Genomic DNA, 72,089 nt, shown 5'->3' with positions numbered 1-72,089 from the left:
CACAAAGACTCTCAAGTCTCCACCCATGTCTATATCTCTCTCCTGACTTATAAGTCTCTGAGAGATCTGTCCTTTGCCTACCTTTCTTATCGTAAACAGAAGTTTCCAAGCTTGTGTTGATGAAGGAGATATAGGAGGCATGAGGAATGACGTTCTTTTACATTGTTTTGGGGAAGGTAAATTGAGATTCATCCAAATCCTTTTGGAGGGACATTTGGCATGTCTATCCAGTTTTAAATGGGCATTCCTTCTAATCCAGAAATTCTACTTCAGAATTATCTTAAGGAAATTATGCTAAGGAAATAATTGGATATGTAAATAAAAATTTGAATGCAAAGTATTGCTATATTGTTTGTAATATCAAAAAAGGGGAACCTTTTGAATTATGGGGTATATGTACAATGATATACAAAACAGCCATGAAATGGTCACCTGTGTTTATTTATAGAGACATAGACAGTTGTCTTTTATAAGTTGCTAATAGAAAAGGGAAGGTTATCAAACATTATAGATGTTATGATCCAAATTTTATAAAAATATGTTCATGTACATTTCATCATAAAAAGTCTGAAAGTTGTAAAAAAGAATGTTAACAGTTATCTCTGGGTGAATCTGATTGGGTTTCTCTATAATTTATTGTATTTTCTCGTTCTTTATAACTTACTATTTGGATATATATGTGATAGGTGTATATTGCTTTTATAATTAGGAAAAGCCATTTTATTTTAAAGAATAAATGAATTATTGCTCTAAAGAATATCCACAGATACTTGTGGGAAAAAAATCTGTCCATGTATTAAAATGTTGAAATGGAGTCCAGCTAGAATTCAGATCTTCCTCTCATGTGTTCTAGTTTATTTTACTCAACAAATGTTTATTGAATCCCTATGATATGCTACCACTTTATCCAACTGCTTATGGACCATTCCTACCCAGATGTCTCAGATGTTCCTGAAGTTAGTATTTCTAAAACTAAATGTACCCTCATATCTGTCTCCTCCTGTGTTCCTAGTCTCAGTTATACAGGATCTCCACTAACCTAAGTGGGAAATCTGGGAGTCATCATGAGGCTTCCACGTGCCTCATCCACCACACGTAGTAATGACAAATCCTATAGCCTCACTATTATTTACAATCTCTCTCCTCTTCTCCATATCCTGTTCAACAGAACTGGTTACAGTCCTCAGTCCTTGCATCCTTGCATTGCTGCAATTGTCTCCTATACTCCTAGAGCATTTTATTCACAAAATCCTAAAGGCACACTGCTATGGTTTTGCTTAGATCACTCCTTTTTTCCCCCTACTCCTCTTCTTCCTCCTACCTTGTCCTCCAGGAAATTGGCCAGTCAACTTTCAAAGTTTGGTTCAAATGTCACCTTCTAACTTTTCTGTTGGAATTGACACATATTTCCCCTTGTGGTTCCTATTGGAAAACCCCAAATAGGTTTCCTAATAATGATGGCAATGGTTAACATTGACTAAGCTTTCATTGTAGATCAACCACCATTAAAAGTGCTTCATATGTTTTAACTCATTCAATACTTACAAAAACCCTAGAAGATATATGCTTTTATTATCTACATTTAATAAAGAAAACTGAAAGGTAAAGAAACTGAAGTTCAGAAAGGTTAAGTAAGTTGCCAAAGAGCAAATAATCTGTAAGTGGCAGAGCTAGGACTTGAATCCAATCTGGGTTGAGAGCCTGCATCCTTACCTCTAAGAGTGGTCATCTACACATGTGTCCTTAACACATACTTTATTATAGCATAACATCTTATATATTTCTTTTTCTGTCTATATCTGTGGCTCCATACAAAGGCCACACAGAAAATCTCAATAAAGGTAGGCTGACCAATTGATTAACTAATCTTTCTGAGATGCAATGTCTAAACCAAAGGAATTAGCACTGTTGAAAAATTTTGTTGCTGGGATGCCTGGGTGGCTCGGCAGTTGAGCATCTGCCTTTGGTTCAGGGCCTGATCCCAGAAACTGGGATCGAGTCCCACAAGACTCCTTGCAGGAAGTCTGCTTCTCCCTCTGCCTGTGTCTCTGCCTCTCTGTCTCCTCTCTCTGTCTCTCTCTCTCTTTCTTTCTGTGTCTTTCATGAATAAATAAATAAAATCTTTTAAAAAATTTTTGTTCCTTATTTTGTTTATATCTAGATGAACTCTAAGGTCATTTTTATTGTTAGGATATGATAGTGTTTTGTTCTCCCTTGCTTTTTGCTTAATAGGCTAGATCCTACCTCATGATAAAGAAAGAAGAGAGTCAACTGATCCTGCTTATGTGCACTGCGTGTAATGGGACTTAACAGAAATGGTGGAGATGATCTTCGTGGAAAATGCAGTCCTCTTAGAAAAATGGTAATTGACTCCCCGTTTCTCTGAGAAAGATCGAGACACCTCACTCAAGGCATTGTGTAAAAATGGCATCTCTGTGAATATTTGGAAGAAAACTATAAAACCACTAAGTGAACATCCAGCATTTCAGAGTTCTATAGGTACGGACGATGGTTCAGTGGCCCACAGGAGTCAAGTTTATACCCCATCCATCCTATTATCTAGATGTCTTTTCAATCCTCCCTTATTTGGAGTTGTTACCTCCTGAATGCAGGCCTGGCAATTGCCTACTCATTGGTGCATTTCCTCCTCTTGTGCAGCCTGCACACTGCACGTAATCTTTCTGAGACATGATCATTTCATGTGACATGCCTTTCTCAAATCTCTGAGGTCTACTCATTGTCCTGAGGGTAAAAGTCATACATTGTTGCCAGGTCATTACAATAGCTGCCACCCTGCATCGGAGGCCCCTAACTCTACCTCTTGCTTCTGTTAGTCACTAGCCCACTATATGAGAAGGGCTCCCATTCTCTAGACATTAGGCTTTCTTTGCCTTGAATGTCATTTACTCTTCTTCACTTAATTTTCAAGATCCAACTGTAATTTCTCCACATCTACAAGGAATTGCTTTTGTCTACACATATTCTTCCCTATGTTCCCATAATGCTTTGTGTACTTGGATCTTAATTACCTGTTCGTTTGATACATTTACCTCCACAGAATAAGACTTACTTGAGAACAAGGCCAATCTTATTTTTTACTTTTGTCTTAAAGCCTTGTAACCTAGTGCTTCTCAAACTTTGACGCGTCCACAAATCACCTGAGATCTTGTAAAATGCAGATTCTGACTCTGCAGGTCTTTCACTGGACTGAGCCAGCATTTCTAACAAGTTCCCTGAGGAAGCCAACACTGTTGGCCCTGGATCACACTTAGAATAGCAGGAGGGTGTATTTTGGCAAGTTAATTTTTTTTTTAATGAATGAACCAAAATAAAACATTGTCAAATTACATTGTTTTATTTTTAACTTTTTAAAAAAATAAATGATTAACATTTTTATTCAGTCTATGTGTCACTATATAACATTTCCTCACATTTTAATATTGTTAAATTTTTCTTCTTTAAATTTCCCCCCTCTTAAAGTTAAATTTAGAATTTGTTTCAACCACGGCCAATGCTACAAAAATTTGTTATGACAATGGGGTAAAATTTAAATCTTGAAATATAATTCATTTTTGAAAAAAACATTTTTAAAGATACCAAAGGCTCTATTTTAATCACAGCCAATACTGCCAAGAATCGCAGATGATGGGCTAAAGCGTACCTTCAGAAGTTCATCAATGTATACAGCACATTCACACAGAATGTTCTCAGTTATATTTTTGAATGAGTGTTTTTTAAAATGAATTGAGTTGGGTTTTAAAGATGGATACTTGCTTTTCTTCAGTCACTTCCTGGTCCCATTAATATTTATTTTACAGTTATGCTGCAGAAAGTACTTAACTCACTTTGATTTGGCTTATTTGTATCCAAACTTAGCATTCCCACATTCTTTTCCCCTAAAGTTAAAAAATAGAACAAACAAGCAAGGGGGAAAAAAAGAGAGGAAGGAAGACCAAGCAATAGACTCTCAACTACAGAGAACACACTGATGGTCATCAGAGGGAAGGTGGGTGGAGGGATGGGTAAAACAGGTGATGGGGATGAAGGAGCGCACTTGTTATGATGAGCACTGGGTGTTGTATGGGAGTTTTGAATCACTATATTGTACACCTGACATTAATATTACACTGCGTGTTAACTAATTGGAATTTAAATAAAAACTTAAAAATAAATAAAAATAAATTTTAAAAAGGGGGAAAAAACCAAGAGAAAAGATTAAATTTAGTACTATATACCTGGAAAGGGTCTTTGGACATTTCCCACCAATGCTGAATATTTTACTCACTGTCAACACCTCTACCTTGGAAACCAAATAAAAATGCATAGATGAGTCAACTACATCACAAAATATTCAGAGAGATTGCCAAGCAAGGAATGGATTAACATCTGGTTATTCTGATGGTCACATTGACCAAACCAGTTTACTCTGATGCAACCCAAGGAGAATCACTAATCTGATCCTATAACAACAGCAACAAAAGATTAACTCAAGATAACTCATCATCTGGCAGTCTCAGATTTACTTTCATTGTTTCACTTAAGAACATTGACAAACAGACTTTCTAAGTTTCACTGGAAAACCTGTATAACAAGGATGCATCAGGCTCCGAACCTCTGTGATTCAATGAATAATGTTATAATCTTCCCTGCAAGGTTTCAGTTTCCTCTTTAGATGTCATAGTCTGCTTTCGCTGCAATTTGTGGGCACTTTTAATTTCAAACATGTAAAATCTTTCATCTTAAGGAGACATGCGTTATATATTTGTTTTAGTGTACCTCAGGGAGCAAAGCCAATGTGCATTGAAGATTCAATTAGCAACAGTGAGGGTGGTGATTAAAGAGCTTCACTCGTCTGGCTGATTCATTTGGTCTCTTTTCATCTAATTTCTTAGGGACTAAATGTAGCTTGGAATAAAGTTTTATTTTAAATTAGTGTTCAGTACAACCCAGCCAAGAAAGACTGTTTTTGTTTTGTTTTTCAAATCTGTTCCCTTTGTATACAGAGAAATTCAGGATCAGCTTTCCACCATAAGCTGGTGTATAGAAAGATGATCAGTTGCATTACCAGATTACTCTTCACTTCAATTTAAAATGGAAATCACAAACCAGTGATCTGTGGATTGGATCCGTGTTTAGAAACCCGAGTTAGTTGGTAACTAACATCAACAACTTGAGAGATACCACATAATCTGGATTTCTGGCTTCAGTGAAAAAGATTGAGTTGTGCTGCCCCTTTACACTGTTTGCATAGTTCCCACCTGATCAATGGTACTCATTTATGTGGCCTGCCTGGTGCCTAGAGCATCTCCTGTTTGTAGCTCTAGGTTGTGCAAATCTTCCTGATTCCACACATCAACACAGGGGTGAGGGGTAGAGAATAGAGTGTGCACCATGTATGGGACATCTAATACTTATCCACCAAATGGAAGGGAAGTAGAAGTGATATGGGAGGGCTCCACCACTGGTAAGGAGGATGTAGAGGTGGGGAATTGTGGTGGGGAGTCCTCATTTGAGAAAATTTTTAAGAAGTAGCGAAGTACCTTCCTTCAAGCAAGGGACCTTAGGGACTCATCCCCAGGAAGAATAGGAGGAAGGAAGCAGAAACCCAATGCTACAAGTTGAGGTTCATGATGACCAAGATAGGGCCCTGGGTCTGTTGGGAAAAGCAACGTGGCAGCTCAGTGGTAAAAGCTGGGACAACCAGGTATACCAATTGGTCAATGCTACATTTCAGCGATTGGTAATCTGAGGCTGTGGGTTCCTTCTCTAATTGAGGAATTTGAATCTTTAAGGACCTGGAGAAAGAGATGCACAGCAATTACAGCAGGTGCTGGGACTCTGGTATGGCTGAAAGGAGGGTGAAAACATCTTGATCTCATGCTTTAATTATATCAAAGTAATCCATTTATTTGCTACTTCCAACTCTTCTGCTTAATTAGCATAAAGTTAGAAAGTATATTATTCTAAGAAAGACTCAAGGTAGAAATCTCTGCAAACATGTTATGGCAGAAATATGAGACTATAAGGGATAACCCCCTTGTCCACCGATGTCCATTCAGCTGTATTGGTTATACACACACTGAGCAATCACTTTTACATCTAAACAGGTGTTAGGGTTTGAAGTCCATAGTTCTTGCCCTGGCCTCTAGCTTGGTCCTCCTCAAGAGAAAATGACCCTTTGCCTTTTGAACTCCTGAGAGTTAAATAGCCAAGAAAGGGGTTACTGCTTAGGCAGAGGAAGAAATTAGAAGGGAGGTGATAAGCAGGCAGCTCTTGGCTGATAGACCTCTAGCCTCCTGCTCCTGATATGCATCCCTAGTTGATTACAGCACTCTTTCCTGCTGAGCTGGGATGAGGCCTGGGAATCTCTCCCAATACTATGCCCTAGGAGCCAATCAATTAGGGTTGACACTGGAAATGAAATGCATCTGCCCTTCTTTGATTAAGTTTTTACTGCCAAGTGTGCTGTAAAGGAAGCCACTGAGTGGGATAGAACATCCAAGTCCAGGTTGAAAGCAGGCAAATTGCCAACCAGGGAAGTTTTTTATCAGAATACATTTAAGGTATTAATTTGTATTTATCTCTCTTTCTCTCCCACTTTTTCTTTAAAAAAAAGATTTTATTTATTTATTCATGAGAGACACACAGAGAGAGAGAGAGAGAGGCAGAGACACAGGCAGAGGAAGAAGCAGGCTCCCTGCAGTGAGCCCTATGTAGGACTTGATCCCAGGACCCTGGGATCATGCCCTGAGCTGAAGGCAGACACTCAACCACTAAACCACCCAGGCGTCCTTCCCTCCCACTTCTTCTGTATAGAGAGGCAAGTCCCCTCTGACTCCTTGCCTGTGGGATTATGGTGGGGCAAAAAGTATAAAGAGTAACAATACCTACTGTCCTTTGTAAAGGCTTAAACTGAATGAAAAGATTCTTTGCTGTGTGCTCCAAAAAGAAGGGAGGAGGGAGCCACCTGGACTTATTCTGGTCTAGCCCCGAGGGAAGGTGGATGGAAGGAGAATATAGATAAACAACCTGCATCAACTAGGGTCCCAGCAAGGAGATAATGCCCCCAAATTAGGGTAAGGGAAGCCACAAGGAGAAAGGAAGTACCCTGCATCTAGTAACAGCAGTTATTCTCGACACTTGGCCCAAAAGGATGAGGGGAGGTGATGATTGTCAGAGAAGGAATGAGAGGGTGGCATTGAGAGGCTGATCTAGATAGTGGCAGTGACCATTAGTGGAGGGACAAACCAGCCTTAGGAAGCCATGCAAGGAGGGAATCAGGAAGGTGAAAACCCCTTCCTCACCCCCTTCCCTCCCTCTCCTCTCCTGCTCTTCTCTCTTGTGGCCAAAACCAATCAGGCACCAAAGGACAAGGAAGCCCATTGTTGCTCTTGTAGGTTAACAGGGGGCAGGGTAGGAAAGTGTGGGGTGCAAATCAGAAAAGCAAATAGAATGCACCTGTCGTTCCCAAAACCATTTCCTTTCAACATCCTCTCTTGCTTTCACCTGGGTGAGAAGAGTTTGTACTGATCACAGGAGACAAGTGAAGTCCTATCAGCTACTATATTATCAAGGAGTACTATAAAATCAGCTCTACTTCCACCCAAAACCTAAAACATTAGCCACTGACAGTGTTCTACTATAAGATACTAGAGGAAAATGCAGGGAACAGAATTAGTAAGAAATATAGCTGCTATAGTCCCCAGTTTGGTAGTCAGTTTTGGCTGAATTTAGGAATCCTGTATTTGGTGTTTTCTACTTTTCTTTCTCCTACTCCAGCCAGCACTTCAGCTGGATAGAACTCTCTCCTTGTTGAGGTGACTCAAACCTTTATCTTTTTAGTATCTGAGTTCTTTATGTTTTTTTTTTCCTGATTTTGTTCCCACAATATTCCAATAATGAGATCTTTTGGGCAAGGAAGTCCTAGGAAGCACCCCTGTGGATCCCCTGAGTTATGGACACGGATTTCCTTGCCCTCGATGACTAGCAGCAGCTCAATTTCCCTTGATAATAAGTACATGATGAACACCCAAAAGTACAGCCCTGTTCTTCTCTGATTGCTGATTGAGCATCATGAGAAGCTCAAAAGGCCAGCTGGTAATTAACTGCCACCATCACCTGTCCTTGGTAGAGGCATTCCTTCCCTGGCACTGGGGTCTTCAGCCCACCGAGCCCAAGGTCTCAGGAACAAGAAGCAAAAGTTCTTCAAGTTACTTATTATATATAAAAGTGAGACGGTTGCTCCCACCTCTTGATTCTCAGACAAATGCATTCTGGGAAAATAATATGGTATTTTGGCCATTCATTTAAGACCTATACCATGACCAGCTGTGAATGGTGTGGTCTTCTAGTTAGCACTATAACAGAGCCCTCAGCTGGGCATTCCACTGTTCTATCAAGCACACAGCTTCTGAATGCTAGTGCACCTAAGACAACATTGTATTCTATATTCCATCACTGTGTTTCTTTGCTATAAAATATGTTCTCCTAAAGGACATGATGGTGTATGGTAACCATGGCAACAGGTAATTATGTTAAGCCACAAATGGTACTGGTAAAAGGCTTTTAAGGAGTATCTGGTGAATAGGTCAGGGAAGCACTCCAAAATATAGCATACATGACCTCCAAAATCCAGTACATTGTGTCTCCCTCTTAATAATAGGCAGAGTAGATTTTCAATGCCTTTTCTCTAGGTCAGAAATTCTAACATTTCATAGATCAACAGATTTCTAGAAACTTTAGCATCATGGCAGACCCTAAACTTTCTTAAAGTTTCTCTCTCATATATTTCCCATTTCTGTGTCTCAGTAAGATATCTAGAATGTTTGATACCTTTTGCTCACTAGATCCAGCTAGCATCATCTGATCTATATAGCAAACCACCATATTTTGTGAACTATCAGAATGAGTGAGATTCCTTTGGCTCATATTAGATGAGAGAACGAGAGAATTTACACAGCTCTGAGACAATGTAGTAAAGTTTTACACTACCGTGAAACAATACCATAAAACTAAATTGTTGTCCCTGCCATATAAATACAAACTCCTTTTGTCTGGAATGGAGGAATAGAGCATTTGTCAGGTCATTAACTGCATACCAGGTACCAGGAGCTGTGTGAATCTGCGCCAGCAAAGGACCACATGTGAAACCGTTTCTGCCATTTCTGTGATTGGCTTAATTACCTGATTATCTTTATTACCTGAATAAGCTTGTAATGATCTGCTGCCATTGTCTAAAACTCATCTTGCTTTTGCACCAGTAATATAGACAAATCAAATGATTTATATGGTAAGAATCACCACCTCTACATCTCTCAAGACTTTGATGGCTATGCTAATCTCTGCTTCTCCAGGAATGAAATTCTGCTTTGGGTTTGCTATTGTGGCAGAAGAGACAGACCCAGTAGTCTCCATTCGGTCCTTCTATAATGGTCCTAACACCGCAAGTGAGAAAACCAATGTGGACATTCTAGAGTTACTAAGTGATCTAGTCCCATCATTCATTCTGAAACCTAAGTCCCATTACAACTCCTATTCCGAATGACAGACCATCATGTGGATTATGTCTCTGAGGATGATCATAAGTTCAGAACCAATTTCTAATAACCCCTGGAACGTCTTTATATTTTCCCTTTCCAGTGCACAGCAACCCTGGTAAATGGCCATGCATTCCTTGGGCAAGGAACTGGTAAAAAGCCATAAATCCATACGGAAGTGACTCATGTTAGGTCTCTTCCCAGCAGACGTTAATTATTATCTTTTGAGATTCTCTAATCAATATACAACCATTGAATATCCTTGGGAATCAAAACACTCTGAGTCCAAGATAGCATTTCTGGTGAGTCATATTAAATGTTTAAAGAATATACGGTGCCAATCATACATAAATCCTTCCAGAGGATTAAGAGTATAAACTTTTCAATTCATTTTATGAAGCTAGAATATCCTTGATTAAAGAGCAAAAAGATCAGTATGATAAAGGAAAATTCTAGGCCAGTATTATTATAGATATATTTGCAAAGTTCCTACACAAAGTATTAGTGAACTAAATCCAGCAAAGTACAAATGAGTTAATATATTTTGACTAAGTTGAAATTTATCCTAATATGTTCATCTTAATGTCTGAAAATAAATAAATGTAATTTGCAATAGCTGCATATAAAAGAAAACTACTTGACTATTTCATGTACTCTTTAAAAAAAGGTACTTTATAAAATTCTAGATTCATTCATGATAAAGGAAGAATTGAAATGCAAAAATAAAACGAAAAAAATCTAAATGGCTTATCATACTGAACTTAGAAAGATGAAAGGCACAAAATGGGGAAAAATAAATGAATACATATGCACACATAGCACAATGTGATACTGCCACACTTTCCTTCAGAAAGGCTAAGATTAACTGTATGATTTCACTTAGATGAGAAATCTAAAAAAAACAAAATGAACAAATAAAGCAAAACAGAAACAGACTCAGATACAGAGAACAATCTGTATCTTGCCACAGGAAAGGGAGATGAGGGAAGGGGAGTAAGAGGTACAAGGTTCCAGTTTGTAAGTCACAGGATGTAATGTATAGCACAGGAAATATAGTTAATAATATTGTAACAACTTTATATGGTGACAGATGGTAGCTAGATTCATTGTAGTGATCACTTTGTGATGTATATAAATGTTGAATCACTATGTTGCACACCTGAAACTAATATAATATTGTTCGTCAACTACACTTAAATATTAAAAACCTGGTGATACCTAGTTTGGCAAGGATGCAAAATGTTGGAAACTCTCATACTATTAGTTGGAGTGTCCAACTGCTACAATCACTTTATAGAACTATTTTTCAGACTTTACAAAGCTAAACACAGACCTACCCTTATGACCCAGCAACCCCATTCTTGCATATATATTAAGAGAAATGAGTGCTTCTGTTCACCAAAGGACATGTTCAAAAATGATCAAATAGAGCAGCTTTATTCATAATTGCCGAAAATTGAAAACAATCCACTATCCATCAAAACTATAATGGAGAACAAATTGTATTGTTTTCATATAAGGCAATTACACACAGGAATGGAAAAAAAAAGAACACAAACTAATTATACACAAAATAACTTTGATGGATATAATGTTGGATACACAAAGTCAGAAACAAAGATTCACCTGGTATAAGAGCCCATCAATGAACCTCAAATATGGTCACTTCTATGGTAAGAGAAGTCAGGAGAGTCATTACATTTGGAGGGCAGGATACTGAGGAGGAGGGGGTTGTGATGGAGCCTCTTAAAATAGAAATATTTTATATCTTTTGATGTCTAGTGGTTATATGGGTATATACTAGATTTAGAAGTTCATCATGGTCTGTGCTTCAGATTTGTTAACTTTACTATAAATTTTATTCGTAAACTTTTCTGAAGTTAGAACTCATTATTTGTTTATTCATGAAAGACACACAGAGAGAGGAGAGGCAGAGACATAGGCAGAAGGAGAAGCATGCTGCCTGAGAGGAGCCTGATGTGGGACTTGATCTCAAGGCCCTGGGATCATGACCTGGGCAGAAGACAGATGCTCAACCACTGATCCACCCAGGCATCCCACAATCAATTTTGAAAATGATTTTCAAGTGTCGAAGGAGAGGATGGGTGGAAGATGTGGTAATAAGGATCTTGATGAGATCCATAGACATTAACACGGGGGTAACATGTTATCAATACTAAAATTCACTTGCCTAGAGGTTCTGCTCCTATTAAAACTAGGTGGGTAACAAACAAAAACAAAAACAAAAACAAAAACAAAACATTATAGCAAGATTCCCCTTTACTGCTTGTTGTTGTCATTGCTAGTCACACGGTAACCAAGTGGTGAAACCAACGTTGGTTTTTTTTTTAAGATTTTATTTATTCATTCATGAGAGACACACACAGAGAGAGACAGAGAGAGAGAGAAAGAGAGGCAGAGACACAGGCAGAGGTAGAAGCAGGCTCCATGCAGGGAGCCTGATGTGGGACTTGATCCCCGTTCTCCAGGATCATGCCCTGGGCTGAAGGCAGGCGCTTAACCACTGAGCCACTCAGGTGTCCCTGAAACCAATATTTGAAACCATCCAGTCTGATTCCAGGGTCTGTCCAGGAACATATGTGAAGATTGTTTCTCAAACCACTGCATAATGAGGTTCTATCAGTGTATTATTTATAATTTTCTGAATATATGGCTGACTTTATTAATTCCTAATAAATATGATTACATAGCATGATTCATTTCTTTGAGTTTTCTTTATAAAGCTCTAAGTGAATATAATCACTTCAGGTGTTAGTAAAAAAAAAAAGTCACTTGGATCTTGAGACCTAACATTTGCAATCATGTGGCCCAAATTAGGCAGAAAAGTAATCCACCATTTTTGTTTTTGGAGAAGCATGTGGTCTGGTGCCAAGAGGTAAAACGATGACCACTATCTGTGAAGGTTAAGTTCTCTAAGCCATAAAGTGTTCAAAATATAGTACTTCTGAAATATTGGTCTTCTCTGGAAAGGGGAGTTCTCTTCTCTCAGTCTTTCTTTCTCTCTTTCTCAACCACCAGTGCAATGTTCCCAAGAGTTCGTTCCTGAATTGAGAAAAGAAATAACAAAACTTGAATTTACAAATAGCCTGTTGTGCAAATTTCTAAATGCCAAATGTATTCTCATTCTGGTAAGCTCAGAGTAACCCTCTTCCCTTCTGACCAGATTCTCTCCAACTTTAAGTGCTCCAGGCCAATGGTACCATCTGGTGCCTGGAGCTGGAAACTGTTTTCATCCATGTATTTTTCTATACCACCTCCTTTCTTCTCCACAAATACGGTACCCAGATGACATTGCAGCTGTTACCTTTGTCTTTCCAGATCTGAAACAGTACCAATTCAGCCAGTCTCACTTCCAGTCATCCTTTCTTTATACTCTTAGGTCTCTAGAATGGGTTAACAGGTGCAAGGTGAACAATACACCACATTCCTGCCTTTGTTTGCTCTCTTTCTTCCAAATTTCATGTAGTTACTTTCTAAAATGTTTCCCTCTTAACCTTAGAGTCACAGAGATTGAGGGTTGGAGAAGTTAATAAACTTTCTTACAGTCACATAGAAGTAGAAACTGGGCTGAAACAGTAGGATGAGTTGCTTAGAACTGCTTGGAGGGAGAATTTGGAGAATTTGGGCAAATATAAAGCGAGAATAATCTGTATTTTTAAATTTTCAATCATCTAAACTTTCCTGGAGAATATGCTAGTACCTTCAAATAACAAGTAAGTAAAGGTACTTCTGTTTTATCTGTGTGTGTTAGTGAGGGTTTCCTAATGTGTGGGTTTATTTGATCTGTTCAGCATCTCTTTTTCCCTTTTAATGTTTCTGTATTGGGCCCTCTCTGTTGACCTGAGAAGCAGATGGTCTTTGTCAGTTGAATCATACCAGACCTTTGAATTTTCCCCAGAAGCATATCCGTGTTCCAATTGCTTTTCTCTATAGGCCAGAATAATATACCATCATCTTTATGCTTACAAATGATACACCAGAAGGATGTTTGAGCAGAAATGATCTATAGATACCTAATTATTACATAAATGGCACACAAGATACAAAGTCAACTGAATTTCAGTCTACTGTGATTTTGGTAAATTTGTCAAATTAAAAGGGTTAGCTGGTTGCTTTGTCTACAAGTGTCTTGGTTTGTTTATTTGTTGTTTGTCATTTGGTCATGACTGGTGAGTTTAAAGAAAATGAATTTTGGATTACTAAAGTTTTGGGCACATATTAAACATAAAAGAAAATAATGACCTCGGTGGATTAAAATATATCAAATAAAAATACTATCTTAATTGGTCACCTCTGGATGTTGCTAGGATACCAAATCACTGTTCTAAAAGTCAGCAAATAGAGGTAAGAAATCAAGTATTTATTATTTTTTTTTTCTTACACAGATTATATCTCAGGGTAACCAAATAGTTGGTTTAAGAATAAGGGGATATTCTCTCTCTTTCTCTCCCCCCACTCTTCCTTTTTTTAGTAAGAGATTATTCTTTACAGGTGAATTCCAGCTAAGAAATGCAGAGGAATAATAGAGTTAGAATTCACTATTTTGCAACTCATAATAAAACAGTGTTTGTAGTTAACATTCATTAGAAATGTTGGCGGTGAGTTCTATAGTGGAAGGATTAGGCTGGTAAAACCAGACCCAGACATCAAGGGTACCCTGATGTAAGGTGGTAAGAACAGATCCCCAACGATGAAGAGGCTTTGCAAAGAAAAAGCCAAAGCTGAATTTAATCAAGCTTCTAAATCTAACCACCGGTTTACAGGAATGATAAAGGATTAGCATTTCTTAAAACCACAAAGATACAGTTGGTCAAAATCATAATGAGGGATCTCTTAAAGATGAATGATCTGATTTCATCAACAAATATGTCACCTTAAAAAGAGAGGAGAAGCTTTAAAAGAAATGTACCAAACTCATGTAATGTGTGCAATGTATGCATTCTGATTGGTAAGACTCTAAGCTTCATAAGACATTTCTGAGACTGTAGTAGATGGTATTAAGGATTTATGATAAATTTTTATTTTTATTTTATTTTATTTTATTTTTTTAAATGTTTATTTATTTATGATAGTCACAGAGAGAGAAAGAGAGAGAGGTAGAGATACAGGCAGAGGGAGAAGCAGGTTCCATGCACCGGAAGCCCGATGTGGGATTCGATCCCGGGTCTCCAGGATCGAGCCCTGGGCCAAAGGCAGGCGCCAAACCCCTGCGCCACCCAGGGATCCCTATGATAAATTTTTACATAAAATAATAATATAGTCATCATACTCAGAAAAGAAAGAAGTAAAGTCTTTGTTAATTATACACTGAAAAATATGGGTGAAATGGGATGCCTGGGATTTTCCTGATAACACTCCCTGTCTTGGTCCAAATCCCCAGAAACAAACCCTGATGCCAGGTTTTTTATGCAAACGTTTCCAGGAGATACTATTAGGTGGGTGGGGAGGGAAGCAGGACAGGAGAGGCAAGAAGTCACCAACACCATGATTTTAATCAAAGTTTATAAAGGGTATTTTCACCTTCAACACTCAGGGGAATTTGCCATCTAAGTTACACCTCAGAGCTGTTTTTTTTTTTTTTTTTTTAAGGTATTTATTTTTGTTTCTGTTTGTTTGTTTTGTTTAATTTTTAAAATTTTATTTAAATTCAATTTGCCAACATATAGTATAACACCCAGTGCTCATCTCATCACATGTCCTCCTTAATGCCCATCACCCAGTTACCCCGTCCCCCCACCCACGTATCTTTCTGCAGCCTTTCGTTGTTACCCAGAGTTAGGAATCTTTCATGGTGTTTTGCCCTGAAACTAGGGAACTAGGTTATCACACTTCCCACCCATCCATCAAGTAGCTAAAGATCACTCCAGAAGGGAGTGAGCCTAGGGAACTAGGCTTTTACACACCACCACCACCACCACCACCCCCACGCCATGTACTGCCTAGGCAAAGCAGCTCCAGAGCCCACAGATGGGCTTTGGAGAAGGAATCCCAGATGCAGGTTTTTGGAGACAAAAACACAGTGAAACTTGGAGATGGGGAACATGGATATTGGTAAAGGAATCTGAGAACATCTTGGTGGAACATAAACCACTAAGGATGCTTTATAAAGAAAGGAGAGAATATGTAGTGATGAAGGAAGAAGCAAGATGCACATAATATTGCAAAGTATTGAAGCAAGATGTGTATGTTTGGAGACTTCCATAAAAACTTGAAAAAGTAAGCAACCAAGACCATCTCCCCTGTTAGATACATTGTGTGATATAAGCAATTCTGATCTTAAAAAAATTTTTTTTTGATTAGAAAGTTTGTTTCTAATTCAATCGTTAAGAGCTCAGAAATGTCTGCCTTTTGGAAACAATGTCATAAACTGGTGTGTTTCCAAGATAATCCCCCCCAAACACCTTGGTTCCTAAAAGGGAGGCATACCATGTGCTCACAATCAAACAGTAGAAAAGAATACAAAGGTAACACAAGTAATTAAATCATAGGGTACTTCTGAGAAAGAGGTTGGTTTACTTTTTGATGTTCTAGGGAAAGCAGCTGTTCTTAGAACTCCTTTGGTTTTAGTTTATTCTCCACTGAAGGGCCACTTCACAACTTAACCACTAGGTAAGAGATTGTTGGAGGCTGTGTTTGGGAAGAATGCTTACTTCTTAATGATCAAGGGGTCTCTGTGACTGCTGCTGGTCCAGAGAGTATCACACTCAACACTCAGATCACAGGCTTCCTTACACAAATGGTTCTTCTTCTTCTTTTTTTTTTCTGATCAAGGCAAGAGTTTCAGTTAAGAGAAGAAGGTAGAAAGGGAGACTCCCACATGTGAAACTGTTTATTCCAACATGCTATATAGTACCCAAGCATGAAGTTTTGATAAGATTGGTTTTCATACAACCCAGTCTGTTATGAATTCATCTTTGATCCACCATGCAAACTCCTTTTCAGATCTCCCCACAAGGGTGAGATGACTTTACCATGTGTTTCTCTGGCCTCGAGTTCTATTGACTTCTTTGTCACGTAGATTATTCTCATTATATCATACCACGAGGGAAGTAGGCATTACCAGGGTGTGCACTCAATTCACTCTACCAAGATTTCCAAACAGTGTGCAAGCTAGCTCAAGTTCTCTTTGACCTGGATGCTCTTTCATGAAAGCATAGGATTCATTCATTAGGATTCATATCATTGCCATTAGCTAACTTCGATGCCTTTTTTCTACTCCAATAACTATTTCCCATCCATGCAGTACAAAATATTCAATCATGCGCATTATTGAATTTGGTGTTAACAATAACCCTCAGCCACCTTGTGTATACGAGGTTCAGAACGAGGCAGTGACTCCCCCAAAGTCACAATGCTCTTAAGAAGGAGAGCCAGGATATCCACAAAGTCTATCTGACTCTGCCCACGTTCTTTCCTATTTTATTCTGCCACAAGAAGAGCTGGGGAGATGTGTCACGGTCCCTGTGCCCTTCTTCCAATCATTTTCCAAATTTCCTTTGGAAAAGTGGTCATCAGGAAAATTTTCTGTCTTCCGAGAGAGGCAATACATGTAACAAGTAATAAAGATAATGGTTAACTTGCTTACTATATGTTAGGCTCACTCAGACACTTCCCCGAATAGCCTTATGAAGTTATGTACTATTACTGTTTCTACTTTGTAGATAAGCCCTGAAGCCAAGGAATTAAATTATTGGCTCAAAGTCACAAAGGTAAGTAAATAGCAGAGTCGGCTTTTGAATATAAGCACTCTGACTCTAGGGCCTTAACCAGTATGCAATCAGCCTCACAAGTACCAAGGGCTTAGCTCAATGGCAAGGCAACCCCATTCTTGGTGGGCGCATCAGTGAGTCCACACAGATACTAGTCCAGGTAATGCTTCTGTGGCAGAGCATATTTTCCAAAAATAATGGCAACAGTACTACCCATAATTTGTGTTCCACTTAAAATATGATCTCAGCACTCCTCTCTTCAGTCTGTCTCCTCCCCTTGGACCTGGGCGGACCTTTGCAGCTGCCCCCATGAATAGCCTAAAACAAGTGACACTATGTAACTTTCAAGGCTAGTTGTAAAATACCCAGTACTTCTGTTTGTTCTCTTAGAATGCTTATTCTTATAGCCCACCAGCATGCTGTAAGGACGACTAAGCAGGCCCTGGAGAAGCGCATGGAGGAGAAACCAAGTTCCCCTGGTTCATGGTCCTGGTTGAGCTCACAGTCAATAGGCAGCACCAAACTTTCAGCCATGTCTAAGTGCCACCTTGGAAGTGCCCCTTCTAGCCTCCAGCTGAGCAGTCCCCTAGCTTAGTAGACACTGCATGAAATGGAGATGGGCTATTCCTGCCTTGCCCTACTCAAAATGCAGAGTTGTGAGTGAAATAAATGATTATTATTGTTTTTATTCCTTAAATTTAGGGGTGGTTCATTTTGTAGCAGTAAATAATGTAGCAGCTTCAAAAGCAATGTCCTCTGAGCATTATATTGGGTGTCTAGTAGTGATGGTGGTGATGTTGAGAGTGGGCAAAGGAGTTAATATTTATATGTCAGGCACCTTACCAGGTATTACCATATACCTTATTGGTTCTGTTTCCTAAATTAATTCCATGAAGTGAGAACTGTTATTTCAAATTCACTGGAGAGGGAACTGGAGGCTGGAGAGGCCAGCCCCTTACCCATCTGACACTCACAGCACCAGCAGCCATGCAGTAGATTGGGATTTATATATTAGTGAATATCTTATTTCTACCCTGAACTGAGTCATGATACACTAAAATGTAGCTAAAAGTAGTGAACTAAAAAAAGTCCAGGACTGAAGAAGTTAATGAAAAACTCAAGCTTCTCCCCAAGTCTAGGATAATAGAGTAGACTGCTATGCCCATCAGGCAAAAGTCTATGGTTTCCAACTAGAAAATAATGCTAGGGATGATGATGGCATGGTGATGAGACGCTAGCACTGAAGGGGTAAATATCAAAGTGTGAATACTCGTGGTGCCTGAGCGGCTCAATTGGTTAAGGAAGTGACTCGATTCCAGCTCAGGTCATGATCTCAGGGTCTGGAGATGAAGCCCTCTGTTGGGCTCCGTGCTCAGCAGGTAGTCTGCTTCTCTCTCTCTGTCTCTCTCTACCTCTCCCCCTGCTCCTCCCCCTGCTCACATATACTCTCTTTCTCTCAAATAAATAAATAAATCTTAAAAAAAAACTTTATAAAAAGAAAGAGTGACTATTCTCTATAAAGCAATGAGCCAGGTGGTACCATGTCAGGATGCTTCGTGCACATGACTTCACCAACCACCCTGTGATATAGGTACTTTTGACCCCCACCTTAGATGAGGACCCCGGGGTTTACACAGGCCAGATAACTCTCTGACAGCCAACAGTGAGGGACTGACTGTAGAGCCTACCTCATACCATCGGAAAGAAGGAGCCTAGGAAAACGTAGGTACCATCTTGACAAAATGCATTCCCTCAACTGATGGGAGTGAACAAGGTGGGGAGCATGGAGGGATGGACAAACATACCCATCCACAGCTGGCTATCAGGTGGATTCTACTGGAGGCAGGGGGTGACTGCTCTAGGGTACCTCAGAAGGCCACGAACTGCTCTAGTAAGCTTCTTGGTATAACTGTGAGGTGAGGTTCCCACCAGCTAGGCCCCATTCTTTGGCATTTGGTGGCTGGTACAGCCCCAGAGAGCACTTCTTAACTCTCTGATGCTTGAAAATGCCAGGGTTTAAAGCCTCCCTGCTGTTGGAAAAAGTGGAAGATGTTACAGTGCGATGCTTGATTCTACTTACACAGACACTCCTTGCTTCTGCTCTTATCAAAATGTATGTGGCATCTCTGTGTCAATCCTGGGCGTCTCTGGTCTGTTCCAGAGAATCTTCCAAAGGGGCCAGCCTACCCTGTAAGACTGCTCCACCCCATCCCAAAGGAAAGTGTGGACCAGTAACCGGTCAGCCATGGGCTCCAGGCCCTCTGGTAAAGTGCTAGCTCAGCTAGTAATTTCCCAACAACAAATACTTCAGAAGAAAATTGAAGGCAAGGGAGGGGAGGTTGTGAAGACTATTACTCCTAACCTAATGGTAAGGGACCATTTGTGGAGAAAAACATGTATTAAAAATAGAGTCACCTGTTTCCACTGTTTATTCCAATTCTGAGGCAAAGGATATCTGCTTGGATTTTTAAAAGGGTGGGGGTAGGGAAAAAAACCCTGTTGCCATAGGAATAAAAATTCTCTTCCAATCAGAGGAGTATGAATTCAAGTGAAAAATTGGAATCAGGAGAAGGTAAGCTATTCTAAAGGAAAAATCATCCATTGTCCTGCAAAAATCTACAGCCAGACGGGAGAAATAAAGTGGAAGGATAAGTAGAGTGCAGAATTCTGAATTTCTGCATACGTGTATTGCTTGTGTTTTCAATAACAACTGAGAATCTTTGGCTGATGTGATTTAGAGACTAACTTCAGTATAATTTAAAATTAATATTAAGATGACTTTTCAAAGTTTCATTCATGGTGCAGAAATCCCCTTTGGGGAGACCCGAAGGATGCTTGAAAGATTTAGAAGAGGTCTGTGGTTTTTGAGAGACCAGGAGTGAAGATGCAGGATTCCTTATTTCTTTGAAAGAGTTGGTAACAAATGTTCAATTCTGAGATTTGGAGCCAGACAAGTTAACAGCTGAATCCTGGCTGCACGACAAATTGTCTAAAGTAACCTCGGGCCTATTCTTTCACCTCTGAGCAAAATGTGGATAGCAGTACCTGCTTCCACAGAGTCAACTAACAGTGTGTTTAAAAACTCCAAGCAATGCCTGGCACATAATGGCAGATGGGCAGCTTTTATGGCTGTCATAATTCAGTCTAGCTGACCGGGCTTCTCACTTCATCAAATTAATTCAAGCCACATATTTCAGGATCGGGTCTCCTGGATGTGGATTACATGGGATATCAGGAAAGATTAACTTTGATGGCATGTGACAGATACCCAAAATAATAGTAGTTTAAAACAAGATAGAAATTTATTTTTTTCTCTTATGTAAAATGAAAACTAGCACAGCAGTGCAGAGCTGGCACTGGCCTCAAGGACCCAGGGTTCCTGGCGCTGGAAATTCTGTTTGTGAAATGAGTGGGAGCGGAGGTGCTGGTGGGCAGCCAGCAGTCTGTGCTGTGTGTGAATTCCCTGTCACCTCTTCCTCCTTAGCCCTAATGATGGGGTCTCATGCTGTATCATCTCTCCCAATGGAAGGAGAGGGATCCAAACTGGCCACACTAAATAGAACATTTTTTTTCTCTCTATTACAATTTGAGTGTGCATATTGCAACAGAAAGAATTCATCAGCATTGCACTAAGTGCATTAAATGTTGTCGATGCTGATATCATTGACATATTAGTATATATCATATTATGTAGAATATTTTTTTTCCATAGTATGGTCTAAAATTAGCCAAGCAGTGAGGGCCAGGAGAGCCACCTGTTCCTTCCTGGCGGGGCACCTGGGTTAGATTCCCTTTCTTGATGTAGTTTACCACACTCATGACAGTATTAAGGGGCAGGAGCCTGTTGATAAGCTAGCTATCTCACCAAGAACACTGTGTAGAGTCAGACTCAGTCTGCTGCAGTGGTTTAACCTAGATCACTTGGAGAGAAAAGCCAGCAGGTGGTGGTTTTGCCTGGATCACTTCCTGGGGGAGCTAGGAGAGCAGGTCAAGGGGGCATGGCTTATAGCCTTGACTTACTGCCTTTTGTCTTGGGAGAAGGACAGAAGTTTGTATTTGTTCTACTAATATAGCTTAAAAGTACATTTCAGATAATCATGGTAAACCTTTTACAACCTGGAAAATGTTGAAAGCAGCCATTGTATTTTTGTTAAAATTAAATCTTGCACACACACACACACACACACACACACACTATCTCTCTCTCTCTCTCATATAATATCATATATATATGATATTGATAGGATATTGATTTATAAAATCACATATTCGGGATCCCTGGGTGGCGCAGTGGTTTAGCGCCTGCCTTTGGCCCAGGGCGCGATCCTGGAGACCCGGGATCGAGTCCCATGTCGGGCTCCGGGTGCATGGAGCCTGCTTCTCCCTCTGCCTGTGTCTCTGCCTCTCTCTGTCTCTCACTGTGTGCCTATCATAAATAAAATTAAATTAAAAAAAATAAAAATAATAAAAAAATAAACTCTTAAAATCACATATTCAATATTTTCTTCTCTTATTTGAAGTTTTTAGTCTCCATAAGAACAAAGAAAGACTGAGGCTAGTTGTTCCACAAGGTCTTTTCTAGCAAACACATTCTCTGAAAACATGTAGCTAAATAAACTCTGCAATGCGTCGATGGTCCTCAGCCCTCTTGACTACCAGTCTGTGAGTTTGGTCACCCCATTTAGTGAGTCACTTGAAAAAAGTACAGAAGTTTTCAGGTCATGCAGTCTGAATCTATAAGGAACTATCAAGGTCATCCAAGGACAGAGGCTACTTTATATGATATTACTGTTATGCTCCTTCTTTCTCATAAGACAGGAACCAGGGGCAGCCTGGGTGGCTCAGCGGTTTAGTGCCACCTTCAGCACAGGGCATGATGGTGGAGACCGGGGATCGAGTCCCATGTCAGGCTCCCTGCATGGAGCCTGCTTCTCCCTCTGCCTGTGTCTCTGCCTCTCTCTCTCTCTCTCTCTCTCTGTGTGTGTGTGTGTGTGTGTGTCTGTGTCTCTCATGAATAAATAAATAAAATCTTAAAAAAAAAAAAAAGGACAGGAACCAGGACGGATTTCTCACATTGGTAAGACTGGTGTTTGCAGTAAGAAGCAACCAATTATTTAATGGGTGGTTGGAAGTCAGAAGAAACTAGGATTTTAAGATCAGTTAATATATATTAACTATTTTTACCCTGTGAATTGGGTGTTGTTTGTTATCTCTTCCTTGGAGGTAAAGAAATGAGGTTCAACAAAGTAATGTTTCCTTAGCCATACCACTGGTGAGATGTGACACCACTATTTGAACCCAGCTATTTGCCTCCAAGGCCTGGTCCCTTTCTTCCATGAAAAAAAGAAAAGCAAGACAAGATTATCTAAGCATTCTATAAAAATAAATAAAACATGGTCATAGAATAAATTAAAAAAGCAAGCACGGGGGAAAAAGCAGAATATAATATTTTATTTATAGTATAGATATAATTGTATGAAAATGCAGCAAAAAGACTGGAGATAAATCACTCTCAGGAATTTTGAGAGCAAGTTACTAAACAGTTGTTAGCTTGATATTGCCATAATAGGTGTATTTACACTGTGGGAATTGGCAAAGACTATAAATCATGGCTTTATTTTTTCTTTCTCCAGAAAGCCAGTTTACAAATATACTACTCACTGCTCATGTCTTCCATGCTTTGTGCATTGTGTTTTACATTAAGCCGTTTCTTTCTTTCTTTCTTTCTTTCTTTCTTTCTTTCTTTCTTTCTTTCTTTCTTTCTTTCTTTCTTTCTTCATCCTTTCTTTCTTTCTATGAGAGAGAGAGGGAGAGAGAGAATCTTAAGCAGGTTCCATGCTCAGTGTGGAGCCCAATGCAGGGCTTGATCTCATGTCCCGGAGATCACGACCTGAGCTAAAATCAAGAGTTGGATGCTTAATAGACTAAGCCACCCAGGCACCCCTGCACTAAACCATTTCTATGGTGGCATAAATGGCTTGTAAGCAAGAAGAAATGACTATGGCAGGGTTAATTAAAGGATGGAATAAACAAAAGCCCAAACCAGTAGCTTCCAGAAAATCTGTAGATGATGCGGACAAGCCTTTCCCTCATCCCTGCTGATGTCTTTGAACTCAGATTTGCCTGTAGGTTTGAAGAAAAGGTGAAGTCCCAAACCTCTTCTCCAGGTGCAAGGCCATTCTCTGCTCTACCCTGCTCACTGGAGGGGGTATGTGTACACACAGCTCAAATAAGGGAGAGAAGCTGTGTGTGCTGGGCTGTGAATCACACAGCACATTTTCCCAAATAGTCTTGTTGGAAATTGATGAATCCTTTTGTTACACATGGTCTCTGGGAACTTGTGTGGCTCAAAATTTCTTTTCTTTTCTTTTCTTTTTTTTTTTTTTTAAGATTTTATTTGTTTATTCATGAGAGACACAGAGAGGCAGAAACATAGACAGAGGGAGAAGCAGGCTCCTCACAGGGAGCCGGATGCTGGAAAAGATACCCAGACTTGGAATCACACCCTGAGCCAAAGGCAGATGCTTAACTGGTCAGCCACCCAAGGGTCCCTTGGAATTTCTTTATTTTCTTTTCTTCCTTCCTTTCTCCCCACCACCCTCCCCCCTTGCTTTTCTTTATTCTGTAAACCTAATTCCAAGGAGGAAAAAAATGCTTAACTTAGAAATATCTGTAAGGAGCCATTGACCTCCTTAGGCTGTCCATGCAAGAGGCAGAGTAAAGAAGTTAAATCCCTCTGCTCTAGCACAGAAGAAGCACACATTACAGGCCACTTCTGCAACCCACATATACATCCATGCCTGGCAGGCACATGAGAAGGGACCTGCATTCAACACAGGGCTTCAGCCATCCTCCACAGTTGGACATCAGTATTCTTTTGGGTGATGGCAAAATGTGGTTTTGGCTTTAGTGGAGTGGGGGGGGGGGGTGAGCCAAGGCTGTAACAGGACACCTAGTGCAATTGTGGAGTAATATGAAAAGGAAGAGACCAGATAAAACAGGCAGCTTTCAATCCAAAGTCCAGAAATGCACACAGAGACTTTTTTTTTTAGTCCGTTGCCTGCCTGGTGTGCTGAGTCATGGCCCTAACTTCTGTCGTTGGAAAGGTTGCTTGTATCAAATTATCCTGCACCCAGGGAGGCAGAACAGCCCCATTTGTCCTGGTAGCCTTGCTCCTGTTGAGTCATTGAAACTCAAGGCTGAAAAGACCTGTTATTTCCTCCGTCCATCCTCTGGGGACCGATGTAAACCAGATTACAATATGCATTGCCTCTGTTTCTTCTTCCATCTGGTTCTGATTAAAATAGTTGCGAGAATATCCGTGGCCTAATTTGGAATCTGCAGAGCGTAAGAATGATGCCCGTGTCAAATCAAATTAACCAGTGGTTACTGAATAACTACACCTGGTTAGGCACTTTGATGCAAAACTCTATTGAAATTCTGCCTTGCATTCTTTTCTCAGCAGTTCCACTCCTTCAGCTAATTCAGTCTCTCCAGAAAAGGGTAACTCATTGATTTGGGTAAATTTAAAAAAATGTTAATGTATGTAATAATCGTTAGATACTGTTCATTGATCATATGTACCTGATCTTATGCCATGTGCTTTATATTCATTCCCATTGAATTCCTAGTGCCCCCAAACTAGTTATTATTCTTTTATTTTCTAAGGAGGAAAGAGAGATTCTGAGAAGTTAAGCAGCTGGGTAACTTACTCAGGCCCCCTCAGTGGGCATTCATAGTCAGAATTCACCTTGGCCATGCTTTTAACACCCTGCCTTGATGGCTGGCTCCTCTCCTCATTGACAGCTCTACCAAGACTGTGGGACCTATCTCCGCCAAAGTGATTCGCAGAAAAAAATTTACAAATGTTATAATCATTCTTGGCTAGAGGGAGAAGTGGAAATACAGATACTCCCTGGGAAAGGAGCGACTTGCAAGAGGCCCAATCCACCTCATGCTAAATGGCAGAGAAGAGAAGCGCCCACCAGGACATCACAGCTGCCTCTTACACAGGTGTGGGGGACACAGACATCAGCCTTCTAGGTCTGCAGTGCTTGCCTGAGTAACAGAATGGCAAAGCTCATGATTCCAGCCATTTTCACTGGAAACACAGCGCACTGTGTAGGTGATGACTCCGGTTATAGCATGATACAATGTCACTGCTGAAAGCAGGGCTCCACTGAGGGCATAGAGACATAAAATACTTTGCTTACTTTGCTGACACTCCTGGCAAACAAAAATGTGTCCCAAATCAGCTTTGTCCTTCCCATTAAACACATATGTTACAGCAAATTCTTCACGTGGCACGTTTTTCTCCAGCACGCAAGTCAATAAATGCTATCACCATGAAATTCATCAGAGGATGATTTGTTGAGACGTTAATCCAATTCAGCAGTGTCCCACATGAACCCCTGACATGGAGAGACTCTCCTTATTATTTTAAAATTTTACCAGCAAAAGAGTGTAGCCAACGCTCACATTTATTATGCTCTTTTTTTCTCTGTGTCGAAGGTTAATCACATAGTTAAGTCTAAAGGCTCCATTTCCCTGATTCCTTTCCATTTTATGAGTTATTACATTGGCCTTCAAGGTTTAAATCAACATATATCTACTGGAATTATAACCCAAATTCCATTTGAGCTTTCTGATTGCATGGGCTTTCTGCTGGAATCAATGACAAACATGACCTCCAGAAGAGATGTAAGGAGCTCTCCAGGAAAGATTGGTCAAGACACTTTCAAAAAAGTAAAACATCTGCAAATTTATATTCTGTAACTATAGAGTTTATTATTGCATCGACTAGGAAAACACTTCTACTGAGTATTTTCTTATGTTCCAAACATTCTCAGGATCTCATACATATCATTTTCATTTATATGTGTAATCTATTATCATACCCCATTTTTCAGAAAAGAAGACAATGAGCCAGAGTCTGAAATAAGGATCACCTTGCCTTACAACTCATGGTCTTTCCAATACTCTGTGCTGTAAAGCAGGGTCAGTAAACCATGGTCCTTGTGGTCCCCCACTTGTTTTTGTAAATAAAGTTTTATTGGAATACAGCCATAGTGGTTTGTTTATGTATTGTCTATGGTTTTTGCAATACAATGAAAGCTGAGTAGTCATGACTGAGACCGTATGTTCCATAGAGACTGAATTATTTATTGTCTGGTCCTTTACAGAAAAACTTGTTGACCCCTGCTGCAAAGAGTTCTAATATATTTCAGAATACACAGTGATGAATAAACATGGCTCCTACTTTCCAGTAACTCAAATTCTAGTTGGAGAGAACAACAAACACCTAGGTGACTCTATAATGGATATATTCTACCTCAACAGGGTTTAGGCTTCAAAATAAGGGAACATTTTTTAATTCTTGTGATGAAATGGCTCAAGCCTCATATCACTTTGGCAAGAATGTCATTTTTCAACCTTTACAATTCCCTTTCCTTGAAAATCCCAAGACTCCTCGGGCCTCCACAATCCAGCCCATCAATCCTAGATACAATTAAACTTTACAGAAAGAAAACTGGGGCCGCTGATCAGTGCTTCACACTATTGTGTCAGTTGGGATCTTACAATGTCACTGCTGATGCATTTGTGTGGTATGGATGACCAATATGAAGGGGGCACATTCCTCCACAAAACCCGGTGCCTCCTTTTGCACCAATTGTTACTCATTGACCTTAGAGATCATTCTGAGTTAAGGGCCTTCCTTTGTGCTTTCCTCTAGCACAGAGTCTCTTGTTTCTTTGACTCTCAACACTTCCCAAAGACATCCAATGCTGAATCAGCTGGCTCCAAGGCCACTTGTCACCAGTTTAAGTCCCCAGTCATTGGGCTAAGTGGCTCCTTGGTCTGGGGTATCATAAGCGCAGGCTTCTAAACTCGGAAGCACCAACGACTCTGTCCTACTCTGCTCCCAGTGAGCCTTGACATTGCATAGTTCCGTTTCTTCCCAAAGAGCTTTAAATGCCCTGATTTCCATTTTATGGGCTTAGAGGCAGAAAGCTAGCCTTTTCATCCGGTCTCCTGAGAACAATACATCATTTCTTTGAATCTTTTGATTTGGCCAAACTGAAGAGATTCTCAGCCAACCTGTTATATAGCCTCCCCTGTTGTTCTACCATTGAATGGATGCAGTTCTCAACCAGTCAGGTATTTTATGCTTTGATGAGAGGTGCTCAAATTAAACTTGTTACTTGATATCTTTAAAATATATAGAGAGAGACAGACTTTTATTTTTCAGAGCAGTTTAAGGTTCACAGCCAAATTGAGCTGAAGGTACCAAGATTTCCATCTACCATTATGTGCATATTTGCATGGTCTCCCCCCACCACTATCAACATCCTCCAGCAAAGTGGTACATTTTTTCCAGCTGACAAACCTACATTAAAACCTCATTACCACCCAAAGTCCAGAGTGTGCATGAGGGCTCACTCTTGATGTTGAACATTCTATGGATTTGGATAATATATATAATGACATGTGTTCATTATTATGGTATCATACAGAGTATTTGCACTGCCCTAAAAAATCATCTGTGCTTCACCTCTTCGTGCCTTTCTCGTCCATAAACCCTGACAACTGCTGATCCTTTTACTATCTCCATTGCCTTTTCCAGAATGTCATAGAGTTAGAATCATATAGTAGGTAGGCTTTCCAGATTGACTTCTTTCACTCAGGAATGTGGATTCAAGTTTCCTCCATGTCTTTTCGTGGCTTAAATAGTTCATTTCTTTTCAGTGCTGAATAACATTCCATTGCCTGGAAGGACCAGAGTTTATTTATCCATTCACTTACTAAAGAACATCTGGGTTGTGTCCACAATGGGGCAATTATGAGTAAAGTGGCTGTAAACATCTCTGTGTGGGTTTTTGTATCAATATAACTCTTCATCTACTTCAGGTAAATGCCAAGGAGTGTGATTGCTAGATTGTATGGTGGTGGTATGTTTAGTTTTGTACTTGATACCTTTTGGGAAGCTCTTGTCTTCAGGTGCAGACATCACACCTGTGCATTACTATTAAAGAGAGCTAAGAGGTAGCTAACTGAAAACGCACTTGGATTTACCTGTTCACTTGGCTTTACATTTAGAGAGACTTCCAATCCCCCAATTCCCTCTTGTACCTCAAAGCAGAGATCAATAGATAATTCTATTCCTGTTCAAATGTGGGGCAGGTAACTATTTTGAGTCATTCAGTGAACACTACCTGTTTATTGTTACTCTTATTTTTAAAATATTTTTCTGGGGCAGCCCTGGTGGCTCAGCAGTTTAGCGCTTCCTTCAGCCTGGGGTGTGATCCTGGAGACCCAGGTTCAAGTCCCAAATCGGGCCCCCTCCACGGGGCCTGCTTATCCCTCTGCCTGTGTCTGTGCCTCTCTCTCTCTGTCTCTCATGAATAAATAAATAAAATCTTTAAAAATTAAAATAAAATAAAATATTTTTCTATGGTGTGATGCCCTCAGCTAACTATTGTTTGGTTAAATATTTCACTTGAAGGTCCCTTTGAAGGGAACAGGGTATGGTCCAGGACATGTTTATCCCAGCTAACTAGAATACTTCACACAGCTGTAGAGTCTAAAAGTCTTTCCAGGGATCCCTGGGTGGCGCAGCGGTTTGGCGCCTGCCTTTGGCCCAGGGCACGATCCTGAAGACCCAGGATCGAATCCCACGTCGGCTCCCCGTGCATGGAGCCTGCTTCTCCCTCTGCCTGTGTCTCTGCCTCTGTCTCCCTCTCTCTGTGTGACTATCATAAATAAATAAAAATTAAAAAAAAAAAAGTCTTTCCAGAAACAGGAAACTGATTACAGAGGAACATTTATCTCAATAGGCCTTGGATTTTTATTTTTACTTCTAATCCCTGAATGTCTGGTAGGATAAGATTCTGCATAGCAATTGAAGTGATAAATCACCACAAATGTGTTCTCAAGGTTTCAGATCACAGGTTAAAAAAAAAAGGTTTCCACACTTAACTAGAGCTATCTGTTTATGGTATTTCCAGATGAACTTTCCATATTAGAAAGTTATTCTGCTGTATAATTTGAGACTTACTGTCACAGCTGAAATGATGCCCTCAGATCTCTTGGCACCCTACCTCCCATCCCAATCCCCAAAATGTTGCATTAATTACCTATTCTTTCTCTTCTCAGGTGACCAAGACAATCACAGCATTTTCCTTGGGCCTTGATTTTCCTGTGCCATCCTCCCAGCTTGAGTAGGGAGTAAGTGGGGGAATATAGTAAGAGAAGACTCCAGCCCTGATAAAGAGTTTTAACTTGAATGCATGAATTTAAAGTCTGAACCAACTGAATAATGATCCTAAAGAGACAGGTTCAGCAAGGAAAATAACAAGGATGAAAAGTGTGGCTGATTAATCCTGATATCTTTCAGGGAACACACATTCCAATGTATGATGCAGACCTGCTGCTCCTTCCAAGGGTCTGGGTCCCCTACTCTGCATATAGTGAAGAATTTTCACACGGAGGGACTTAGCCTTAAAGATATATATTTCTTGGGATCCCTGGGTGGCGCAGCGGTTTGGCGCCTGCCTTTGGCCCAGGGCGCGATCCTGGAGACCCGGGATCGAATCCCACATTGGGCTCCTGGTGCATGGAGCCTGCTTCTCCCTCTGCCTGTGTCTCTGCCTCTGTCTCTCTCTCTGTGATTATCATGAATAAATAAAAAAAAAAAATTAAAAAAAAAGATATATATTTCTTCATACAAGATAACCCAAACACAAATGAATTACTTCATCTGGAGTTTTATTTAAAAAAAAAAAAGAAAGAAACTCTTCCTACATCAAAGCAAAATACAGGCTGTGCCACTGGTTCCTCATGCTAGAGCAAAGGAATGCAGTTTGTGAATGGGTTAACAAGCCTTACAATCAGGCAGACTTCTGCTGGTGAAAATTAGGGGCTTCCTGAACCTACTATGGATGCATCTGTAGGTGCTCAGAACTGTTGTTGAAATACAGAGAAGGAGTTGGTGGGATCAGGAAATGGTGTGCATCAGTCTGCTGTGGTATCTGAGCACATGCCCACGCGTGACACCTGAAGACCCCCAAAGTGCCCCTGGTTGGGAGACTTGGCTGTCTTCTGGTCCTGGATCCCCCTTTGCTGTTGGTATTCTCAGTGGAAACTGAAGGTTCAAGGTTATGTCAATTAAAGGGTTTTGGGAAAATGGCATACTTTTCCACAAAGTTCCTAAAATACTCAAGCCTTAGAAAGTCTTTAATTCACTTTAATAGGACCAACTGGTAATTGTAATGATTTGAGGGACTGATGAACATCCATTTTTTTATGATACCATATGTCTTTTGAAGGATATCCTTTCAAATGGTTAGAACTCTAAATGAAAGAAAGAAAGATACTCTTTCTTTGTTTTTTGTTTTTTGTTTTTTTTTTCATACTAGCCATTTGATAGTACACATGTCTTAATCCTGTCCTGGACAGTTTACTCCCTATCAGGAAGTCAGAACATTTTCAGGTGTCTAATTGATTTTGATAATCCAAGCATGTCTGAATTTTATCTGTTTTTTTTTTTTAAGATTTTATTTATTTGAGAGAGAAAGAGTGAGCATGAACAGAGAGAGGGGCAGAGAGAGAATGAGAATTAGACTCCCCACTGAACAGGGCTCAATCCCAGGACCCTGAGATCATGAACTGAGCTGAAGGCAGATGCTTAACCAACTGAGCCAGGCACCCCTTCCTGCTTGTTTTTAACTAACTCAGTGGGGGAAGCATTTGGACCATGGAACACCAACACGATCTTGTTATTCAGTAGATTCTAAGGAGGTCTCATAAATGATCATGCTCACATTCCACAATGTACCTAGGTTTTGTGGCCCCATTTGTTGCAATTTGCTCTGAATGTACATATTGTTTTCCTCCCATTTTCCTGGTACTAGGAATTCACAAAATAAAAGCTCTTTGGATTAAATCTAAGAGCCCAGTTTGGAAAGCTTCAAGATATGAAGCTTCGAGAGGCAGCCTTGGCTCCTCTTCTATTTTCTGTAGTCTCTGAACACAGGTGGTGCAGGGGAGGATCACCCAGAAAATTTGGCTCTGGGTAAGCATGTTAAAATCCTGAAATGAGTGCCTAGCAATGCAAACATCTTTTGCATATTTTCTGGATCAAAGCATCTAATTGCTCACCCCACCTCTCTTTAAAGTTTTTCATCTTGGCAATCAGATAATGAAGAGAGAATAACACATCCCAATTTAAGTAAATTTTTATAATGAGAATGACTTTAAGTGATTCTACTAAAATGTACCTGAAAGCAAGGGATGAGTTCAAGAAAGGTAGCAAGGACCCAATTAACTGAGTGTGTTACCTGAGCACCTTCTGTGTGTTGAGAATGGGGCTAGGTGTTTTACATACTCCTTCTGAGGTTGTTAGTAAGGACCCTGTTCCTATGTTAGTGTCTGTGATAGAACTCTAGGGTTTGAAGTCCTAGGAAAGTGTTTGGAGCTGACTGTGAAAACTGGAGCAGTGGTTCCTTTGTGTTCCTAGCTAGGACATTTGGGGTGCTTCTTCTTAACTGAGATCAGTCCGTTCATATGAACCATAACTCCCCCTCTCCCACTCTAAGTATAGCTTTATTATTTCTAGTGCACAAAAGGAGGCTATGAAACCATACTGTTACTATTTTTAACAAACAAATCAGAACACATACTCCAAAATGAATGGTGTTGCCTATGACATAGTTCTTATCATATACTAGATATTTGTGCCGTGATGCTTTCAGGGCTCAGGGTAGTACTGGTGCCCTGGATGATCTCTTGGGGATTATCTCCAGAGTTTTTTTGTGTCATTTTAGGATATTCTCAGGATAGGCATATTGTCTGTAGTGAAGGAGCCATGAAGCAAGTAGCTAGAAGTCAAATAGACTCTATTGTCGTGAATTGAAGAGATGAGGTGAAGCCCCTTCTGATAGTCTGGACAGGGCTTGGCCAGGATGGACATTTGCAATTTGAAGGCAGGGTTTCTGGATGCCAAATGTGCTGGTTTGGCAGGGACAGCTACTGACACTTGAGAGCTAGAGATTGGAAGAAGGCAAAACTGAGAATGTAGCTAGGACTATGTTAGCCTGAGTCTTCTGAGAAGCAGGTGTTTAGATGAAGTGAGGAGAAATACCTGTGGGAGAGAAAATGGGAGGCAGGGGGAAGCTGGGAAGGTCATAAGACATCAATACAAGCCTTATCTTCAGTGATGGAGAAATAGAGGGAAGGTTGGGCAGGAGTTTCCTGGATGATCATGTAGTCCAAGGAACGTTTTAGAGGTTCCTCAAGCCAAAGTTTGCCCATCATTGGCCATCAGAGGAGTCCCACATCTCCCTGGTGTCTGTCCCTGCCTTGCTCTGTGATTGGTTGGGAGCAGCCAGTGGCAGAGGCTTTACCTCCATGCAGAGCACAGCACTCCTGGTAGAGCACAGCAGCCTGAGGGAGCCCTGGGGGCAATTACCCAGCTGTTTAACTACTGCTAATGGAAAGCTTCCAGGTACATTTCCATGGGATCCAAAATAACCAAAACGAACTCTGAGAAGGAAGAAATACAGCCAAAAACTATGATGCCTGAGGAGCCTACTGAGTCAGAACTGAGTTTGGAAGCCAAAATGATCACTGGTTCACTGATGAGGTGGGAAGGTGGGGATCCCAGGTGTGGGGATAACATGGACACTGGGCAAGTAAAATGGAAGATGCTGCAGGTGACACGTTCCTCCGCAGCTGTCCACCATCTGAGCCCAACCCCAGGCCAGTGCCCTGCTGCTTCCCAAGGGAACTCTGGAAGCTTTTGATAGATGCTCAAGCTGAGCAGAGTTGGTTCTGATTATGAAAAATGACATGAAATCCTCAAATGAGGCTCTTTTCTGGTGTGACTAGTAAACTGGCTTAAAAGATTACCGTTCCAATTCCAGAAATAGTTTGATCAATGGCAGCATTGTTGGAATAACTGTTGATGTTCCCAAAGGGACTCCTTTGAAGGAAACAGTGCTCATTTGTACATATAGGGTCTAGTGGCTTTGTTCCAAAATGGTACTTACTAATACTTAATTAGCAACTGATTACTTTTAAGGAGTGGTTCACAACTGTTTTTATCTGCCTACCCATTTAACATGTTGCCATCAATAACATCCTTTATTACTTCTATTTTGGGGAGGTGGCTAGGGGAGCAGAAAAAAGCACCCCTCCCGCATGCCCAACCCAATCACCAGCACTGAGTAGACCTGATGTTAAGCATTAGGAAGTCTGGAATGACAAACACATTTCATTCTTCCTCGGGGCAGGATGGTGCCGGAAGACAGGAGATTTTTCTCAGTGACTCCTTTGCTCCTTTCATGCTGCTTAATTGGATAAAATTTTTCCCATTCAGCTCACCCTCCTACAGGTATTGCACTAACTTACAGCTCATCTTCTGTAAGCTCTCTGTGAGTGTAAGGGTCTTGGGGAAGGATGAAGAATTCTTCCTGGCATATAAAATCTGGAATTTAAATGTTTGAGATGTTGGAGGGCACATGGGCAGCTCAGTCAGTTAAGCATCTGACTGTATATTTTGGTTCAGGTCATGATCTCAGGGTTGTGAGATCGAGCCTGTGTTGGGTTTTGAGTTCAGGGAGGAGTCTCCTTCCCTTCTCCCTCTCCCTCTCCCTCTGCCTCTCCCTACTGCTCGCACACTCTCTGTCTCCAAAATAAATAAATAAATAAATAAATAAATAAATAAATAAATAAATACATCTTTTTTAAAAATAAAATTTTGAAGTGTATGAAGTAAGGCATCATGGAGGCTGGCCTATTTGGAATATCAGTGGATGAGATGGACTCTCTGGAGGAAAAGCAGATGTCCACAGCTCTCTAAAACACATCCTCACGTTGTCACATAGATGGCATAGGGCTATGCTGGGATGGGGCCAAACTGGGAGGACAGGATTTGGGAATTCAAGTTTATAAAATAATTACAGAAGCACCTCTTTGTGTCTAATGTTTGTTCTTGCACATGATTTGGAGTGATAGGTTTGGAGTTGTTGCACATTCTTATGAGTGTGTGTGGGGGGGAGGTGGTGGTAGAGGGGAGATAGGCTTTTTCAAAAAGTCCCCTCCCCCTCATTCTATTGCCCCTTCCAATTTTGAGAATAACTACTTACATATCAGACTGTAATTTACTCAAAGTAAGATCTAGGTTATAATTTCTCATTTTGCATATAGTAGAAACTCAATTAATATTGCTTTTTTTTGAAGTTTCTCAATATTTTATTTTATTTTTTTAATAATAAATTTATTTTTTATTGGTGTTCAATTTGCCAACATACAGAATAACACCCAGTGCTCATCCCGTCAAGTGCCCCCCCTCAGTGCCCGTCACCCATTCACCCCCATCCCCCGCCCTCCTCCCCTTCCACCACCCCTAGTTCGTTTCCCAGAATTAGGAGTCTTTTAAATACATTTCTGGGTTGATTTTGTTACTACCTGATAGGTGATTTCCTATACCCATGAAAGGCAGAATTCAGGAGACAGCAGGATGCTCCATTCGCATCATACATCGTTAGCCATCTCTCCAAAATAGAAAGTTCTAGGCCGATAATGCATTGCTCCTTCCCTTGGGAGAGAGCTAGTTTGGGTGATGTAAGTTCAGAAAACTTTTAAGAGATAGGTAAGAAGTGGCCAGTTTGGAAGAGGTAAGAAGCAGAGCTCTGGGACCTCACTGCCTTCCCCAGAAGCTCATGATTCCTGGTCACCTCACAGGCACCTAGGATTTTGGACTGGGCAAGGATGTTCCAGGGAGTGTACACAACATGACCAGGATCATATATCCAGTCCTTATCAGAGCTAGGACCTTAACCCAGGTTAGGGCTTTTTCCCTTCAGAGCATGGACAGGAGGGAGAAGAATTTGAATCCTTTAGCAAGGATGAATATTTGTCAGTATTTAACATATTTGAACTTTCATCCCTTCTCTGATCTGCCAACCCCTGAGCCACCAATGATAAGCCACCAGGATTTAAGGAAGACACCCATGAACACCATTGACCAAAGTTTCTATCGCCAAGTCTTTGGCACGACTGGGATCGAAGCAGGTGCTCAAGTTGGATGGCGGGAGGAGTAAGGGAAATGAGTAAAACTTTCCAGATCAAATACCTCATCCTCTGTCATTTTGTCCTTGACAAGTCTTCTTATTAAACAAGTCTTTCTGCTTTGTTCCCAGAGGTCTTCTTGTCTTCACCATCTTCACCAGGACTACTGGAGTTTCCCTGTCTCTCACCCTCTCACACTGCCTCTGTATTTCCATCACTGTACTCGTCATAACCAGAAGCTATCCTCTTCACTTCTTTGCTTATTTATTGTCTATCTTCATCCTCTAGAATACCTAAACTCAAAGAAAAACAAGGACCTATTCTGTGCTGTGGTTGGCAACACACATAAGGCAGTAATTATGCATTCAGTGATCACCGAACTTAAACCACACAATCTTCATTTATTGGAAGGTAGTTAAATGAGCACTTCAGGTCTTTCTGAATTCTGAAATCCAATGACCCACGGCATTAATATATTAGCCATCTACTTTTTTTCTTATAAATCCTCCTTATTTTTCAAAAATAATTATTTGGGAAAGCTTAGCGGCACCCCCTGCCCTTTAAAAGATCAGAAAATCAAGGGCCACAAGGATAAAGCAATAACTATTCATACCATACACCCTTATTTCATGGAATGTTATTAATGTGCTTTTTTCCCCATTATGCTCTTAGTTTTCCACTAGTGAGTTCTCCTTAAAGGAAAGAATACATTTATCCTCTCTACATCCCCAGTGCCTGACATATTCTCTGCAACACAGTAGATATACCCCAAGCCCACATACAGCAAGGCTTGGGGGGGACATAGAGGCAGGTACATGATCTTGCTTTGCTGCTCTGTTTCTGTCTCCCAGAGACTTCAACTTCTGTCAACAGAATTTCCTCCCCCCACCACAGAAAACTTTTAAGAGATAGGTAAGAAGTGACCAGTTGGGAGGAGGTAAGAAACAGAGCCCTGGGACCTCACTGCCTTCCCTGGAAGCTCATGATTCCTGGTCACCTCACAGACACCTAAGAATTTGGACTAGGTCCTGGTCTGTGAACTGTCAGACTCTCTCTCTCACAGGTATGGAGCTTCTGACTACAGGCCTCCAGTGCTGAAATATGCCAATTTCCAGGTGTGCTTCATGTCCCCCATCACGCAGCACTACGGCATCACACCAGGGCACTCGGCTTTGCAATCATCATCCATGATGGCCTCCTGGCTCAGCCACAGCCAAGAAGAATAGTCGCAAAGAAACCACTTCCGGGCCTCACATGGTGTATTGCTGACATCAGTTTGTCAAGTGCCAGCAGCTCCACGTGAGCCTCCCCAGCCAAAAATAAAAGCAATTGCAGTAATGAGGATGGTGGCAGTATCAACATCTATCATCACAGCAAAATTACAAAGTTAATAGAGTTATGCTCAGATTGAGGCTGCGACACCACATGTGCTCTTTTCATATGCACTCCCAAACTCAAGGCCTCCGATTTCCTGAGAAGATTCTATTTTATTAGGCTCAGACAGGGCAGCAGACAAGAGTCACATTTTGGACCCCTGTGGAAAATATGGCTTCAGAATCGCTAATAGTGAGTGTGCAAGAAAGTAGCCAATATTCTGGCCCAGCACTCCACACACAGAAAACACTCAATGCAAGTTATTGACAGATGACAAGTGAAGTCTAAAGATTTTGCAGATATTAATTGAGAAAATGGTCAAATAATATTCTCTGGAATATTAATATTCTCTTGGAAAATATTTTTGTTGTGTTATAACAGGACTCTCCCTTAAATATACCATGAGAAGAAAAAACTAGCATATAAATAAAGGAAGCAATATGTCTACTGAAGTCTTTGAAGATGTGATAGAAATTGAGTTGTGCTTCCCATCCTGTCCTCTATGAAGATTGCAGTGTCTGATTCTGAAACCCACGGTGGGCTCAACACAGAGGCAATCTACACAATTTTCCACATACAGAGGCATCAGTGTGGCACGGACTGTGTTAGCAGTGTATTTTGGAAATTCAGTGTGGCTTTTGGAAAATCAAAAGCAATGTATGTATTTTGAGTCATAGGGTGCAGTGGATCTTACATATTAGCTTTCTATTTATATAAATACCATTCATATAAACACCATTAAAATGCTCACCTATATGTGACAAGCAGTTTTTTTTTTCAAAATGAGTTTTCTTGGAAACCATGAGAGCAGAGCAACTGATATCCTTTGAGACAGACATTCAAATTCTGCACAGAGGGATCCCTGGGTGGCGCAGCGGTTTGGCGCCTGCCTTTGGCCCAGGGCGCAATCCTGGAGATCCGGGATCGAATCCCACGTCAGGCTCCCGGTGCATGGAGCCTGCTTCTCTCTCTGCCTGTGTCTCTGCCTCTCTCTCTCTCACTGTGTGCCTATCATGAATAAATAAAAATTTTTAAAAAATGTAAATTATTAAAAAAAAATTCTGCGCAGAAAGTTTTTCTTTATAGTCTCTTTCTTCAGCCATCCAAAGAAGTAGACGTGTTGGCCTGGGTTCTGCGATTGACCAACTAGTGCTGGTCTTCTTCCAAGATGTGAAGGCCCTGCATGCCTGACCAACTATCTTCTCCAATATCCATGAAGATGGCTTGTTTCACCATTACCTACATGGTATGATTTCAGCTCCTCTCAGCAAGCTAGTCATATGTTTGAGGGTATATGTCAGACTTTTAGTGTCCTTTTCCAAACAAATGCTGGAAGCAAACTCAGCTTGAACATAAACGGAAGAGAAACTCAACTAGTAGCCCTTTTGATAGAGCTAGCTGTATCTCTTGTTTTCTCCTTTTAAAAAAAAATTATAGTAAGAACACTTACACGAGATCTCTCTTAACAGGCTTTTGGGTACACATGAAAGTATTATCATGTACAGGCATAATGTTGGGTTGATCTCTAGAACTTACTCATCTTACATACCTGGAATTTTATACCCCCCTTGCCCAGCCTCTGGCAACCACCATTCTATTCTTTGCTTCTTTGAGTTTGACTTGTTTTATTTTATTCTTTTTCTTTTATACAGTCAGTGTTTATTTGGATTGAATTACACATATACGTATATTTCTCTGCTCCTTATTTCTTCCTGCAGTTCAAGTGTTTGTTCTGGGAAAGTCTTCTATCTGAAATACAGGTTTTAGAAGTTCTTTTACCCTAAGATTTGTTAGTAAATCTTGGTTTTTCATTTTTCTGAATATGTCTTTATTTCATCTCCATTCTCATGTAATTATTTTAGGATGGATGTTTCTCTCAGAACATTGATGATATTGTCCCACTGAAATGTGACCTAGAGTTGGATCATTTTAGAAACCTCATATATGTGGAATTATGCAGTATTAGTCCTTCTGTGACTGCATTATTTCACTTAGCATAATGTCCTCAAGATTCATCCCTGTTGTCATATTTAGCAAGATTTCTTTCTTTTTTAAGGCCAAATGAATGGAAAAAAAATTACTTCCAGGTAAAAAGCAGAATAGAGGAGCATGCTATGTGGATCTTTGATGAGAACGTGAGCTAAGAATCCTATTAAAAGAAAATGTTTTCTCTTTCCAATATATCATCAGCATAATCATTATGATGATCATTTATTGAATTCTTCTTATGAGTTAGGCATTATAGTAATTGGTTTACTTATACAGTCTCATTATATGTAAAATTCTCTGTGTCTGGTATAGTTATCTCAATTATAAATGGTAGGAAACTTAAGCTAAAAATAATTAGGTAGTTCCTGCAAAGCCATGCTAGTAGTGAATGAAAGGTAAGTTTAGAATTCACACTCGGTACTGTTTGATTCCCAAACCTTTATGATCTTGAGTATTACACTGTACAACCTAGAAATGTGTCAGGTTTGATCCATTTGGTAGTCAAATGAAATGGAGGGGCCAGGCAAAGGTGGATTGAGGCAAGCTTTTAATGGAAGTGCTCTTGGGTGAGGTTCTGCGGCCCTCAAAGGAGTGAGACCAGGGAAGTCGCAGGCCGGGGAAGTTGCGCCCAACGGAGTACAAGTGGGCTTTTTAAGGGGAGGGGTAAGGAGTTCTGTGTCTGTATGGGGTGACAGGTATTAGGGCATATTACTGGTGGAATCAGTATGGGGTGATAACTGCTTATGCCCTTATATGGGGGTTTGGGTAAGGTGCTGTTCCTGTTTCCCACGGAAGTCCTGTCTCCTCATGATGACATGTCCTTGAGTGGTCTGCTGGTGATGGGAAAGTTCCGAGGGGAGGGTAACAAGATGGAGGGTCTGCCACCATTTTGTTGGTGCCTCCTGATCCCCCTTGATCCCGCTGGCCCACCAATATGAACTGTAGTGAACAAGTTCAAATTCAATTACTAGTTTGATTTAAGCATAGGATCATGACTAGACATAGAGTCTTTGTAGGAACAGTTTGGTCTCATGGAAAAAAATAGACCCAGAAGTGCCAGATAAAGTTGGGTTGGAACTAACTAGATTTGGAGCCTCAGCCTCAGCCAAATGATGTTCTAGATTATGTGCCCTTGACCCTCTGGGTCAACTCTGTGCCCTTCTCTACTCTGCCCTGTGTCCCAGGAGGCTAAGCTACACTAGAGTGTGTCAAAACGTTCTGTCTGTGTCAGTTCTGGCTGTTGTAACAAATTATCATACACTGGGTGGCTTACACAGCACATGTATTTCTTACAATTCTGGAAGCTAAAAGTGCAAGATCAAAGTGCCAGTCTGGTCTAGTTCCAGTAAGAACTTTCTCTGGGGTTGTAGGTGGCTGATTTCTCATTGTATCCTCACCTGGTAGAAAAAAAGAGAAAAGTCTCTGGAGTCCTGTTTACAAAGGGTACCAATCTCATTCATGAGGGTGCCACCCCCATGACCTAATTACCTCCCAAAGGCACCACCCTGTACTACCATCCCATTAAGCTTAGGATTTCAACATATTTAGGAGGACATAAATATTGAGATCATAACATAAATTTCCTTATCCCTGGTCCTCCAGTTGGTTGGGCCAATGGGTACATGGAGAGGCAAGTGAAGCCAGTATACTTCCTCCCCTAGTCCTCTCTGTATATGGCCATTGTGGGTGCCACTAAAGGCCACCACTGTTGACCAATGACCCTCTCAGTATAGCAACTCCCAGGGGACTGCCTGACCACTTTCTCCTCTTATCTTCAGATCTAGAGGTAAAAAGAGCCCTCCACTGTTGCTTACTCCAGGATATTATATCATGTTTTGTTGAGTTCTCCAAATCTTGCTTCTTGTTTACTCTTGTAGTTAGCCCCTTTATTAAATGTACCTAAATTTCCAAGTTTGGTTGTCTCTTCTGTTTCTTGCCTGGAATCTGATAGAAATCACCTCTGTTCTGTCTTTTCATTTATAGAATTAACATAATAATGCTTTCATCATATAGTATGAGGTTGAATGAGATAATGAATGGGCCTGGTGCATTGCAAGACTTAATAAACAGTAGTCGGAATGATGATCATGATGAACATCTCTTTTATAGTTAGCCTCTCCAGGATGAGAAGTCAACTTACTCTGAAATGCAGATCATAAATTGCTGGCCCACAGACTGAAGTCAAAGTATGCAAGTGTTTTATAAGTAAGTATATTGATTAAAAATACCAGAAAGTATTGTACGCAATCCAGGTTCTAACTTCTCTCACACCATTGGAAGAAGCTCTGGGGACTCTGGGTTCACACAGTCAAATTGACGACTAGGCAGGCAGGAGCTGAATGGAGGTGGCCTCCTTTAGATAGGACAAGAGTTCTCTAGTTTGCCACAGTCTCCACCAGTCCCTATTATACACTGGCTGGCTATATATATTTATGTGACGTGCCTAGGTCTGTAAATACAGGATTTTGAGTCCTGATCTAAATTATGAACTCCTAGGGGGCAAGTACCTTGACTTATACTTCTCTGTGCATAACCAGCTCAGTGATATATTTTAGTTGAATAAACAATTCTTCTGTCACTTCTTGGTCCCCAGATACTCTCACTGCTGCCACCCACTGATACTCTAGCCATCAGCTGTTCTAACAAATACTATGTCCATTTGTCCAGGTGAGTGTAGAGAAGGAACACAGTGGGATGTGGCAGAGGGAAGCAGACTAGGCCAGGAGGGAGATGCAGCTAAGAATATAGGTTGCAGGTGACACTGAGGGACTATGCAAATGTCCTCCTGTCATGGAGGAAATCATCTTTTCTTCTTTCTAATACGATGTCTCCCTAATTGGCTTAATAAGAAATGCCCTGATTCCCCTCTTGCCTGTAGCTAAATATTTGGATCTGGATGACTTCCAGATTTGAGTGGTTCACTCTCTTAAAGCTGGGAGCACAGTCCTGCTGGTCTGCTACCCAGAGTTAATTACTGTTCCCACATCCCCAGACAGCACCAGCTTGGGTAGAGCCTCACAGCTCTTGCAGCATTGGAGGGCCCAGCTCATGATTCTGTTAGCTAATGGGAAGGTAATGACCCAACAGCTGCAGATCACTCTCACCCTTCTGGCCTGCTTTAAAAAAAAAAAAAAAATACAAACAACCAAAAAAATTCAGGCCTGGCATTCTATTATTTCCTTTTTAATAAGGGCCTGGAAATGTCAGCCTCAGTGATTACGCCAGCAGGTGCCCAGACTTCAAAGTGGGCACCTGTCACTGGAAAGATAATTGACTTTATTCAACCAATTGTCTCCCTGTTGTAATCAAGCCATTTCATTCAAATGGATCTTTCAAACTGTTCTTTTGAGTGGGTGGGGGAGGCAGCAGTGCCGGGTGGATCACAATTACCATGTAGAGGGAGGGGAAGCAGAGCAAGCTCAGAAGCAGGCAGTGGCAAAGAGCTGTCAGCCTTTCTGCAAGCGGTAGCTGGCCTGGAGGATGGTTTGTAGGTGGAAAAAACCAAAGAGCGATTAGAGGTGGGGGAGCCTCTCTGCTATTCAGCTATTGGAGCCTTTTTGTGTTTCTTTAGCTTGCCTTCTGGTGGCAGACAGACACTCCCCAGTAGGTACATTGTTTTCAGCAGCAGGTCCCCTGAGGGGAAGGAGGGGAGGGTAGACACATGTGCCCAAAGCCTCCCTTTCCTCCTCTGGGGATCAAGATTCCAAACTTCAAAGAGGAGAGAGAGGGGCTGCGGACAGGAACAGGGTAAGGATCTCTGCTCTCCACAAGGAGCTAAATCCGCCTTGGCTGTTAATGTTGTCTCTCTGGATTTGAGAGATCTGGTCATTGGTGGCACAAAGGCCCAGGGCCAGGTCCTGAGCTCTGGAATTCAATGGCTCTCCATTTCCCCTCAGTGTAGACAAAACAAACACTGGATTTTGATGGGCTGCAGGAGGGCTGGGCCACTGAGTTCTAGCTGTGTGTCTAGCTGCTGTGCTGAGAGGACTCGGGAGTGGTACAGGGCTGATTGCAAATTTTGAAATAAATGGGGATGAGGGTTGTTAAAGCTGTGAGATGAAGCTCTGCCCACAATAAGAAACCTAATCTTACTTAGGAAGCTGACCTAGGTCCCTGGTGCAGCCACTCAGCTGCTGTCTGATCTTGAGGGAGTCCCTTAAATCCCTGAGCTCCAATTTTCCCAAGTACGAAATGGGGCAGTAGCGCATAGTGAGATTGAATCACATGAGCTCTGGGATTTAAATGACTGATAATAATCTGGGTGCTCAGGGAAACACAGGTCTCTTCTTTCAAAAGGAATAGGGTGGAACACAACCCAAAACCTACATTTCCACAGCCCCCCACTCTGTCCTGTGTGCACGGGACACAGGACCCCAGGCACCAGGATGGTCTATTCCCATGCCTGAGGGGGTGCAACACTGGAGAAAGCAGGTTTCCCCTGATCTCACCAGCACCAGGGATCTCTCCCATCACTCTTCCATCTTCTTTAGCCATCACTGACATCCCGAACATCGTCTCCTCAGAGTGCCCAGGTCCCCTGCGTGTCCTTGCATAACACCCGGTGTGGTGCTTTATACAGAGTAAATGTATAAGTGAAAATATTGCTAAGCCTGGGCCTCTTGCAGTATTTAAATATGCTTGAGGAGCCAGCAACATCATCCCTTGCTATCAGGGCTGATGCACTTTTCCTGAGAAAAATGAGTGATAAAATTATAATCAATGCTACCAAGCCGTAGACAGGTAGACCTCAGTTAATTCACCCATCTTCCATTACAGAGGCATTAGTCCTGTGAGGTGGAACACAGGTCAAAAGAAGCTCTTGTACAAGAAGAGAAACAGCTTCAGGGGAAGCTAGTGTTAGGAGCTGAGCTGCAACTGTCGGCTGTTCAGTCGGACCACAGGGAGAGAGGAGGAGAAAGCCAGGAGACATGCACTGGGGTGGTTTTCATCTGCTCAACCACAAAAAGGAGGGTGGCCGTGAACCAAAGGGAATCTGATGAACAAAGGTCACAGCCCAAGTCAAAGATCACCCCTGAGTCCAAAGTCTCCCTCACAGTTGCTCTGCACTCGCCTCTGCTGGCCGCTGTGACAATGACCCTCACCTAGTGGGCATGGCATCCTAGTGAGAAAAGTACCATGCAAATGACCTCTACAGCTACAGGGGTGCACTGTATGGTTTAATCAATGACATATTGTGTGAAGGGCTGGGGAGGAGTTTGAGAAAACTTTATACAACAGGAAAAGAATGATGAAAGTGGCATATTTGGCTGAACCCTGATCTTCACCATAAATTTGCTGTTTGAGTTGGGGAAAACAAAAGCACTGAAGTGTTGAGAATCTTGTAGGGTTCAACCCAACACGTGTAAAGGTAAACTTGAGCCTCACCTCCAGGTCCTGAGCTCTGGATTATCCAAAGTAGAATGTGCGGAGTCTTGTCAAATGGAGAGTGCTTTAGAATTTTCAGCTGTTGTTAATATTACTAGGATGTTGGGCATGTTTTTCTCACTGACTCTGGGGAGGGTTTTAGAAAGAATCGTGGATGTTGATGTCGTCTCTCAAAGGCATCACTGCTGAAAAGAGCCCTTAGAAACCAGAGCCCCGGACAAAGGCAGATAGATAATCATCAGGACCAGTGTCATGAGCATGCGGCCAGTACCATCATGCAAGGCTCTGCTCTCAGAAATTCTGTGCTTAGGGATAGTGGTCCACAGATGCCATCTGGAAATTCTTAATACTTTTATCATTGAATTGTGTTATGTAAGTGCAGTTCAATGGGACAGTGGAGCATGCACCAGAGGCTTGAAGCTTTGCCCCTTCCCTGACATGGGTCTGCTGCCTGCTACCCAGGAACAGCTGCTGCTCTGGGGACAGGCTCAGGGAGGGATGGGCACAGCAACTGTGCACCGAGACATAGGGTGGGGCCCCGGCACCTGTGAAGATCGGCTGTCATGCTTCAGGTATCCCATGACCAAAGGAGCACAGAATTAAATAGAAAAAAAAAAGAAACGCTAGGTGAAATTGAGGGGAAAATAAGAGAAGAAAGAAAATGGTTCTTCTAGCTTTTTGGGGACAAGAGACTCCCCATTTTCATTTTTCATTGGGCTCTGCAAATTATGTAGCCAGCTTCCAAGCTCAGTCTTTGGGTACCTCATGTAAAAGGGTTCAGGGCAATTCCTCTCACATATTTTGATACATGAGCTCCCAGTGATCTGCTCATGGAGAGAGAAAAGCAGAGCGTGGAGGTCAGAGCCTACATTCAGCATTTGCCTTTGACATATTTATTATGACATATATATCATGTTTCGGATAATGAATAACTACTCATCCTTTTTAGGGACTAGATAGTGTTCCATATAAAGAGAAGACATCTGAAACCACTGCTTGAGATATGACTGAACATTCAGAGTTGGGATTACATCCTTGTAATCCCCTAGATTACCTTTGGTTTATAACTCCATTAACTCAGGAGTCAGGTGAGATTTCTGGAGGTAGGTCTTCTTGTTGCTTGTTTTACATTTTTACACTGAATGTCAACCGTTATAATACAATATTATGCCAGGTATTAGATTATAATCTTCTTTTTAACATGACTATTTTCTCTGCAAGCCTTTCAGCCATAGGTGACAGGGATGGATAACTTTAATACTGGCCATTTTACGTGTGCACACTCACACTGCAGCATGCAGAATATGACATTGTTTTATTTATCCTTTAGCAATGGGTAGGTAACAGTTGAGGTACTCTAATCAGGATACACACACTCCAGAGGTAGTTAGTATTTTAATGAATTTAACCAGAGCCTCCCATTCTAGGGGAGGCTATTCCAAGCCTTCAACTATCCTTAGGGCATTTACTGGTTAGTATGAATGATGTTAGAAATGACTTTTTAACTGGTAAAATGAGCTTTATTCAGTTTTATAGACTGACTAGAAATAATTCTAGAAAAACAATTTCTCTTTCATGTATGGGTTGTGAATCTAGGGTCCTAGTCAGTCAATAACTATTAAGTGGTACCTTAGTCAAAGGGCTCCATCAAATCCTGTGCCCTGGTTCCCTTAGGACATAATTTCTTGTTCTTTTTAGATCACAGTGATAAATGTTTTTTACATCATAACCTAATGCACACACACACAAGCACATTGAAAGGAAGAGTGTCCAGAGAAAAGTGTTTCTTAGACTCACTTTATGTAATGCATTCTATTCTACTATATTTCATTTTGTCAATTGCTGGTTGCAATGTAGTCAGCTTATTTCAGAGCACCCTAGTGGGATGCAAACAATTGTTCTAAAAACCTTAGCCTAGAGAGCCAGCAAAATCCTGCCACTAGAATGTTGTTGCATATGTCACAAGCCTGTACTGCAAGGTACTCATTAGTCTGTTGTGGCCAGGAGTGAGGGAGTCATGGAGTTACAGGAGAGATCGGCACATGGGTTTGTGTGAAGGAGTTACGAATGTTTGTGTGTGCACCAGAATGTGGTCTGGGACTTGCCTGCATTGTAACATATAGCCAGGTAGTGAACAGGTAGGAGGGGTCAACCTATATTCTCTCACCTATGTTCAACCACTGGATGTTACCAATAACTGCCAGGAAGAACCTAGTAATGATGGATAACCACATCAGTTTAGGTCAATTTGCAAATATTACTTTTAAAAGGAAAGACAAAAAAAAAAAAGAAAGAAAGAAAGAAAGACTATCGGGCATCGCAGTGGGTTGAATGGGGGCACCCCAAAATATAAGTCTGCCTCAAACCTGTGAACGTGAACTTATTTGGAAAAAGAATCTTTGCAAGTGTCATTATGTTAAGAACATGGAGACAAGATCACCACAAATTATCCAGTGGATAATGGATAAATGTGATACCCACATTTATCACCAGCCCTAAATCCAGTGATAATTGTCCTTACAAGAGAAAGACAGAGGGAGATTAGGGACAGAAGAGGGGAGGAGATCAAGATAGAAGTAGAGATTGGAGGCACACAGCCACAAGCCAAGGATTGCCAGGAGCCACCAGGAGCCACCAGGAGCCACCAGGGCCTTGAAGAGTCAAAGAAGGGATTCTATCCTTAGGGCCTTCAGAGGAATGAGGTCCCACTGACACCTTGAGTTTGGGACCTCTGAGCTTCAGAGAATATAAATTTCTATTGTTTTAAGCTATAAACGTGTTAAGGCAACTCTAGGAAACCGATATAGATGTTATATAGACCAAGACCACAGAACTCTCTTTGATAATCTTGCCGATTGTTCAGTCCCAACCAGAATCACCTCACCCTGACCAAAGGAACAAAGATCTGTTAGGCATTTTTTTTTCTTTTTTTGTTAGCTTATGTAGAATCAGCTCTCAGGAAAATACTACATCTTGTTTGATTCAAGAATCATCTTGTTTGATTCTTGTTTGATTTCATTTTTTTAAAATTTTTATTTATTTATGATAGTCACAGAGAGAAAGAGGCAGAGACATAGGCAGAGGGAGAAGCAGGCTCCATGCACCGAGAGCCCGAAGTGGGATTCGATCCCGGGTCTCCAGGATCGCGCCCTGGGCCAAAGGCAGGCGCCAAACCACTGCGCCACCCAGGGATCCCTGATTCAAAATATTTCAAAACATCACTCATCACCTCTGATGACATTTATGGCTCAACATTCTTTACAGCAATCGTATAAAATTTATCTCAAAAAATGTGATGGGTATTCTTAACTATACAGAAACAGGGCGAACAAACTTTCTCGAGAAGGAGCAAGCAGATGCATCCGACCGGGGCATTGCTTCTAGGAGATTTTATTTCCTTAAGCAAAGCTGACCACAGTGAGTCATGGTTGAAAGATGGAATTGGTATCCTCATGGCAGTTAGGAAAAAAGAAGCAGCCTATACCCTAAGGTGTAGAATTTCAGAGACAGTCTTATGATGAAACAGCTAACATTCTATTACAAACAGCATGAAGGAGAGAAGGGGGAAACACGAAACACTGGGGAGCTTCTATTTACTTGAGAACATCAGAATGCATCAGAAAATCAGAGACTCCTGATATAGAGCCTCTGAATTTTAAAAAATCTTTTGTCTCCAATAACAGTCCTAGAAAATAAGTATTTAGAAAAAAATTATTCTGAGGAAATTGTTTCACACCCACAAACCACTTACAGAGCAAGCTTCTCTGTTTTCACTTCCAGCACAATGTGACATAGGTGTGTGTTGCAAGGGTAAATGACTGAGGAAACAGAGATCATTGCATTTGTCTTCAACGGTTCCTAGGAGGGGATAAATTGATCATTTCTACTTGGTTGTTTCTACTGAATCATTACGTCAGAAAAGTTGCAAAATATCCTGAATATTGTATATGCAAATTATCTTTGAGAACACCACCATGTATTGCCTCTGGAACCTAATAAAGCAAATGTGGTAGGCCTGCCCAGCAGCATTTTTTATCAGAGCCATCATGAAACATAAACATTATGTTTAGGAAGAATTTACAGGATATGAAAGTCATTAGGATATCATAGTATTATTATCATCTTATTGTTAAGTGCTGTGTATGTTTTTAAAGCACTCTTTAAATCTTTTTAACCTTTAGGGGTGCCTGGGTGGCTCAGTGGGTTGAGTGTGGGGCTCTTGGTAAGGGGAGGTCGTGATCTCAGGGTCATGATCTCTGGGTGGTGAGATGAAGCCCCAAACAGGCTCCACCCTGAGCATGGAGCCTGCTTAAGATTTTGTCTCTTCTGCAACCCCTCCCCCCTCTAAAATAAACAAACAAATAACTAAGTCTTTTTTAACCTTTTAAAACAACTTCATTTTTATTAAGGCTAAAATGAACGTGAGCTAACATTATTCCATCTCAGCAATCTTGGTGAAAAATAAACTTTCCCCATTATAGACACTTACTCACTTCCTGGATACAGACTCTTACTGGGCGGGCCTGGGTCACCTGACCCTCTGTGCCTTAATCACAGTGGAGGCTGGGAGGCAGGGGTCCTCCCCAGGTCGGCATGATGGGAGTGGCAAAGCATTGCTTCTCCAAAGCAGAGGTGGTTGTGCTGTTTGCAGAGGGAGTAAATAAAGTGCCAGGCTATTCAGAAAAACAGGTGTTGCAATATACACGTTTAATGCAATCCCTATCAAAATACCATGGACTTTCTTCAGAGAGTTAGAACAAATTATTTTAAGATTTGTGTGGAACCAGAAAAGACCCCGAATAGCCAGGGGAATTTTAAAAAAGAAAACCATATCTGGGGGCATCACAATGCCAGATTTCAGGTTGTACTACAAAGCTGTGGTCATCAAGACAGTGTGGTACTGGCACAAAAACAGACACACAGATCAGTGGAACAGAATAGAGAACCCAGAAGTGGACCCTGAACTTTATGGTCAACTAATATTCGATAAAGGAGGAAAGACTATCCATTGGAAGAAAAAAGTCTCTTCAATAAATGGTGCTGGGAAAATTGGACATCCACATGCAGAAGAATGAAACTAGACCACTCCCTTTCACCATACACAAAGATAAACTCAAAATGGATGAAAGATCTAAATGTGAGACAAGATTCCATCAAAATCCTAGAGAAGAACACAGGCAACACCCTTTTTGAACTCGGCCACAGTAACTTCTTGCAAGATACATCCACGAAGGCAAAAGAAACAAAAGCAAAAATGAACTGTTGGGACTTCATCAAGATAAGAAGCTTTTGCACAGCAAAGGATACAGTCAACAAAACTAAAAGACAACCTACAGAATGGGAGAAGATATTTGCAAATGACGTATCAGATAAAGGGCTAGTTTCCAAGATCTATAAAGAACTTATTAAACTCAACACCAAAGAAACAAACAATCCAGTCATGAAATGGGCAAAAGACATGAAGAGAAATCTCACAGAGGAAGACATAGACATGGCAAACATGCATATGAGAAAATGCTCTGCATCACTTGCCATCAGGGAAATACAAATCAAAACCACAATGAGATCCCACCTCACACCAGCGAGAATGGGGAAAATTAACAAGGCAGGAAACAACAAATGTTGGAGAGGATGTGGAGAAAAGGGAACCCTCATACACTGTTGGTGGGAATGTGAACTGGTGCAGCCACTCTGGAAAACTGTGTGGAGGTTCCTCAAACAGTTAAAAATAGACCTGCCCTACGACCCAGCAATTGCACTGTTGGGGATTTACCCCAAAGATACAAATGCAATGAAACGCCGGGACACCTGCACCCCGATGTTTATAGCAGCAATGTCCACAATAGGCAAACTGTGGAAGGAGCCTCGGTGTCCAACGAAAGATGAGTGGATAAAGAAGATGTGGTTTATGTATACAATGGAATATTACTCAGCCATTAGAAATGACAAATACCCACCATTTGCTTCAACGTGGATGGAACTGGAGGGTATTATGCTGAGTGAAGTAAGTCAGTCGGAGAAGGACAAACATTATATGTTCTCATTCATTTGGGGAATATAAATAATAGTGAAAGGGAATATAAGGGAAGGGAGAAGAAATGTGTGGAAAATATCAGAAAGGGAGACAGAACGTAAAGACTGCTAACTCTGGGAAACGAACTAGGGGTGGTAGAAGGGGAGGAGGCCGGGGGGTGGGAGTGAATGGGTGACGGGCACTGGGGGTTATTCTGTATGTTAGTAAATTGAACACCAATAAAAAATAAATTAAAAAAAAAAAAAAGAAAAACAGGTGTTCACACATACATTCAGATATATCCACAGATGTGTTTAGACAAACTGACAAAATACTGGAAGCAAGTGTGTATTAGCCCCAGTCTGGCTGTTGGGATTATGGGCATTTATAATGCTTTGCTTACAAATTACAGTTGCCCAGCCTTTACCACTTTGCTTTTTTAGAAACAAAAGTGTGTAAGCTTCACTGACACTGTTCTGTTACTATACATGAAAGTTTTGGCAATTTTTTTTTTTTAGATTTTTTTTTTTAATTTATATATTCATGATAGACACAGAGAGCGGGAGTGAGAGAAAGAGAGGCAGAGACACAGGCAGAAGGAGAAGCAGGCCCCATGCCAGGAGCCTGACGCGGTACTCCAGGATCACGCCCTGGGCCAAAGGCAGGCGCTAAACCACTGAGCCACCCAGGGATCCCAAGTTTTGGCAATTTGAAGCTTTGGTTGAGCCATTGGGGGTAAGAAAAACTCCACGCAGTCAGAGAACTGTGAGTGCTCTGTGATTTTTCCCAGAAGTCTACCAATAGCCAGGGAATGGACTCCTTTAAAAGGTGTGAAAGGTTGACCAGTAAGGGGGAGCAACAGCAGGGGGTGCCATGCAGAGAAGAACTTCTGGACAGGGCTTTCAAATTTGCTCTCTCCTCTTTCCATCTCTTAGCTTACCCTGAACAGGGGCCCATCTCTTCCCTCTTTGGTACTGTCATTTTCCATCCTGGATTACACATCTCTTCTGACTAATTCACCCATTCGAGCTCCATTGGGAAGATTTAAACCTCTTCCTCTGATGAGAAATTCTTTAATTCAAATGATCCTCCTACCATGGGAAAAACACATTATTCAATTACAAACGATTCCAAGAGCTCTCATTTTCTAAGCATTTGTCATATGCATACATGATTTCATTGAATTCAATAAGTTTTGGGTTTACTGTTCCAAATTTCAGAAGACTAATTGAAGTTACGGGCAGGTTATATAACTTGTGCAAAGTCACATTACTTGTGAATGGTTGTCCCAAGGTTTAAATATGAACCAGATTCTAAGCCTATGATCTTGAAAAGGGAAGGACTAATATTGCTTGTTGGGGAAGGTCATTGAAAGGATATGACCACCTGTTGACCCACGAGCTGGACCCAGCAGTGGGAGGCTCTTCATTTCCTCCCCTGTCCTTGGAATGTGCTCTTTCCTTGGCTTTCTCTCTCCCAGAAGCTGCCCCAAGGATGTAGCCTTAAGAGAGAGATGTGGTGTTGAGACCATTTGGACCGCGTACATGACTGAACACAGTTAAGGCTTCTGTATAAAATTTTAAGATTAGGTGGACAAATGAGATGATCAACTCCTCTCGAGGCTGCCCAAGACAAGCCTTGTATGCAAGTTGTCTTGCTTATTAAACCTGCCACCCTCCCAGGCAGAGTGGTCTGCCTCTCTCATTGATCTCTTCTGACCTCTAAGAATGGGGGCCAGTTTCAGATTCTACCTGGGAAGCTCCCAAGAAGGTTACAAACCACCACTGCCACTAGTTATTCTATCTTCAACTCTTTCTTCAGTAAGTCATGTCCAGAACCATTATCTTATTATCTATAAAGTCAGAGTATTTCTAAATCCTGCCCAACCTATTCTGTGAGCTTTTGAAAACTTCTATGAGATGACGTACAGGAAAGAGCTTTGCACATTATAAGTCACAGGTACACACATGGTGTTTCTTTTGTAGACTGAGCCTCTAGGAGACTGGAGGAAGGAAGCACATATAGTAAGGTGTGAGGACAAGGAAATTTAGGCATTGCACACCTGGTCGAGGGGCATACAGTAATGAAACATAAATACAAGGTTCCAGGTGTGGGTTGGCAAAAGACTGGGTGAGATACAAGTAAGATAAGGTGATTAACAGTCTTGGGTTGCCCATGACTAGAGGGTTTCCTGGGGTATGGGACTTTCTGTGCTAAAACTCGGCAGGTCCTGAGCAAACCAAGATGAAGTGGTTGCCCTGGTTAAGGTAAAATATGACTGGCCATCTTACTAAGAAGTGACATGTGAACTGGCCATTTGAAAGCAGAGTGGAAAATCATCCCATGGTGGTTGGGCTTTGAGGACATGGCAGCCCTATTGTTCCAAAGATGCCATCTCTCCAGCCTCAGAAGAGCAGAGGCATAGAGTATGTTTTCCATAGCCATATAAGATGAGTGAACCAGCAATTCTTCCCCAAGCTCGTAGCACTCTAGAAGTAGACTCTTCCCTTTCCCCAGCGCTAACAGGCACATGTCCATTCCTGGCCATAACACCCAGCCTCTTCCAGGGAGATAGGGAGAACCCTGGCAGGAGTTAAGAGTCTAAAATTCAGGCATTTCATAGCTTATATGCGACCTTGCTTTTGAATGGTATCCCTCTAACTTGTTCTTTCCTTAGGAGACTATCTTTCCAGAGTGTTCCTCAGTCTTATGACTATTGAAGTCCCGAGCTCTTGTCTTGTTATGTACAGTCAGGACTGTATGCCCCAGTGGACTTGGCTTCAAAAAGAACTTGGCTTCTGTCCAACCCACCTCATCCTCTCCAAGAGCATTCATGTCGGAAAACCCTGCAACCTTGTGACCCCGATACCTTCTCACTTCTCATTTCTCAGCCAAACTGCCTGGGTTCACCTCCTTACACCACCATTTCCTATCACCTATGTCATTTTAAGCAGGGTACCTTGCATCCATTTTCCTCATTAGTAAAGTGAAGATGATAATTGTGTCACCTAATTTAATAGGCAGTGAAAGGATTAATTAATTTAACACATGGAAATACTCAGAAGTGTCTGGTAGCTAGTAAGTGATCAACAAGTATTACTGTTTTTGTTTTTATCCAACCTATCTGCTTATTGCCCCAGCATGGTATTCTCATCACTTTCTGTAGAAAATGAGGTTTAGGGAAGCCTGGGTGGCTCAGTGGTTGACGTTTACCTTTGGCTCAGAGCGTGACCTTGGAGTCCCGGGATCAAGTCCCATGTCGGGCTCCCTGCATGGAGCCTGCTTCTCCCTCTGCCTGTGTCTCTGCCTCTCTCTCTCTCTCTCTCTGTGTGTGTGTGTCTCTCAGAATAAATAAATAAAATATTTTTTAAAAATTAGAATTTGATGGCCTTTAAGCAAAACATACACTTAATAGGTAGCTGAGGCCCTGCCATTCCCTGTCATCCAGGTACTTCCCACATCCACATTATCTTACTAGATTGCAGAGACTTCTGATGGTGTACCAGCCAGAGAGAGGCTAGTCTCTCTCTCCTTGGGGATTTGCACCTACCACCACCACTATAACCACCATGCACCTTCCAGAGATGCCATGATCTCTATGTCCAGCTGTAACCTCTGTTTCTATTTTCAACTGCTTACTTTTAGCTCCAAATGTTAGTTTGCTTCCACATCTTAGTCTTCCTTGCTTTCCATTTACCCTAGATTAACCCATTCTATTGAAATCATCTTAAATTAATTCTCTGAAAAAGTACCACTTACATGATCGTCAATCCCACTACAAAATTATTTCTGCACCTGACCTGCCCCATCCATCTCCCTCTGTCTATATCTCTGCCTCTCTCTCTCTCTCTGTGTCTCTCATGAATAAATAAATAAAATCTTTAAAAAAAAAAAACAAGCTTTAAAGCTTCTGTTCCTTGGTGTAGTAAAAGAAGCCTAAGATTTGGAAGTGTGTGATTATCTCCAACATTATGTAACTCCCATACATTTGATTTCCGAGTCTGCTAAAATGGGCTAAGAATCAACTAAGAAGAGTTCAAAGAGATAATGCATGACAGCTCTGTTCTTTGGGACCCACACATACCTTACCCTTGATCTACAGTATAGTATTGACCCCCCCACCCCTGACTTAATGTTTGAGTGTCTTGAAAGAAAGGGTTGTATCTTTTTCATCTTCTCATTTCCTGGGCTTTCCCGGGTGCTTGGCATAAAAGAAGAATCAATGCACATCTGCTGAAGTGATGGCATCTAGCATGATACCTGGCTTGTTTTTGGTGATCAGTGAATTATAGTTTCATTCCTAAGGTTATAGAGCTAGTTAGTTGCATATGGGAGCTAATCTTGACATTTTTTCCCCTTAAACTAATTATTAGTAAAGTTGCCTTCAAAAGAAGATTACTGAGAAAATGATTTTAAAATGTCTTTAGTTCATGAGCAAAAATAGCACTTACATTACACATCTGAACTACCTTTCTATTTCTGTTTTCCAAATTAAGCCTGCTATAGAGCATGCACTGTATTTCTTTAGTTTTCAGTTCCAGTACATTTTAGATGAGGTGGAAACTTTCAGGACACAATTATCAATATTTCTCGGTGAGAGTCCTGCCTCCTTTGTAATTAAATTGCCCTCTCTTGCTAATTTGTGTGCATCCATATAATATCTCTTTCTTCTAATTAAACACATCACTCATTGACGATGCTTCAAGTCTGAAGCCAAGAAAAGTGAAAAGGGACAGGACATATAAGCATTCAAATTGGACACTTCCCCTGAGTTGAGGCATTTTTCTTCCTTTATATCTTGGCAAGTGGTCATTTTCACGGTGATAGCAGCTGTACTATGGGAACATATTTGATGGGTAGTGTTTTATATTCACACATGTCACCAGTGCAACATGGAAACATTTTTAAAACAAGGGAAGAGGCATGAACAGTCCATTTTTCTCATCACAAGTTTGTAGTCTAGAGCTATTCATCTCAGCTAAAACCAACTTTCTATAGCAACTTCAAATGGGGGCAAATAATGCTTGGTCTATGACTATATATTCCACTGATGTGGAATTAGAAGAAGAAATTGAATCAACTAGGATAGCATTCTGTTTTTGCAACATGAAATGTAAGCTCTTCCCATATAATTTTAGAAATTTAGACACCCAATTCCAAAACAATGAAGTGATAGATCACAGTCACAACGTGAGATGGAATGTGTATGGAAGTGGAAACTTTTTCCAGAAGAACTTGAAATAGCAAACTATGGCATGCCTTGAAATTCTAAATGTTTGTAAATCTAGGAAATTGATTCTCACTGGCATTCCCACACTGTAGTTTATTTTTTCATCTTGACTCTGTTATTCTGTTTTTCATGTAATGAAGACAGATCTCCCAATCCTTGTTTCATTAATGCTGGCCTCTTTAGACTGATTTAGCCAGAATGGTGGTGATAATATGGAGAGTTTAATAGGAGAGGGAAATAGCTAATTACATATGTTATCAAAGCAAGCTAGGGAAGGCCTGGAGAAAAGATACATCTATAAATCTCAGAGTCACATCATAGCATGAAGTGTTGAGTCTACAAGGACAACTTGTGGTTGATGTTAAAGTCTCAGCCAGAAAATCTTCCACGGATAGCTTCCAAATTTTTACCTGCATTGTTTATTTCTGGTCTGTCAAATAAATTGTTATATGACTTCCGAAAAAGATTAACGACACAACTGTTGTACTTCAAATAGAAGGACTATGTAATCACTGAAATAGTTAGAACTCTTCGCAATTACATGATACTGGCCAAAAAAAGAGCTAACCCTAAGCAGACATTCTGTAAGAACTGTGTTATTGGCACCTCAAGTGGCCTCTTCCCTATACGGGGTCTCTCACTCATTCTGTACCTCCCATTACATTTTTCTCTCATATCCTTCATTCACACTCAAGTATAAGTCCACTTACTGGATATTAGGCAGCCTTAAGAATCTACACCAATGACCTCATTTCACCAGAAGAAAAATGAGGCCAGAGTTGATGAGTTTGGAACAGAACATACAACTAGCAAATGCCAGGATTACATTTGTTGACTTTTTTTCTGTAATCAATGTCAACAGTTTTAAGAATTATTATAATTTTCAACATTAGCTAAAATGTAAGAAGTTAGAATAACAGTTAATGGGTCAGCCAGAAATACAGTCATGGCACATTCACGGGGAATTCACACTAACAGAAGGAGGGGCAGGAACCCAGAAACAGTTTGGGTGAGGCTACCACAGGAAAGCAGAAGGGGCAACAGATTTACCTTCTTGTTTTTAGCAGACATGACTCACGTACATCTCCTCTGTTTTCAGCTGCTTCACACTCCTGCAAAAATAAACCAGGGGAGGCCAGTGGTTGCTACAGGTATGGAGGTATGCAAACAGTTGGGTTTGTTAAACAATTTTGAGCACTTTGAGTAGAATAAATTTTCCAGAAAGATCCAGTTGCACTTCCTTTTATCACAGCCTCATGAAATTTATAGCTATCATCTATTCCAAGACTATATTTTTCATTTATTCCTTTATTTCTAAGTTCACCAGGTGGAGGAACCAAGGTGGTGGGGCAAAATAATGCAATAGTGATTCCTATCCTAATGCCAAGGTCATTGGCATCCTCCATAAACTGTTCTCTTTCTGATAGCTGCTTAATGGTTAGTCCCATTTGTGGTGGTTGAAATTTTACCACAAGCTTCACTCCTCAAGCTAAGAGGTCAAAAGGCTTTTGTTGTGATGCAGTGATGAGACAGGAAATAGGTGGTAAGAAGTCACAGAGGGCTCTTGCCCATTCCATTTAGGCAGAGCTGCCCATCTGTAAAGCCCACTTCTGGGAATGGAATATTCAGATGTGGAGTCATGCTGTGGCTTGATCAACCACCAGGTGTGAGACTACCAGTTCACTTAACCTTTTGGCTCTTTGTTTTCCTCATTTATAAAATAAAAATAGCAATAGATTAAACTGCAATACTTGACGTATAATAAATGTTCAATAAGTTCCAACTATTGTTATTGTATGTGCAAAATGGGAATCATGACACCTCCTGTTATGATTGTGGTCAGTAATGTTACCTACACAACACAGTACCCTTAAGTCTTAGTGGCTTAGCACAGTGTGAGTTAATTTCTCATGTCTGGTCTGAAGGGAGTTGTGGGGGAGGGGCTCAGCACCACATGATCATTCAGGGTTCCAGGCACCTGTCATTATTTGTTTCCATTATCTTCTAGAGCCATATCATCCTCTGAATTCAGCCTACAGATGGGAAAAGGCAGCCAGGAGAAGAGGAAGTGTGGAGAAGGCACACCAGCCTCAACCACACGTCACTTCTGTGGCTGTTCCATTGTCAAAAGCTCATCACATGGCCCCATGTAGATGCAAGGAGTGGGAAAATGTTGTCTAGCTATATGCCGAGGAAGACAAAGAAAGCACAGGTTCTCGAAGGCTCTTGTAGTCTCGGCTGGTCCCTGAGGCAGCCTCCATAAATGTAGCTATTATTTCTATTAAACTCACATCACTGGGTCAAGGCTCTGAGGTTCCTCCAGCACACTTGGCAAGAAGAGGAAAGTCTAAAGTTCCTTTCTAGTTTGTTTCGCTACCAAAAGCCTTCAGAGACCTGAAGGTGGAGGCACGTCTTTGGTTACTTCACACAGTGGCCATCTAGGGACCAGTGACCCAGAAAAACAGTGCTAACTAAGGCCATCCCCAGAGAGGCTGGTGTCTGAGAGAAGGGAACAGAACTAACCAAACAAAGAAAAACTTAATTCTGACATGTTTGTATTAAGGTCTATGAGATTCCTAAATATTGCCAACTATTCTTTTGGTATTATGAAAATATTTTGTCCTGGGTCCCCTGCTTTTTAGCTGCAAAACATTGACAAGTTACTTGAATCCCATCAGTCTCTATTTTCTCCACTATAAAATGAAGCTAATAGTTGTTCTACCTCAAAGGATTGTTTTGAGGATGAAATGAGATGATGAATGGGTGTGTCAGATGCAAGTTACTGCCTTCCTCTTCCTCCTCTTTTTCTTTTTCTTAGTATGATTACTATTCCTATTACCATCTATCATCAAATCTAACAATACTTATCTCTTCAAGTTTCCCTTCAGCCAAGGGAAGCACCATGATATGGGTAGAAAAGCCTGGACTTTGGGCTCTGGGAAGATTGGATTCCATCCTGACTCTAATACTTGCTCACAGAGTGTTGGTCCTTGGGCAACTCATTTGACTTCTCCGTGGGTAATTCTTCATATCTAAAATAAGGTGATGGTTCCTAACAGTAAGAGGTTGCAAAGACTTTGGTAAAACATTCATTGCTGTGCTTGGTATAAAATCAAAGCTCATCTCCTTGTCCTTCATGGGAATTCTCAGAGGCCCCGGAATTTAGCAAATGATAGCACCCTGGAACCTCCAAAGAATTGACATACATTCCAATGACTATTTTTTTTTTAGATTTTACTTATTTGTTTGAGAGAGAGAGAGAGAAAGATACAACATGAGTGGGAGGGGCAGAGGGAGAAAGAGAATCTCAAGCAGACTCCACATTGAGTGTGAAGCCCAGTGTGATTCCATCCCAGGACCCTGAGATCATGACCTGAGCCAAAACCAAGAGTCATATGCTCAACTGACTGAGCCACCCAGATGCCCCTCAAATTAGTATATTCATTGACATATTCAGTTCCATGATGTTTTCTTTTTTTGCCTTTATTAATAAGTCCAATAATTAAGTGCAATAGGTTTAGGGTCTGGAACATATGAAATGCTTCTAAGTCATTGTTGTTCAAGAATGAACAAATGTAAGGTTAGTGAGTGAATGAAAGAGTGAGTGAAGAAAAATGTAGCTTTGGATACTGGGGAAGTAAATTTAGGCACATGATGGCAAATTTTGAGTTAATGTTAAAATCAAGCAGTTCTATTTTTTCTCTTTACACTTTATCTCCAATCCTTTTCTCAGAAATTAATTGATCTCTCGCAAAGGGACAAATATACTTTTAAAAAATATTTCTTATTGTGGTCAAATATAAAATATGAAATTTGCATGTTAATTGAACAAGTCAGCAGCATTGAGTACATTGACAATGTCGTGCGACCATCACTACTGTTTTCAAAGTTTTTTCAGTATCACAAACAAAAACTCTGGATCCATTAGCAATAACTCCCCATTGCCTCTCCCTCTTCCCAGCCCCTGGTAATAATCTCTCATGTACTTTCTGTTGCTATGATTTTGCCTCTGCTGGATATTTTATTTACTTGTTTAAAATTTTTATTTGTTTATTTGAGAGCAAGAGAAAGAGAAAGTGAGAGAGCACAAGCAGGGGGAGTGACAGAGGGAGAGGGAGAAGCAGACTCCTCAATAAGCAGGGAGCCCAATGCAGGGCTCCATCCCAGGATCAGAGTTCATGACCTAAGCCGAACCTAAGTTCATGACATTTAACCAACTGAGCCATTAAGGCACCCCTCTGCTAGATATTTTATATAAATAGAATAATTTTCTTCATCTGTTCAACTGCTGATGGTCCCTTGGATTGTTTCTACCTTTAGGATTTTGTGAACAATGCTACAATGAACGTGGATGAACAAGTATCTTTGGGAGTCCCCACCTTCAATTCTTTTGGGGATATATCTAAGAGTAAGGTTGCTGGATCATATGATCATTCTATGTTTAACTTTTGGAGGAACTGCCAAATTGCTTTCCATTGTGGTTGTGCCATTTTACATTTCCACTAACCATGTAGGAGCATTCTAGTTTCTCCACATCTGCAGCAACCCATTATTCATGGATTATTTTTATTATAGCTATTCTGGTATACAGGAATGAAATGGTACCTTGTAGTTTAGATTTGCATTTCCTTTCTCTTCTTTTTTTTTTTTTGTAAGAGTGATATATAGATAGAGCATGAGCCAGGGGGGTTGAGAGAGGCAGAGGGAAAAGGAGAGAGAGAATCTTAAGCAGACTCCATCTCCAGTGTGAAGCCTGATGCAGGGCTCTATCTCATGATCCTGAGATCATGACCTGAACTGAAACCAAGAGCTGGATGCCTAGCCAACTGAGTCTCTGCGCACCCCTTGATTTGCATTTCTCAAATGACTAATGGTGTTGAGCATTTTTTCACATGTGTATTGACTATTTGTGTATCTTCTTTGGGAGAATGTCTATTCAAGTCCCTTGCTCATTTTTGAATTGTTCTTTTCCCCTATGTGTTTTTGAGGACAAATTAATTTCAAATAAACTTTCAGTTCATAGTAATTGGGTCTAAATGAAGTATACCTTTAAACTTACTTAATTTCGTTTACTTGATCTATCAGATTTAGAGAAAGATGTTTAAAAATTTCCCACCTTAATTATAGCTTTGTCTTGTATTTCTCAGAATTTTGCTTTACGTGCTTTGGTGCAAGGTTGTTTGATGCTTCAGGTTTCATCGTGGTTTTGAGATCTTGGTGAAATATACCTTTGATGAATTTAAAATGTTTCTCTTTTCTTTTTGCATCTTGTTTGCTTGAATTTTACGTTGCCTAATATTATGTTACCAGCATTTAAGATTTGTTTACATTTGTTTGGAGTATTTTGGCCAACCAACTTTGCATCAAACTTGGCATTAAGTTACTTTAAGTACATTTCCATGAGCAGCTTGTGGTAGTTTTAGTTTTACCTATGCTAAGAGAATTTGCTCTTTAAACTCCGTTTTCTTCATTGGTGTGTTGGGTTATAATTCTTGCTGTCTTTTGTTTTTTTCCTGAGATCTTAGGTTTCATCCTTTTTCTACTTATCAACTTTTCTAAATAGTCAAGTTCCCTGTGTTTTCATTTTTCCCTTATTTGTGGCTTTTAAGATTTACCTCCTATTACTTTTCATTCTACCAGTGAGTACCCTTCAGTTTTTACAAACAGAAGATGAGGAATAGATGTGGGGAGTCATGATATCCATTTAGGAACAAATTGGAGATGGTATTATGTCACTGACAGGGATGGCAGGTGCCTGTCACTTTCAAGTTTGAATGCTCCAGAGCCCTTCAAAGCCCTCCATAGTGCTCTGTGTTGGCTGTCACAGCACTGTGACCCTGGCTTATAGCTCAATACTCCTTGTCTATCCTTATGGAAGTGGACGCTGTCTCTTGTTCCCTGGGCCTCTCCTCTGCACCTCGCTAGGTCATACCAGAGTCCCAGGAATCTGCATTTCAAACCTGTTCCCTGTATAACACTGACAGAAACACTTTCTAGGGCCAGATACAAGAGGACTGATGTGTCAGCAAGCTGAATTTTAGCAGAGACAACTGGGGGTTAGCCCTGTGGCAATCTTCCCATCTTCCAGGACAGGTACAAGTTTCAGCGAAGGGATTGTATCCTAGCTCTTTGGAGGCTTATCATGCCCTGAGAAGTCTCATGCAGTTGGGCAATTGCTTGAGGTAACTGAGAAAACAGTGAGCTTCTAGGCCTTTCTGAGCCACAGGTAGCACAGCAGTGTCCTGAGAGAGAAAATCTGCCTGTGTATTCTTACTGCTGCTAAGTGCAGCAGCCCATGTTCAGTGAATGCATTTAAACCTCCAGAAAGCATATCTGAGGCCAGAAGTCATGTTGCTTTTCAGTTCATTCTCAACCATCGCTGACACAGAGGAAGCATATTTACGTGCATTAGTTCGAATTCCCTGTCCTTAGTCATCTCAGGTGCTGAAAGGCAGAGCCGGACACCTGGGAGGCCAATTGTGGGAGAGCCTGGGGACCTGTTTCATGAAGCTCTGCATCTTCTGTATTTGTGTGAGAGAGCCTCGCTCCCAGTTACTTAACCACAGTGACAAAGATAATCCGCGGCAAGAATAATTGAAATCAAGATCTCCTGTGGCTTATTTCCTACCCTGAGAGTCCTGCTTACTCCTAAAATGTGCCAGAGGGACCGAGGATATGTAGGTGGATGCAGGAGTGGGTACCATGGATGGGAGGAAATGGTAAGGTAGGCAGAGGGGTCTTCTGAGCCCAGCTGGTCCTTCCTTAAAGATGTCTCACCTGCTTGGATAAGCTGCCAAAGTCTGTGTTACACCAATAGATTTTGCTTCTGTTCTTGGTTTGAAAGCCTATTGTTCTCTCTGGGCTCTCTTTTAGAATTGTGATTAACATAGTGTGTAGCTTTGAAGTTATTGAAATTGTGGTATTTACATTCAAGACTCCTGTCTGTTTCAATATTAGGTTTGGAGCATGTTGGGTATAATTAGACATCAGTGTGGTGCAGCACTTTTGTGTTTGCTTTCACTTCAAAACCATAGAATCAGCCTCATCTCCTCTTTTAGGGAACTGCATCTGTTACAGGAAATACATGTGTTAGTTACCTCCTTTTTATCCCATTGGTGAGGGGGATTTCTGCTCTAGGGTCTTGGGAATGACCACACACATAACACCTGCCACTGAACAGATGAGATGGGCAGCAGTTTGTTGGTTACATCTGCTTGCAGCCTGGGAAAGCAAGACACCACATGCCAGGCAGGGCCATGCAGGGGTTGCACTTGGTAGCAGCATGAACAACCAGGGGCCAAGAGGGAGACTTTGTAGAGAAGAGGATGAGGTGTCTCTTGGTTCCTGAAGGGGGATGGGATTGGCTTGTATGAGTGATTCTATGGGATTTTAGTGTACTAAAACCCATACTTAAGAATAAGCAGGCATTGTGCCTGGTTCCTTGGACAAAGACCTGATCCATAGGAAAAGAGTAGGGAGGAGAATTTGTCATTAGATCACTCAAGACCTTCCCGATTTTACCAGATGTCAATATTAAACCTTAATCTCAGGCTTGACACCACAGTACAGCACCACCATGCAACTCCAAGGAAGATCATTCTTTTAATCATCTTTAGAACACAGCCCAAGCACTCCTGGGCATCCTGATGATAGGGTATACAGTACAGTTAACGGTGGCATTCTTAGCCGTGGTAAACCTCCTAATCTGTTTAATGTTGCTCTACTACTTAATTTTTTTATTAAGTATAATTAGCATATAACATTGTGTAAGTTTAAGGTATATAACGTGTTGATTTAATGCATTTATATAGAGATTATGATTACCATTGTGGCATTAGCTAGTACCTGCATAATTATAATTTCTTTTTTGTGGTGATTAATAATTAAGATCTAGTCTTTTAGCAACTTTGAAGTGTATTATATAGTAATATAATTTTTTATATTATTATATATATTATATATTATATATTATATTATATATTATATTATATTATATTATATTATATTATATTATATTATATTATACTGTTGACTATAATCATTATGCTATGCATTAGATCTCCAGAATTTATCTACTAGTTGCAACTTTGTACTCTTAAACATCTCCTCTATTCTCTCCCCCTTACACTGAACCCCACAACCCAGCCCCATGTAACCACCATTCTACTTTCTGAATGACTGGCTTTTTTAGATTCCATGCATAAGTGTTACCATATAGTATCTGTCTTGCTCTTTCTGACTTATCTCACTTACTACAATGCTCTCCAGGTCAATCCGTGTTGTTGCAAATGGCAGGATATCCTTTCTTGTGGCTGAATAATAGTCCATTGTATACATACACCACATTTTCTTTATCCATTCATCCATTGATGAACACTTAGGTTGTTCCCATGTCTTAGCTATTGTGAATAATGCTGCAGTATCTTAAAGCAATTAAGTATTGCTTTATTTCAAAGGAAGAAGGACCAGATAATATCTGTTGCTTTATTTACTTAGAGATGCTCCCAGCATCAGCATGACCTGACAGTTCAGTTAGAAATGCAAATTCATGGGGTTCCTGGTTGGCTCAGTCAGTTAAATGTCTGTTGATTTTGACTCAGTTCACGATCTCAGGGTTGTGAGATGGAGACCTTCGACGGGCTCCATGCTCAGCAGGAAGTCTGGTTGAGATCCTCTTTCTGCCTCTGCCCCTTCCCCCCCTCATATGTGTGTGCTCTCTCTTTGTAAAATAAATAACTAGAAAAAAATCTTTAAAAAAAAAGAAATGCAAATTTGTGGGCTCTACCCTAGAAATACTACCACCTGAATCTTGCGAAAAGGCCTGGGAATGAAGGTTTTAATAAGTTCTTCCAGTGATTCTCCTATTCTAAAAGAGTCATGACAGTTACTCTGAATCTCAGTTAGTGGAAAGGAGAGGGCAATAAGGAGAAAAAATGGTCCATAAAGACCAGGTAGTTCTGCAGTTCCCCCACCTCAGCCACTGGTAGATTGTAAGCCTATTTCTTGAAACTAAACCCTTTACCCGCCCTGGGAAGGATACAGATGAAAGAAAACTGTTAACCTTACAGTTAATATTACAAAGTGGTGGGAAAAGTAGCAAGAGTAATTTTCAGAGAAAACATTTTTCAAAGGAGAAATCAAAACATGTGGGTCAAACTGATGATACCAGAATAGGTGAAGAGAGACACACACTAAGTACAAAAAAATCATGATGCATTTGATTTAAACTGATACATCCATTTAAAATTGTAAAGTTGAGTTTATTAGACCTTCTGCAGTGAGGGAGAATACCACCATCACAGTCTTAGTATCTCAAAATGGGGAAATTAGAAAAGGATGCTTATCAGGCTTTAGGGTCTGGGCTACAGAGTTTTAAGGCAGGTTGAGATGCTGAACACGTTGGGACTGGGCACAGTTCATGGCATAAGAGCCTTGGATGGGTAGGCACAGAATGGCAACCTGAAATAGACCTGATGAGCAAGTTGTAAGTCTTGATAAGTAATAAAAACTAAATTAAGAAACTCATTTACTAAAATGCTTCATGTTTTAGATCACCTCATTTGATTAAAAAAAATTCTTCCAATTTTCAAACATTTCTGAAATACCATGATCAGCATCAAAGAAAGCATGACTGCCATGCTAAAATATATTTTAATTAAACATCAGCCTCATCTTCAAAATTATGTGGCTTATCTACCCTGGATATATGTAAAAATATTTATAAATTTTGTCAACTCCAGCTTCTTTCTGATTGAGAGAATATCCCTGCTTCTCTGGAAGCAATTATGGACTATTTTCACTGCAACCAATTCAAGAGGACTTCTGTTCCATCGGTTTCTTAATTTAGAGCAATATTTTTTCATGATGCTGTCTTCCACCAAAACTTGTATTTGTATTACCATCCACCAAACAAACAACTTTTTCTTTAATGTTGAGTTTTTGTAATTGAATTTATAATTCATTTGCAATAATTTTAGAGGGTTTCACTTTTGTGATTGGATGAGCTTCAAAAAGCATGTGTTAGAATTTCATAAACTAGGTGAAAAAAATGCACCATTTATGGAATCAACCTCATTTTCTACTTGAAGCATCTCATGCTTGCAAAGCTCTTGTTCTTCTAATTGTACTGGCACATTAACAGCTGTTGCTTTACTTTTTTATAGGCATAAGAAAACTTGGAATAAGAGCAAGAAAATTATTTTAGAAGTGTCTAAGTGATCTAAATTTTATTACTTTCATTTGATCTAAATGACAACTCATGTTTCAGAGTGTTATGTAAATATATTTTCTGCAGAACTGCAGAATTTGTCTCAATCTTCTTTAATTAACTCTGAAATAATAGGATATATACGTCTCTGACCCCTATACATGCTGATTTTTCATCTTTGACCCCAGCTCCTGAAATAACACTCATAAAACACTTGTAATTTCTTGAGTGATAGGAGTATCCTTTGTTCTAATGAGGCGACTCTTGGTGGGGTTCCTGGATAGGCGCTGGTCACCAGAAAGACCAAGCCATGATATGAATCTTGGAATTTCTTGGGCCCACTCCTCATTCTTCAGAGGGGAGATGGGCTGGAAAATGAATTAATAATCAATCATGATCACATGGTTAAGACTCTATAAAAATCCCCAAAGTATGAGGTTTGGAGAGTCTTGGGTCAAACCCATCTAAACGCCAAGAGAGTGGCACAGTCTAACTCCAAGAGGACAGAAGCTCCTGCACACAGAACCCTTCTGGACCAGCCTTCATCTGGCTGTTCATCTCTTGTCCATTATCATATCCTTTATAATAAACTGATAAAGGTAAGTGAGTGTTTCCCTGAGTTCTGTGAGCCATTTTAGCAAATTAACTCAAGGAGGATGTCCTGAGAACTCTGATTTGTAGCTGATGGATCAGAAGGACCAGTGACAAACTGGGCTTGTGATTGTGTCTGAAGTGGGTGACCTCTTGTGGGACTGAGCCCTTGACTTGTGAGATCTCCAGGTAAATGGTATTGGAACTGAATAGAATTATAGGAAACTGAAGTGGTGTTGGAGAATCAGTCAGTTTGGGGGAAACCCACACATCTGGTATGAGAGATGTTATGAGTGTGAATAAAGGAAAATAGGAGTTTTTCCTAAACAATGACTGATAACTTTTGACACAGATGTGGGTGCTTCTTCAGCAGACCCATATCTTCTGATTCTCATTGTAAGCTTTTTGCTGCCTAAGGGGCTTAGTTTTTTTTTAAAGAATTACCAAAAATTGAAATGAATGAATGTCTATAGTTTGAATACTGTACAATAAATAGCAAAGTTATTAAGTGAGAACACTCTTGCTGTACACTATAGATTTTACAGTGGGACTGCTCCATCTCTACTTCTGCACATTTGACACACACTTAACCTACAACCTCCCACATTTGCCACTGGCCTGGCCAATGTCAGCTCAGAGACATGCAACTTGCAGATTATGGCTCAGACCATGGGGCTGGCTGGGGGGCAGTAGCACAAAATCTTCATCTTATCTCCTCCTAAGACCAACAGGTTAGCTGTTCCCAAACATTCATGTCCAAGTACAGTTCATTTTATCATCAGGTAACTTGCTTACTGTCATTTGAGAGAGTAACGTTAGGTTTGTTATATCCAGAAAATCTTGGGGATATCATATAGGTTTAGCCATTTGCACATGCATCTTACATGTTGCTAGAGGTCCTGAGAAAAGCTGGAACTGCGAAGCAAAACATCTATCAAACCCAACTTGCCTTATTTTGATATAACTGTTGGTCATGAGACTTAATTAGAAAATGGAGCAGCTGGGCCAATGCACAGGTTGACAAGACTTGATGACAACAGAGATAAACTGATACTGAACTGGGCAAACCAAGTCATATGATCATCCTACCTCCACCTTTACCTATATCTGTTTTCTCTCTTACAGAGGTTTCTCTGCCTCTTAAGACTCAGATAAGATGGGCTCATCCTCTTTTTTTTTCATATTTAGGAGTTTTTATTTCTTTATGTATATTTCTAGAAATCACATATATACATATAACATGCATATATATCTACATACACATACATACACTCTGTATAAAAATTTAAAATATATAGATAAACAAGAAGGAGAAGAAAAAAACACATGAATCAACACTGCCTCCTAGAAATGATCACTTTTTTTTCTTTTTAAAATTCTGTTAACATATAGTGCAGTATTGGTTTCTGGGCTCATCCTCTTGCCTTGTAAATGCCCAGTACCCTTTCCAAAATGTCTGTGGCCACCAGGGCCCTGCTTTCTCATGGTTAGCTCTGGCCATAACTTTCTGATTCTTCTAAATTATTGTTCATACCCCTGTTTTATATTCTAATTTACATTTTGGCATCGAAGGAAATTCAACTCCTTTCTTGATTTCTACAGAACAATAACTTGTGTGGCAGATGTTATTGGATGTTGGATGACAAATTTGGATGTTGAAAGAGGAGCAAAAAACTCATGTCCTGAGTGATTTAAAATTGAATATATCTTTGTTTCTCAAATTCCGTGGGTTCCTCATTCATGCTTTCGTCAAGTCTTTCCCTGCTATCACCTCCTTCACAGGACTCCCCTTCTTCCATCCAATTTACACCATTTTTGTTATGTGGTATAATTATCACTTACTAGATTTGTACTCAAACTCAGTTCCAGGAGTGCCTGTGAGTTGAGACAAATCTTGAAATTAGGACTCATAAGGAAGTACCAAATTAAATACTGTTTTCTTTCTTAATCTATGTGTGGTTGGTGAGTTTAATCTTGTTCTTCCATATATTCTTCTATACATTCATTTATGTACATATATATGTTTATATACATATAAATATATGTGTATATGTCTTTATATATTTCCTCTAAAACATCTCCTTAGCCTGTGGGTTTGGATAAGATCCCATTAATATTAACAGCCAAATTTCATTTATTCACAATATCCACATCTTTGTAGGACTTCAGGCTCACAGTCATTGCAATTATAATGGTTCCCTGAGGTCTTATCACACAGAGAAATCTGTTTTATTGGGTGCAGCTCTGATTCTATCAGAGATCCTCCATCTCCTTTGAGCTCCATTGACGGTCAGCAGGTTTTCTGGCCATTATAGTCCCTTCTGGTGCATGGCCACAGTTCAAGTTCATCACCAAAACAGTGGCAAGGGGCCCAGCACAGCAGTGACATGTTCTTCCTAAAGGTGGGGCAAGAGGTCGTCTCCCCAACTTCATGTGATAGCTCTTCATCCAGAGACCTAAGCAGTAAGACTCACGGCTCACCCATCTTTCTCTTGACCCTGTTCACAGGCATCTGTCCAACAAATTTCTCTTGGCAGTCTTCTTCCCTTACCCCCATTCCAATGTAAATCAACTGCCATAGACTGTGTGCTTTATATTGTGTACATACACACAGATATATATACACGTCAGTTTAGGTTCATGTGAGAAACTGGCTCTGATTTTTGTTGTTTTTTTCCTAGAGTCTTAGAACCACTTGTATAACAAATGTAACTTTTTTCTTTTTTCTTGTCTTTTCTGTTGCTGCTGTGATGGTGGTTGTAGGGGAGGGTGGGGAGGAAGAACTACCATATTATAAACATATTTCCTCCTAGGATATACTTCAATTTCAGAAACTTCCAAATGTGAAAAATGTGAAATGTAAAAAAAATCAGCCTTAAAATTGAAGAAAGAGATATTACTTAGTGGGTTTGGAGAGGGGAAATATTTTGGAATTTTGCCTTTGATTTTCCCTTATTCAAAAAAACTAACTTATGCCTCGTTGTAAACTTATTATATACTCAATGTGTATCTATGAGAAATAGAATTTTAGAGCTAGGGGAGGCTAGCTAGGGGTGCCTAGGTGTTTCAGTCGGTTAATTGTCTGCCTTCCGCTAAGTTTATGGAGCCCTACTGTATGGGACTCCTCTCCTCCCTCTCCCTCTGCCACTCTCTGCTGCTTGTGCACTTTATCTCTGTGTCAAATAAATAAATAAATAAATAAATAAATAAATAAATAAATAAATAAAATCTTTTTTAAAAAAAGGAATTTTAGAGCTAGAAATGGCGAATTTCCTTAATAATATATTGAGGTCCGAAGATGTTAGTTATGTTGCAAAGAAAGTGAGCTGATATGATGCAATAGGCAATGTGCTGGTTTTCTGCCTTCCTGTTCATTACATTTTGTCCAAAGGAAGATAAGGTGCATTTAAAGTAATCATTTTATCATGAAAAGTTTCTTTATAATCAGTTTTGCTCTTTTGTTGACCAAAAGAACTGAAACATCCACTTTATTCTTTGGAAGGTTAACCATTTGTACTTTAGTAAGAGAAGATAGGGAATATTTTTGTCTTACTAATGTAGAAGGACTGCTGTAACCAAAAGCAATATTATAATATTCAATGTGTCTTACTGACAATGTGAAGTTTTTTTAATTAAATAAGCACAAAAACATCCAGATACAATTTACATAATAAAATAAATGTGAAATTATATTAAAATAAGAGACTTGTTTCAGCCGAATTTATATGAGAAATTAAAAATATTGTGTTCTACAACCATCTTGGGGCTTATCTTTCCCTTTCACCATCCTGATGGCTTGGAACAGAAATACAACCATCATAAGAGAATTCACCATAAAATTACTCATAGGAGTAGGAAAGCTCTGTAATGTAGATGGATACAATAAAGATTAGTAATTTTTCTTTCTCTCATTAATAACCAGTTATAAAAATAATAGAGGGGCGCCTGGGTGGCTCAGTCCATTGAGAGTCCAACTCTTGATCTTAGCTCAGGTTTTGATCTCTGGGTCATGAGTTTAAGCCCCGCATTGGGCTTTACAAGGGGTTGGAACCTACTTAAAAAAAAAAAAGAAAAAAAATAGTATTAAAAAGATCTGATTAATAATATCAATAGAAAAATAAATAATAGAATGAATGTTATACAAAACGGAGTTTATTTGGCTGTAAAAAGCAGAGTCTTTAAGGTTGCTTGTTTAAAACAAAAAAAACAAAACTGTTTCAAGATAGGCAGCAAAGGGCTAACTAAAGTGGTAGGTCCAAAGGCACCCAGGTACCATTTCCCTTTCTATTCCACCATCCTTGCCTGCAGTTTCTAACTCCACAGTGGTAATATGATCCAGGATAACTGCTCCAGTTTTTCTCATCACATCACATTTGCATTAATCAGTTCCCAATTGCCGAGAACTGAATCCACTTTAGCTACTGCACACACAGATGACTACATTCCAGCATACTAAAAGGCTTATAGAATTAGGAGCAAGGCTGAAAATACAGCCTTTAGGTTAAGATTTCAGGAATAACTCCCAAAGTCACACGAAAAAAAACAGCAACCAAGAGCCCTCCTGTCCCTTCTGCAATCAAGAAGCTGCTTGCCTGGATGGAAAGCTGCCACTTCACTTGCTGGATCCAGAACCACTCAGCTAGTGCAGAAGAAGAGCCACGCAGTCCCTGGAAGTCACATAATCACAAAGCTGCAATGATTGGAAAGTTTGAATCACTGTTGGTGTTTTCAAAACCAAAGAGTTTCTGCTGCAGTCTGTACCCATGAATTGAGTGCCTGAAAATGGGGTCCTCAGCTAATGCTTCCCGAGCATAACTGGATCCTATGCCACGAGGCTTGCCAGCAAAGACAGTAGAAGCAGCACTTTTGCATTCTGCTTACTTCTGTCCTCCAGATCTTTCATGCATACCTCAGATGGGTTGAACATTTAGTATGTCCAGAACCATCTTGCAAGGAAATCTGGAGAAAGTCATTTTTAGCTCTGCCAGTCTTTGAAATGTAGGAAGATACATTTGAAGGGAGCTGCAATAGACAATAAGCCAATCTGCCGTTTTGCTAAAACATTCCAGGCGAAAGGAAGAAGAGTGAGGGTAAAAGGACAGCTTTTCTCACTAGATCAGCTGCCTTACAAAACTTTTCCCAAGGTCTCACCCAATGATTTCCATTTGCCATTTATTACCCACTCCTAGCTGCAAGGGAGACTGGAAAAGCAGTATTTTAGCTATGCCTATCTCTCCCTGTAATAAAACCAGAGTTTTATTAATAAGAAAGAAGTAAATGAGAAGATCCTGGATATTTGGCAAGTAATTAACAGCTTCAGCTGCAGTCTACCCTTTTTATTTCTCAGCATTAATACTCATCCTTCTTTTCTTACACAGAACACATTACTTCTTTCCAAAGGAGACATCCCAAGGTTTCATCCAGGTGATGCATCTTGCTCAAGGGCCGGAGAGGATTGTGGCCCTCTATATCAGGTCTTAGTGTGGTTTCTTATGATACAGTCATGTATAAAAATAGAAAAAAATTATTTGCTGCCAATTATATGGAAAACCATAGGATCGTGATGACTGAGCTCTCTTTCAGAGAGGGATAATGGGAGGATGCCTCTGTCACTATTTCATAGCAATTATGAGATCCTGCTGGGCAGGATTAGCAAGGCCTCCTGCCCTGGAAGAGCAGTTAGCTTATCTGGAAGTTCTATGCTCCAGGAGGCTCCTTCCCCACTGGTTCCATTTTGAGTTTGTCTCTTTCATAGGACTCTATTAAATAAAGTGAGTAGCTGACACATGCCAACAGCTACATTTTTCCTATTTTTTTCTCCTGATGTGACAGTTTTACACATTCTGACTTCCACAGTACAACAGGTAACAGTTTGATCATGTGTTTACCATTGCATCACAAAGGTCAATAGCTTTCCAGATAACAGGTAGATTCTCACTGCCCATGTATAGCTGCCTTCACAAGA

The sequence above is a fragment of the Canis lupus genome, chromosome 3, assembly GCF_011100685.1.
Source record: "Canis lupus familiaris isolate Mischka breed German Shepherd chromosome 3, alternate assembly UU_Cfam_GSD_1.0, whole genome shotgun sequence".
Classification (NCBI taxonomy): domain Eukaryota; kingdom Metazoa; phylum Chordata; class Mammalia; order Carnivora; family Canidae; genus Canis; species Canis lupus.
This window is presented reverse-complemented; position numbering follows the sequence as displayed.